Consider the following 60,948-nt stretch of genomic DNA (forward strand, 5'->3'; position numbering starts at 1 on the left):
GGTTCTTTCAGAAGATAAATTGATAAACCATTAGCCTGACTCATCAAGAAAAAGGGGGAGAGGACTCTAATCAATAAAATTAGAAATGAAAAAGGAGCAGTTACAGCAGATACCGCAGAAATACAAAGCATCCTAAGAGACTACTACAAGCAACTCTATGCCAATAAAATGGACAATCTGGAAGAAATGGACAAATTCTTAGAAAGGTATAACCTTCCAAGACTGAACCAGGAATAAAGAAAATATGAACAGACCAATCACAAGTAGTGAAATTGAAACTGTGATTAAAAATCTTCCAACAAACAAAAGTCCAGGACCAGATGGCTTCACATGTGAATTGTATCAAACATTTAGAGAAGAGCTAACACCCATCCTTCTCAAACTCCTCCAAAAAATTGCAGAGGAAGGAACACTCCCAGACTCATTGAGGCCACCATCACCCTGATACCAAAATCAGACAAAGATACTACAAAAAAAGAAAATTACAGACCAATATCACTGATAAATATAGATGCAAAAATTCTCAACAAAATACTAGCAAACAGAATCCAACAACACATTAAAAGGATCATACACCATGATCAAGTGGGATTTATCCCAGGTATGCCAGGATTCTTCAATATACGCAAATCAATCAATGTGATACACCATATTAACAAATGGAAGAATAAAAACCATATGATCATCTCAATAGATGCAGAAAATTCTTTTGACAAAATTCAACACCCATTTATGATAAAAATTCTCCAGAAAGTGGGCATAGAGGGAACCTACCTCAACGTAATAAAGGCCATATACAGGAAACCCACAGCAAACATCATTCTCAATTGTGAAAAACTGAAAGCATTTCCTCTAAGATCAGGATCAAGACAACAATGTCCACTCTCACCACTATTATTCCACATAGTATTGGAAGTACTAGCCACGGCAATCAGAGAAGGAAAAAAAATAAAAGGAATACAAATTGGAAAAGAAGAAGTAAAACTGTCACTGTTTGCAGATGACATGATACTATACATAGAGAATCCTAAAGATGCCACCAGAAAACTACTAGAGCTAATCAATGAGTTTGGTGAAGTTGCAGGATAGAAAATTAATTCACAGAAATCTGTTGCATTCCTATGCACTAATGATGAAAAATCTGAAAGAGAAATTAAGGAAACACTCCCATTTACTACTGCAACAAAAAGAATAAAATACCTAGGAATAAACCTACCTAGGGAGAGAGAAGACCTGTATGCAGAAAACTATAAGACACTGATGAAAGAAATTAAAGATGATACCAACAGATGGAGAGATATACCATGTTCTTGGATTAGAAGTATCAATACTGTGAAAATGACTATACTACATAAAGCAATCTACAGATTCAGTGTAATCCCTATCAAACTACCAATGGCTTTTTTTATGGGACTAGAACAAAAAATCTTAAAATTTGTATGGAGACACAAAAGTCCCTGAATAGCCAAAGCACTCTTGAGGGAAAAAAACGGAGGTGGTGGAATCAGACTCCCTGGCTTCAGACTATACTACAATGATACAGTAGTCAAGACAATATGGTACTGGCACAGAAACATAGATCAGTGGAACAAGATAGAAAGCCCAGAGATAAACCCACACACCTATGGTCAACTAATCTATAATAAAGGAGGTAAGGATATACAATGGAGAAAAAATAGTCTCTTCAATAAGTGGTGCTGGGATAACTGGACAGCTACCTGTAAAAGAGTGAAATTAGAACACTCCCTAACACCATACCCAAAAATAAACTCAAAATGGATTAGAGACCTAAATGTAAGACCGGACACTATAAAAGTCTTAGAGGAAAACATAGGAAGAACACTCTTTGACATAAATCACAGCAAGATCTTTTTTGATCCACCTCCTAGAGTAATGGAAATAAAAACAAAATTAAACGGGACCTAATGAAACTTCAAAGCTTTTGCACAGCAAAGGAAACCATAAACAAGATGAAACGACAACCCACAGAATGGGAGAAAATATTTGCAAACGAATGAATGGACAAAGGATTAATCTCCAAAATATATAAATATATAAGCAGCTCAGTATTAAAAAAACAAATAACCCAATCCAAAAATGGGCAGAAGACCTCAGCCTCAATAGGCATTTCTCCAAAGAAGACATACAGATGGCCAAGAAGCACATGAAAAGCTGCTCAACATCACTAATTAGTAGAGAAATGCAAATCAAAACTACAGTGAGGTATTACCTCACACCAGTTAGAATGGGTATCATCAGAAAATCTACAAACAACAAATGCTGGAGAGGGTGTGGAGAAAAGGGAACCCTCTTGTACTGTTGGTGGGAATGTAAATTGATACAGCCACTATGGAGAACAGTATGGAGGTTCCTGAAAAAACTAAAAATAGAATTACCATGTGATCCAGCAATCCCAGCACTGGGCATATACCCAGAGAAAACCATAATTCAAAAAGACACATGCACCCGAATGTTCATTGCAGCACTATCTGCAATAGCCAGGTCATGGAAGCAACCTAAATGCCCATCGACAGATGAGTGGATAAAGAAGTTGTGGTACATGTATACAATGGAATATTACTCAGCCATAAAAAGGAACGAAATTGGGCCATTTGTTGAAACGTGGATGGATCTGGAGACTGTCATACAGAGTGAAGTAAGTCAGAAAGAGAAAAACAAATATTGTATATTATCGCATATATGTGGAACCTAGAAAAATGGTACAGATGAACCGGTTTGCAGGACAGAAATTAAGACACAGATGTAGAGAAAAAACGTATGGGCACCAAAGGGAGAATGCTACGGCAGGGTGATGGTGGTGGTGTGATCAACTGGGCGATTGGGATTGACATGTACACACTGGTGTGTATAAAATTGCTGACTAATAAGAACCTGCTGTATATAAAAAAAAATTCCAATATATTTATCAATGTGGAATGGAAAAATTTGTTTTTTCAATCCCTATTGTAGTATATGGTAAAACATTATTTTTGTTTTAGTTGGGCTATGTCTTCAAGGTCCCTTGTGAAATATTTTCTGTTAATATCTTTTCTTGAGTCCTTATGCCTCAGTTTTTGTTGAATAATAAATTATCTGCCATTGTAAACAATTATTCCTGGCCATCTCCGCATATGAAGCCTGGATGTTGTTAGAAAGTTGGATGCATTGTCAGGTTTGTGGCAGAGCTACAAGGATGGGAAATGCTCATCCTTAAGCATGTCCTATGTCCATAATTAGTTTAACCAGCCTTGTAAGCCTATAAGTGCAACCGTAATTTTGATGTGCTTTCCACTATCTTTAACAGATTAAAATAGTCATTTTTGGAAATGCTTCTTATATGACAGTTACACATTTAGAACATTTACCTATTCTTGGCAGTGGTTAAAGAGAAATTGTGGTCAAGAAAATCTTTTGCCTGATTTTTCCCTTGGTTCTGATCCCAACTTTAGGGGCACCATTCAAACTATACCCTTCATGCTTTTTGTCCTTATGTGCTGCCTGGAAAGCCCATGTAGCCTTCCCAGTAAACCACTTAATGGTCTGTAGAGACATCCCTGGCCTTCATGAGTAAGTCATGCTTCTACTTCTTTATTTTCTTAGTATTTTGTACACATTTAAATGTATCTGTCTTTCCTGTAACTCAGGGCCCTGTCTTCTTTATCTCTTTGCCAAAGTCTGGCACAGGTCAGTCAGTAGCATGGCATCTAGAGCACCTCAAAATTCAGCTACAAATGATTGGAGACAATCCAGTTCATCAGTAGAGAATTGTTTAAATAAACTGTGGTACATCCCCACAATGGACTATCATGCATTTTTTTTTATTAGTTTTTATTGGAGTATAGTTGATTTACAATGTTGTGTTAGTTTCTGCTGTATGGCAAAGTGAATCAGTTATACATATATCTACTGTTTTTTAGATTCTGTTCCCTATAGGTCATTACAGAGTACTGAGTAGAGTTCTCTGTGCTATACAGTAAGTTCTTATTAGTTCTCTATTTTATATATCGTACTGTGTATATGTCAATCCCAGTTTCCCAATTTATCCCTTACCTCCGTCATGCATTTGTTAAAAAGAAAAAAAGGTTATGGAATTAAGAATTTCAGGACATACTGTAAAATTATAAAACAAAAGAAACAAAGAAACCAAGGAGTAGTATAGTTTGTGTGTGGTATGGATCAGTTGCCTATTGGTCTATTGCTATAAGAAACCATGCTAAAACTTAGTGGCCTAAAACAATAATTTTGGGGGTTTTTTGGGTTATGAATCTATGAGTCGGGAAGTTCTCCTGCTCTTACTTTTGCTCATTGATTCATATGTCTGCAAGCAGTTAACTACAGATCAGACTCATTAGGTTAGGATCTTACATGTTTGGGGATCAGCTGGCCTTAGCTGGTATAACTCATCTCTGCTCCATGTGGTCTCATCCTCCAGCAGACTAGTCTGGATTTGCTTTCATGGCAGGGTTAGCATTCCGAGACAGGTGTAGAACCAGCACTGTTACACTTCCATCACATTATATGGGCCAGAGCAAGTCAGGGAGCCTGGCCAGATTCAGGGGAATAAGGGAATAGATCCCATTTCCTGAGGCATTGCAAAAGGCATGGTGCCATTCTTAGGGATGCTTAGTTTAATGTAATTATGCTGTCTTTGTATAAATGGGGGTGGGATAAAAATTTATTTTTGCGTTTGCTCATTTGTACAGAGAAAGAATGGATGGATACACAAGAAACAGATTAAAATGGTTACATATGAGGTGGGGTATGTAGGTATAGAAGCAGGGAGTATTTCTTTTTATCTCATATATTGATTTTTGAACCATATAAATGTATATTTATAATACATACAAAAAAGAGAGTTATCTACTTAGTTAGCCTCTGCCCCCCAAAATAGTTCTCTTTAAACCATCACGATTATTTCTTAGTTAGGAATATGATTTGTTTTAAAGAAATGGTAATGGCTTTCTTGGACACCCTGTTTGGAATGATCAGTATTTCTGTACTGTGCATCTGAAAGGTCTATACTCAGCTTATTTTCCTCAGAGATGATAATCAGGAGCACTTGACCATATCTTCTTCTACCCAGAGTTTAGCATAGATAAACATCTCAATGGCCAAATAAAATGATTCCTTCTAGTAGATTGTTCATCTGATTCAAGTAAACATGTAAGAGTGTCTACTGCGTTGTACCAGCCATTATTACGTATATTACATACATTTCCCTTCCCGATAACCCTGTGTTGTAAATATTACCCTCAGAGACAGATGAAGAAAACCATAGTCACGCAAGTAAGTGATAGAGCATCCTTCACATCACGCTCACCTTCTTTCACCTAAACATCCTTCACACTTGCAGCCCTGGGAGTTCCCCTATTTTACAGTTGTTTGTAGGTAGCCCTTCCCCTGACATAATTGCATTTTTCTTCTCTCATTTTTATACTTCTTCTATTTATTGTTCCTTTGTCAACCTCAAAGTAATTTTTTTAAAAACTGTAGTGGAAAAGCAGTTCATAATGATTTGTAAATGCCCTAATTTGTGGGCAATTTATCATACAAGGTTCTTCTCAAGTAGCACTTACCTAGGATGTTTATGTTTGTGTTTACTATTACTTTCTCTTAAAGCTACAGAATAATTCTTCTCTTTTGCTTCATGTTTGATTCTTCAGATTCCTGTGTGGGAAGAAAAATCACACTGCCCTCACACAGAAAACTGTTTATTATTTTGTTCTCTCTTTCATCAGTTTTCTATTTTTATGACATCCATAGCATCTTGCACAATGAAGGGATAAAATAATTATCCAGACATATTTTTCCATGTTTGTCCCTCTTCTTTAGCTCACGTTGTTTGGCTTTACATTGTTAGGTGTTGAATCATGTGGTCAGTCATATTTCTGTATATATCCAAATATTTAAAATAACCAAAGCACAGTTATAGAGTGACTAAATTATCAGTTACTTTGAACCTTAGAATCTATGTTTAGGATCAAGTTGAACCTTTCTGATAAAACTAAGGGTTAATTTTCTAGGACTGAATACTTTGTCTCTTTGATTGAAGCAGTGGTGTTTATGGGCTGAAGTCACACTTAAGAAAAAAAAATTTCTTTGAACTTTAAGTTTCTCTGGAATTGAAAAGAGCTCAAAATTTCATTGGTTCTTTCAAGGGATCCAGGTAGATGTTTTATAAAACCTAAGTTTTATAAAAATTCAGAAATGAAGTCACTTTAAACGTGATGGCATAAAGGAATGTATTGGCCACCAAGCAGAGGGTTAAAATGCCTGCTTTGGAGTGTACTCCTTATTTACCATCTGAGCAACTGCTGGATTTGTCAGTTTATAAACCAGGATAGAGCTCTCACATCATGAAGTGCATTCTTGCCACCCAGCTTCCAACAAAAATATCATCTTACATTGTACTTGGTACTTTTGCAACTGTTGATTCTTGGATCATTCCATACAATATCTCTGAGGTCACATGGATTGTTGATAGTATACACATTTTCTTTGGGGAACAAATGTTAATGTTAACTTGCACATAGTCATAAGGCTAGTTAAGTGATAAAATCAGGACTTGACACTAGTCTTCATGTTTTCTAATCATCATTATTCTATATTGAGTACCTTCTTTATAACTATCACTAGCCTAGGCATTATCTCTAATACTTACATCAAAATGAGGCCTGGAGAGGTGAAGCGATTAGATAAAATTCATACAGATTTTATCATTCAGTGATAAAATCGTCATTAGAATGACGATTCACACCAAACCTCTCAGTCTCTGTACCCATACTTTTCCTACTAGACAACGGTTGTTGCTTGAAACGTGAGGAATGATACTAGTGTTGAAGGTTTGTGAGTAGTGACGTGAATAAGAGATAGGTAGTTTTAACCTAATATAAACTGTACTCTGGAGTCTGGGTTTTCCCCAGTTTCTGGGCTTTCAGTTGGTATATAATTCAGTGTTCTGCAGTTGGGCTGCTCTTGACTTTTTCATTCTGCCAAGTGCTGACTGCTAAAACACATCTGATCAGCCCTCCTCGGGCCTTTGGCACCCTTGCTGTAAAGGCAGGTGGTCTGAAGAAAGGCTCCCCCTAGGTTGTTGCACACTATACACAACACATAACAGGGCGAGACAACTGTTAGTTCCTTCCTTCTTTTCTCCCTCCACCCTCCAGAAAGCTGGGCCCCAGATGGAAGAGCTGGAAACGTGTCAATTGTTCTCTGAAGGGCATTGAGAAAACACTGTCAAGAAGAAAAAGGCAAACGCAATAGCTAATTAGTTCACTAATCAGACAGGATGACCGTCCATTTTACAAAGAAAATGTCCTGGACAGAGATGGGAAGGGCTGGCAGAGTGTGCTTACATGGCTCTCAAAGACCTACACATTTTTGTCGGGATTTGTAACTTGGGGGCATTGCTACCCTGATTGACTTTATATATTCATTATATCTCTTCCCAAAATGTGACCACTGCAAACTACGGCATAAAAATAATATTTGGGGATGTTTTCCTCTTGAGAAAGTGCCCTTGAATGTGCCAAGATGTGCCTTGTTGCCAGTGTCATGAATCCTTTTATATGTATTGTGTTTATAACTATGATCTCAGTGAAGGAAAACTTTGATTTAACATTCTCATTTGAACCTTTGGTCTCCATTTCTTATACTTTACATTGAATTCAGCAGTTATTGGAGAATAAACACAGGGTACTTAAAGGAAAAGTTTGGAATTACTGAGAGGAACATAGCTCAATTTAAAGGTGATTATGGTAGCCATGGCCCTATTATTAACGAAGTAGGTAACAAGTTCCCTTTAATGGGAAAAAATAAGTTTTTGAAGGTATTAGAACATTACTCTTCATTATCAAGTCTTCTTCATATTAGCTCAGACCTAATTCTAACATCAAGTTTAATCTACCTAATCTGACTTTCTGGGATTTGTTGCCATCGAGTGTTATCAAACAGCTGCTTATTATGAATTGTCCTCATAGATGAAGTAGCCTGTGCTTAGCTTAGGGTCAGCTCTACTTTTCTTTTTTTTTGGACAATATACATCGTAAATCACATGCCTGGTATCAGAGATGTTGACTCCACTTCATTTTTCTTACTTAGAATAGTTGATATGTATAAACATGTATTTCATCATTCATAGTAATTTATATACAACTGACTGATTCTATTTCCATGGCATGCAGTTGATGCTTACTTGTCTGGACAGTCCCACCTAAGCTTTTTTTTACCACTACTACTTCAGTTAATTTGTAAGAAGTCAAGAAAGAATGCCGTTGAGATAAGCTGAATTTATAACCTGGTTTCTTCCTTTCTCAGCCACTGTCCTCACTGTTAACTCTAATGTCACATCATCCCTTGACCTTGCTGCCTTGTCTTAGATTCCTAGGATTGCTGTAAAAGTACTATATACTGGGTGGCTTAAAACAACACTATTCTCTCACAGTTCAAGAGGTCAGAAATCCAAAATCAAGGTATCAGCAGGGTTGATTCCTTCTTGGCCTCAGAGGAAGAATCTATTCTATACCTATCTCCTAGCTTCAGGTGTTTGCTGATAATCCTTGGCATTCCTTGGCTTGTAGATGGCAACATTCCAATCTCTGCCTCCATTGTCACATGCGTTCTCTCTGTGGGACTATGTCTGTCTTCACGTAGTAGACTTCCCTCTGTGTGTGTGTCTGTCTTTTCTCCTCTTCTTATAAGGACATCATTCATACTGGATTTAGGAACTACCCAGGTAATCCAGGGTGATCTCCTCCCCTCAAGATCCTTAACTTAATTATATCTGCAAGGACATTTTTTCCAAATAAGGAAACATTCACAGTTCAAGGAATTAAGAGGTAGACATATTTTGGGGGGCCACCATTCAGCCTATTGTACTAAGAAAGCATCTTCTTCACTTCTCAGTCCTCTAGGTAAATATGTTGGTATTTCAGATTGTTGTGACTATTTTTCTTTTATAGAAATTTCTGATTTCCATTCCTTTTTTTCTCTACAGTTGGTGCTGACAAAAGGGTGCCAGCAATGCCTGGATCGCCTGTGGAAGTGAAGATACAGTCAAGATCCTCACCTCCCACCATGCCACCCCTCCCACCAATAAATCCCGGAGGACCTAGGCCAGTGTCATTCACTCCTACAGCATGTGAGACCTCTTAATTACTTGGGTTTGTGGTTCACAGTGACATTTGGATCTAAATGAATGTCATTAAGCCTTCTATATATACTACTCAACATTTTTTAAATGGCTGTTAACACACACACATGTGTCTTGGTTGTTTCTTTTCTAAGTTGCTTTTTCCCTCTGAGAATAGTACATAGCTGATTTAGGTATTTGGAAATCTAGTAGTCTAAATATTTTGTTTTCATACTTTTTGGCTTGTAAGTATCTATTTTAATTTCTTTGGCTCTAAAATAATGAATTTAAATTATTATATTGATTAATAGGATTCAAAGTAAGTTTCATAAAATGAATGAACTATACTCCAGGACTGTCATGGTAAGGCTTTTTACCAAAAAAATTGATTATTTTATTAGTTTACTAGGGCTGCTGTAACAAAATACCAAAGACTAGGTGGCTTAAACAACAGGAATTAATTTTTTCACAGTTCTGGAGGTTAGAAGTCCAAGATCAAGATGTCAACAGGTTTGGTTTCTTTGGAAGCCTCTTTCCTTGTCTTGCAGATAGCTGCCTTCTTGCTCTGTCCTCTCATAGCCTTTCCTTGTGCATGTGCATCCTTGGTGCTTCCTCCTCTTCTTATAAGTACAACAGTCATATTGGATTAGGACTTAGGCAGATGACCTCATTTAACCTTTAAGGGCCCTATCTCCAAATATAGTCACATTCTGAGGTATGGGGGGTCACAACTTCAACGTAGGAGTTTGGGAGGGGGATACAATTTAGTCCATAACGAATATATTAGACAATAAATAAAAGTTGTTCAGCCTCGCTAGTCACCAAGGAAATGCAAACTAAAACCCAGTGTAGTACTACATACACCCACAAGAATGTTCAGAACAAAAAAGAATATCAAGTTTTGGAGTATGTGTGGAGCAACTTGAACAATCATACATTGTTTATGAGAAAAATTTTTGGTAGTATCTACTAAAGCTGAATTTCCCCAAACCCTGTGACTCCGCAAATTTAGTCCTAAAACCTCAATTTAAAAAAGAAGGTTTAATTATTTATTGCCCCAAAACATTTGAAATTGAGTAACTGGCAGCTGTAACAATTTGAGCCAAAGTTTATGAAATGAAGTTTGATACCCTTTTTTCTTAAATTGTATTTTTTATCTCAAAGTTAAACAGCCTTAGATAAAGATACTATCTTGAAGTGAAACAGATTTAAACCCAGGCTGTCATTCAGATTTCAAGATACAGACAGTCGGGGTGTGTGTGTGTGTGTGTGTGTGTGTGTGTGTATGTGTGTGTAGTCAACCCTTTTGACCCCCATATTTGACTATTTAGGGATGAATATGTTTTATTTCAGAAAATGTGATCATACACTTGCACTGAAGAAATTGTAAAACAGCCCGTGTAAGTGTCAGGGTGGCGAAAAGCATAGTAATGTATTATTTTTACAGGTTGCTTCAAAAGAGGGCAGCTCTCCAATGGCAATGGACCTTTCTGTGAACACAAAGAAATGGTACACCATTGCAGCTGACTTTCTGTATTGCTGAGGTTGAGTGTTGAGCCTTCCTTTCCAGTAGCTCTAGCATCCTTCACTGGGAGACACAGTAGAGACACCCTCTTTTTCTCAGCCTGTTAACCTTTTATGCAGTGAGCCATATACATACAGCATACACAGTTCATAGCAGCTTAGCTAATTATGATATACACAGATGTGTGTTTAATCAAGAAGTAGACAGTCTTTCAAGGCAGTATAATACAGAAAGAAATAAGTATAATTTGGTAAGTAAAATAATGGAAGCATGTACATGGGCAGCACAGAGCAAAGTTATTAAATCTAGTAGGAGCAGCGGAGCCTGTCAAATAATGCTTCTTAATACAGGTGATATGTTTTTAGACTTAGTTTTACTTTCTTAAATTTTCAAGCCTGGATATGATTAAATGAAAAATCTGTTGACACTTAGGCACTAGGTAATTTTATTTCATTCATCAGGGAAGAAGGAGCTTTGCCTCCAAGAACATAGCTCTATAGTTGTGTTCCAAATTAAAACTACAAGAAATGACTGTTAAGAACAATGGGCAGGGACTTCCCTGGTGCTGTAGTGGTTAACAATCCACCTGCCAATGCAGGGGACACAGGTTCGATCCCTGGTCCTGGAAGATCCCACATGCCACGGAGCAACTAAGCCCGTGCGCCACAACTACTGAGCCCGTGCGCTTAGAGCCCGTGCCCTGCAACAAGAGAAGCCACCTCAGTGAGAAGCCTGCACACCACAACAAAGAGTAGCCCCAGCTTGCCGCAGCTAGAGAAAGCCCCACATGCAGCAACAAAGACCCAAGGCAGACAAAAATAAAAATAAATACATAAATTTATTAAAAAAACAAAAAAGAACAGGCAAATAGGAAAACTGTAATTTATCACATGTATTATAATTTGAGCAGAAATATAGAATGGAAGTGTCCCATATGGTATCTAGAAAATGCTATATTGGCACTGTCAAGGCAGAGAAAAACTGATTTTAATGGACATGAATATTCTGAGTGGTCAAAGAGATATATATCTCATTGCAGGAACAGGTCATTAAACCTATAGCCTAGAAAAAAACATTTCTCACATTAACACAACTCTCTACTTTCTGATTATCTTGTTTAAATGCTATATATATATTTTTTAATATAAATTTATTTATTTAATTTATTTTTGGCCGCATTGGGGTTTTGTTGCTGCGTGTGGGCTTTCTCCAGTTGTGGCGGGCAGGGGCTACTCTTAATTGCAGTGCATGGGCTTCTCATTGCAGTGGCTTCTCTTATTGTGGAGCATGGGCTCTAGGTGCACGGGCTTCAGTAGCTGTGGGATGCAGGCTCAGCAGTTGTGGCTCGTGGGCTCTAGAGCACAGGCTCAGTAGTTGTGGTGCACAGGCTTAGTTGCTCTGTGGCATGTGGGATCTTCCCAGACCAGGGCTTAAACCCATGTCCCCCACATTGGCAGGTGGATTCTTAACCACTGTGCCACCAGGGAAGCCTCCAGATGCTATATTTAAATTGACTGCTTAAATTCTTTGGGAACCTGAGGTTGGGAAGGAGGTGTCACATAAAAGATGGGCATGAGTGTCCAGTCATTGGAAATACATATTCTACCAGACTTCTCTCATGCAGCCTATTGCAAGAAGTCTTAAAAACTACCCATCCCTCCCCTTGGCACCTGTAGAATCTAGATGTCCCTTTTCTTTGCTCTTGTAGCACTCATACTCTTCTAACACTTTATGTTATTCTGTTACCATTTTTTACCTGGCAACCTGTCTCACTATAAAGCAACATTGCTGAGGGCTGAAAACATGTCTTGTGTACTCTTTTAACATGTGATTTACAAAATTCAAATGAATAAATGAAGGCAAATGTAAAAAAAGAAGAAATTAGCAGAGATCCTTATGTTTTGCACTTAAACCAAGTCTTTCTTTTAGTGAGCAACGGCATCAACCATTCTCCTCCCACCCTGAATGGTGCCCCATCACCACCACAGAGATTCAGCAATGGTCCTGCCTCTTCCACATCATCTGCACTAACAAATCAACAGTTGCCAGCCACTTGTGGTGCCCGGCAGCTCAGCAAGTTGAAACGTTTCCTCACCACTCTGCAACAGTTTGGCAATGACATCTCACCTGAGATTGGGGAGAAGGTGCGGACTCTTGTTCTAGCACTGGTGGTAAGTACATCACTGTCGACAGCTGCTTGAGTATATGGCTCAGAACTGAAGCCAGCAGAGAGGTTGTACATACTTCTCCTCATTCCCTAACTTGTAGCAGTGTGGCAGATTCTACAGTCTAGATTAGTTTAACTTGTATAATAATGTTGAATCATGGATTTCAGTTGTGGATAATGTTTATCAAAGAAACAAAAGCAAAATCTGTAAGGTTTACCGTATTGTTTCTTTTTTTTTTTTTCTTTTTTTTTTTTTTTTGCGGTACGCGGGCCTCTCACTGTTGTGGCCTCTCCCGTTGTGGAGCACAGGTTCCGGACATGCAGGCTCAGCGGCCATGGCTCATGGGGCCCAGCCGCTCTGCGGCATGTGGGATCCTCCCGGACCAGGGCACGAACCCGTGTCCCCTGCATCGGCAGGTGGACTCTCAACAACTGCGCCACCAGGGAAGCCCTACCGTATTGTTTCTTATGGTATCAATTTAATTCCAATAAACAACTTTGAATTTCTCTTAAAAGTGAGTTTCAACAGGCCCACTGAGGTTCAACTAAGTTTTGTTCCTTAATATATTCAGTGCCTGGTGCATTGTTTCCAAACCAGAGAAAAAAGACAAATGGTTTAATTTTCAAGATAATAATTTGTGAAATTACAAGTTTTGTGGTCTAAATAAATAGTATCAAATGGATTACATTCTTCAGCTCCTCGTGCAAATACAATTTCTTTAGGATTTTCAAGGAACAAATTTTTTTTCCATACTGAGTGGTGAATCCATGATATAAGGTAGTGATCTTCTTACATTGACAGCTGGGAGAGGTTTGACTCTTAGTGTATATAAGGGACGAGCTTCCAGTTCTTAATGTTTGTAAATTGAATTCCTCAAGATTTACCTCAACTAAAAGCACACTGTGCTCCTGCATATTACCCTCTGTATGTGATAAAGATGAATCACAGTACTAAACTTTTACCAGACAGTTCTCAAAGTGTAGTTAGGGACCCCTAGGATTTCTTGAGACCCTTTTTGGAAGTCCAGGAGGTCAAAAACATTTTCATAATAATACTAAAATGTTACTTGCCTTTTGACTCTTATTCTCTCATGACTGTATTGTGGAATTTTCTAGAGGCTGCATGACATAGGATGTTGAAACAGGTTAAATGCAGAAGCAAATTAGGAGAATCCAGCTCTCTTTTATTAAGCTAGATAGCAGAGAGATTTGCAAAACTGTACAAACAGTGCCATTCACCTTACTACATTTTTTAACCATTTTTTAAAATTGAAGGATAGTTAATTTACAACGTTGTGTTAGTTTCAGGTGTACAGCAAAGTGAGTCAGTTATATTCTTTTTCAGATTCTTTTCCATTATAGGTTATTACAAGGTATTGAATATGGTTCCCTGTGCTATACAGCAGGTCCTTGTTATGTATCTATTTTATACATAGTAGTGCGTATCTGTTAATCCCAAATTCCTAATTTATTCCTTCCCCACTTTCCCTTTTGGTAAACATAGTTTGTTTTCTATGCCCGTGAGTCTATTTCTGTTTTGTAAACAAATTCATTTATATCATTTTTTTAGAGTCAACATTTAAGTGATAATTGGAATTCCCTGGCAGTCCAGTGGTTAGGACTCTGTGCTTTCACTGCTGTGGGCCATGGTTCCCCTGTTTGGGGAACTAAGATTCTGCAAGCTGTGCCACACAGCTAAAAAAAAAAAAAATTTCAGTGATATTGTATGCTATTTGTCTTTCTCTGCCTGACTTACTTCACTTAGTATGATAATCTCTTTTTAGATCCATCCATGTTGTTGCAAATGGCATTATTTCATTCTTTTTTATGACTTAGTAATATTCCATTGTGTGTATATGCTGCATCTTCTTTATCCATTTATCTGTTGATGGACATTTAGGTTGTTTCCATGTCTTGGCTGTTGTAAATACTGCTGCTGTGAACATAGGGGTGCATGTATCTTTTCAAAATATAGCTTTGTCCAGATATATGCTCAGGAGCATATGACAACTCTATTCCCACCAACAGTGGGAATGTAAAAGAAAAAGAAGGTTTCCTTTTTCTCCATACCCTCTCCAGCATTTATTATTTGGAGACTTCTTAATGATGGCCATTCTGACCAGCATGAGATGGCTCCTCATTGTAATTTTGATTTGCATTTCTCTAGTAATTAGCAGTGTTGAGCATCTTTCCATGTGCCTGTTGGCCATCTGTATATCTTCTTTGGAGAAACGTCTATTTTGGTCTTCTGCCTATTTTTTTTTAATTGGGTTTTTTTTTGATATTAAGCTATATGAGCTGTTTGTATATTTTGGAGATTAATTTCTTGTCAGTTGCATTGTTTGTAAGTATTTTCTCCCAGCCTGTAGATTGTCTTTTCATTTTGTATATGGATTCCTTTGCTGGGCAAAAGCTTTTAAGATTAATTAGATCCCATTTGTTTATTTATTTTTTTATTTCCTTACTCTAGGAGATGGATCCAAAAATATATTGCTGTGGTTTATGTCAAAGAGTGTTCTGCCTATGTTTTCCTCTAGGAGTTTTACAGTATGCAGTCTTATATTTAGGTCTTTAATCCATTTTGGGTTTATTTTTCTATATGGTGTTGGAGAATGTTCTAATTTCATTCTTTTACATGTAGTTGTCCAGTTTTCCCAGCACCACTTATTGAAGAGACTGTCTTTTCTGCGTTGTATATTCTTGCCTCCTTTGTTGTAGATTAGTTGACCATAAGTGCATGGGTTTATTTCTGGGCTTTCTGTCCTTTTCCATTGATCTGTGTGTCTGTTTTTGTGCCAGTACCATACTTTTCTGATTACTGTAGCTTTGTAGTATAGTCAAGTTAGGGAGTGTGATTCCTCCAGCAGTGTTTTTTCTCAAGATTGTTTTGGCTATTTGGGATCTTTAGTGTTTCCACACAAATTAAAAAATTTTTTGTTCCAGTTCTGTGAAAAATGCCATTGGTGATTTGATAGGGATTGCATTGAATCTGTAGATTTCCTTGGGTAGTATGGTCATTTTAACAATATTCATTCTTCTAATCCAAAAACAAGGTATATCTTTGCATCAGTTTGTCATCTTCAGTTTCTATCATCGGTGTCTTGTAGTTTTGGGGTACAGGTATTTTCCCGCCTCAGGTACATTTATTCCTAGGTATTTTATTCTTTTTGATGTAGTGTTAAATGGGATTGTTCGCTTAATTTCTCTTTCTGATATTTTGTTGTTAGTGTATAGAAATGCAACAGATTTCTGTATATTAATTTTGTATCCTGCAACTTTATTGAATTCATTGATGAGCTCTAGTATTTTTCTGGTAGCATCCTTAGGATTTTCTGTATGTAGCATCATGTCGTCTGCAAACAGTGACAGTTTTACTTTTACTTTTCCAGATTGGATTCCTTTTATTTTTTTTTCTTCTCTGATTGCTGTGGCTGGGACTTCCAAAACTATGTTGAATAAAAATGGCAAGAGTGGAAATCCTTTTCTTGTTCCTGATCTTAGAGGAAATGCTTTCAGCTTTTCACCCTTGAGTATGCTGTTAGGTGTCGGTTTGTCATATATGGCCTTTATTATGCTAAGTATGTTCTCTCTGTGCCCACTTTCTGAAGAGTTTTTATCATAAATGGGTGTTGAATTTTATCAGAAGCTTTTTCTGCATCTGTTGAGATGATCATATGGTTTTTATTCTTCAGTTTGTTAATGGGTGTATAACATTGATTAATTTGTGGTGACCATGGTGTATAATCCTTTTAATGTATTGTTGGATTCTGTTTGCTGGTATTTTGTTGAGGATTTTTGCATCTGTGTTCATCAGTGGTATTGGCCTGTAATTTTCTTTTTTTTTTGTAATATCTTTATCAGGGTGATTGTGACCTCATAGAATGAGTTTGGAAGTGTTCCTCCCTCTGCCATTTTTTGGAATAGTTTCAGAAGGATAGGTATTAACGCTTCTTTAAATGTTTGGTATAATTCACCTGTGAAGCTGTCTGGTCTTGGACTTTTGTTTGTTGGGAGTTTTTAAGTTGCTTATTTAATTTCTTTTTTTTTTTTAATTTTATTTATCTTTGGCTGTGTTGGGTCTTTGTTGCTGCATGCGGGCTTTCCCTAGTTGTGGCAATTGGGGGCTACTCTTTGTTGCGGTGCATGGGCTTTTCATTGCGGTGGCTTCCCTTGTTGCGGAGCACGATCCCTAGAGCATGCGGGCTTCAGTAGTTGTGGCTCACAGGCTCTAGAGCACACACTCTGTGGTTGTGGCTCACTGGCTTAGTTGCTCTGCGGCATGTGGGATCTTACCGGACCAGGGATCGAGCCCATGTCCCCTGCATTGGCAGGCAGGTTTTTAACCACTGCGCCACCGGGGATACCCCAGGTTGCATATTTAATTTCATTACTGGTAATTGGCTGGTTCATATTTTCTGTTTCTTCCTGGTTCAGTCTTGGCAGGTTGTACATTTCTAAGAATTTGTCCATTTCTTCTAGGTTGTCCGTTTTATTGGTATATAGCTGCTCCTAGTAGTCTCTTAAGATCCTTTGTGTTTCAGTGGTGTCAGTTGTAACTTCTCCTTTTCTGATTTTATTGATTTGGGCCCTCTCCCTTTTTTTTCTTGATGAGGCTGGCTAAAGGTTTATCAATTTTGTTTATCTTTTCAGAGAACCAGTTTTTAGTTTCATTGATGTTTTCTGTTTTGTTTTTCTTTTAGTCTCTACTTCATTTATTTATGCTGTGATCTTTATGATTTCATTCCTTCTACTAACTTTGGGTTTTGTTTGTTCTTCTCTAGTTGCTTTAGGTGTAAGTTTAGGTTGTTCATTTGAGATTTTTCATGTTTCCTGAGGTAATCTAATATCACTATAAACTTTCCTCTTAGAACTGCTTTTGCTGCGTCCCATGGGTTTTGGATTGTTATGTTTCCATTTTCATTTGTGTCTAGGTATTTTTTGATTTCCTCTTTGATTTCTTCAGTGATCCATTGGTTGTTCAGTAGCATGTTGTTTAGCCTCCATGTGTTTGTGTTTTAAAAGATGCTTGATATGATTTCAGGTTTCTTAAATTTACCAAGTCTTGCTTTCTTGCCCATCATGTGATCTGTCCTGGAGAATGTTCCATTTACACGTGAAAAAAATTTGTATCCTGCTGCTTTCAGATGGAATGCCCTGTAAATATCAATTAAGTCCATCTGGTCTAATGTGTCATTTAAGACCTGTGTTTCCTTACTGATTTTCTGTCTGGATGATCTGTCCATTGATGTAAGTGGGGTATTAAAGTTCCCCACAATTATTGTGTTACCGTCAGTTTCTCCTTTTATGTCTGTTAACATTTGCCATGTAAATTGAGGTGCTTCTATGTTGTGTGCATATGTATTTACAATTAATTGTTCTATCTTCTTCTTGGATTGATCCTTTGATAATTAGGTATGTTTGTTTATTTGGGTTTTTTTGGCCACACTCCTTAGCTTGTGGGATCTTAGTTCCTTGACCAAGGATTGAACCCAGGGCCTCGGCAGTGAGAGCACGGAGTCCTAATTACTGGACCACTAGGGAATTCCCAGTCATAGCCTTCTTCTTTCTTTCTTTTTTTAAAAAATATTTATTTGTTTATTTTATTTATTTGGTTGCACCAGGTCTTAGTTGCAGCAGGCATGTTCCTTAGTTGCGGCTTGGTGGCTTCCTAGTTATGGCACGCAAACTCTTCATTGTGGCATGCATGTGGGATCTAGTTCCCTGACCAGGGATCGAACCCAGGCCTCCTGCATTGTGAGCGCGGAGTCTTCCACTGCAACACCAAGGAAGTTCCCACATTCTTTATTTTAAAGTCTCTTTTGTCTGATATGAGTATTGCTACTCCAACTTTCTTTTGATTTCCATTTGCATGGAATACCTCTTCCCATCTCCTCACTTTCAGTCTGTATTTGTCTCGAAATCTGAAGTGAGTCTCTTGTAGGCAGCATATATATGGGTCCTGTTTTTGTATCCATTCAGCAGTCTGTCTTTTGGTTGGAGCATTTAGTCCATTTATATTTAGAGTAATTATTGATATGCATGTACCTATTGCCATTTTGTTAATTGTTTTGGATTTGTTTTTGTAGGTCTTTTTTTTTTTTTTTTTTTTTTTTTTTTGCGGTACACAGGCCTCTCACTGCTGTGGCCTCGCCTGTTGCGGAGCACAGGCTCCGGACGCACAGGCTCAGCGGCCATGGCTCACGGGCCCAGCCACTCCACGGCACGTAGGATCTTCCCATACCGGGGCACGAACCCGTGTCCCCTGCATCGGCAGGTGGACTCTCAACCACTGCGCCACCAGGGAAGCCCTGTAGGTCTTTTTTTCACCTTCTTTTGTTCTCTTCTGTGATTTGATGACTATCTTTAGTGTTGTGTTTGCATTCTTGTTTCTTTTTTGTATGTATATTTATTATAGATTTTGTATAGCAGCCTGTATATATAGGTTTTTGTATAGCAGGTTTTTGTATAGCAGCATATATATATATATATATATATATATATATATATACATATACATGCTTGTTTTAAGTTGCTGATCTCTTACTTTCAAATGGGTTTTAGATACCCTGCATTTGTACTCTGCTCCCCTCATGATTATTGTTTTTGATATTATATTTTACATCTAATTGTTCTGTGTGTTTCTTTTGTTTTTAAAAATTTATTTATTTTATTTATTTATTTTTGGCTGCGTTGGGTCTTTGTTACTGCGCGTGGGCTTTCTCTAGTTGTGGTGAGCAGGGCTTACTCTTAGTTACAGTGCGCGGTCTCCTCATTGTGGTGGCTTCTCTTGTTGCAGAGCACAGGCTCTAGGCCTGCGGCTTCATTAGTTGTGGCACACAGGCTCAGTAGTTGTCGCTTGCAGGCTCTAGAGCGCAGGCTCAGTAGTTGTGGCGTGTGGGTTTAGTTGCTCTGCAGCATGTGGGATCTTCCGGACCAGGGCTTGAACCCATGTTCTGTGCATTGGCAGGCAGATTCTTAACTACTGTGCCACCAGGGAAGTCCATTTTGTGTGTTTCTTTTTTTCTTTTTTTTTTTTTTGGTACACGTGCCTCTCATTATTGTGGCCTCTCCCGCTGCGAAGCACAGGCTCCGGATGCACAGGCCCAGCGGCCATGGCTCACGGGCCCAGCCGCTCCGCGGCATGTGGGATCTTCCTGGACCGGGACACGAACCCATGTCCCCTGCATCGGCAGGTGGACTCTCAACCGCTGCGCCACCAGGGAAGCCCCTTCTTTTGTCTTTTAACTACCTCCCCAGTAGCTTTGTATATGGATGATTCCCTACCCTTTTTGTATTTTTGCCTTTACCAGTAAGCTTTTCCATTTCATAATTTTCTTGTTTCTAATTGTGGCCTTTTCTTTTCTGCCTAGGGAAGTTCCCTTAGCATTTGTCATAAAGCTGGTTTAGGGTGCTGAATTCTTTTAGCTTTTGCTTGTCTGTTAAGCTTTTGATTTCTCCACCAAATCTGAATGAGAGCCTTGCTGGGTAGAGTATTCTTGGTTGTAGGTTTTTCTCTTTTATCACTTTAAGTGTATTGTGCCACTCCCTTCTGGTTTGCAGAGTTTCTGCTGAAAAAAATCAGCTGATAGCCTTATTAGGAGTTACTTTGTGTGCTGTTGCTTTTCCCTTATTGCTTTTAATATTCTCTCTTTATCTTTAATTTTTGTCATTTCGATTACAGTGTGTTTTGGTGTGTTTCTCTGCAGGTTAGTCTTGTATGGCAGGGGTCCCCAACCCCTGGGCCATGCATGGACCAGTAGCAGTCCGTGGCCTGTTAGGAGCTGGACTGCACAGCAGGATGTGAGTGGCAGGAGAGTGAGCTAAGCTTCATCTGCCACTCCCCATCGCTCGCATTAATGCCTGAACCATCCCATCCCCCACCCCGCCCCCTGTGGAAAAATTGTCTTCCGTGAAACCAGTCCATGGTGCCAAAAAGGTTGGAGACTGCTGCTGTATGGGACTCTGTACCTCCTGGACTTGGGTGACTATTTCCTTTCCCAGGTTAGGGAAGTTTTCAGCTATTATCTCTTCACACGTTTTCTCAGGCCCTTTCTCTCTTTTTCTACTCCTTCTGGGTCCCCTGTAATGCAAACATTAGTACGCTTGATGTTGTTCCAGAGGTCTCTTACACTGTCTTCATTTCTTTTCATTCTTTTTTCTTTTTGACGGCAGTGATTTCCACTACTCTGTGTTTCAGCTTACTGATCCATAATTCTGCCTCGTTTAGTCTACTGTTGATTCCTTCTAGTGTGTTTTTCATTTCCGTCATTATATTCTTCTGTTTGGTTGCTCTTTATATTTTCTAATTCTTTGTTAAAAACTGCTAGTTTATTGCTCTCTGCATACATTTTCCTCCCAAGTCCTGTGATCATCTTTATGATCATTACTCAACTCTTTCTTGGGTAGATTGCCTATCTCCACATCACTGGTTCTTCTGGGGTTTTATCTTGTTCCTTTGTCTGAAACATTCTACTGTCACCTCATTTTTTTAATGTTTATTTATTTGTCTGTACCAGGTCTTAATTGCAACACATGGGATCTTCAATGCCATGTGCGGGATCTTTTACTTGCAGCAAGCATGCAGGATCTTTTTTTTTTTTAGTTGCAGCATGCAGGGTCTTTAGTTGTGGCATGCAAACTCTCAGTTGCAGCATGTGGGATCTAGTTCTGTGACCAGGGATCGAACCCTGGCCCCCTGCATCCAGAGCGCAGAGTCTTAGCCACTGGACCACCAGGGAAGTCCCCACCTCATTTTGTCTAAATTGCTATTTGTATTTTTATGTATGTGATAGGTTAGTTATGTTTCTCAGCTTTAGAGAAGTGGTCCTCTGTAGGAGGTGTCCTATGTGTCTCAGCAATGCACTCCCCTGTCATCACCCAAGGGCCACAGGCCAGCTGGTCCCAGGGTAGTGTCTCGCCTGCGTTTGCAGAGTTGCAGCAAAAATCTGTATCCACCAGAAGTGCTTGAAGTTATTGCCTTTTTGAAGAAAAACATACTTCTGGCAGCAAATTGCATCTCTTGTGGAATCTTGCTTGACTTCAGTACCACAGCCAACGCCATGCTGCACCAAATCTGTATGCTACATTTTTGAGATAAGTACAGTTATTTTGAAATGAATTAATAATAAATATTGTTTAAATTCTCAGTTTTAATTTCAGGTATAATGATTATCAATAGATGTAACCCATATTAATTAGAGGGATTATGAGACTAAAATGTTTATGAACTGCTGCTTTAAAAGATGATTCAGTATTGTACAGAGGAAACCACTTTCATACAAGGCAAAATGACTTTTTCCTCATTTGAGATTCTATCCCTGTTGTTTTGTATAACTGTAGGTGGTTCATTGTCATTGCTGTATAATGTTTCATTGTAGGAATATACAGTTTATACTTTTTGATGGACATTTGAGTTGTTTATATTTTGAGGCAGCATCAGGGGTCCCCCAGTACCACCCCCATGTCTTGAGATTTGCTAGAATTGTCCAGACTTGGCATATAGTTGTGCTCACAGCTAAGTTGTTTTTTTTTTTGGGCTGCAACAGGTCTTAGTTGCAGCCCACAGGATCTTTGTTGAGGCATGCGGGATCTTTCGTTACAGCATGCAGGCTCTTCATTGTGGTGCACAGGCTTCTCTTTAGTTGTGAAATGCAGGTTTTCTCATCTCTAGTTGTGGCGCGCAGCTTCCAGAGCACGTGAGCTCTGTAGTTTGTGGCACACGGGCTCTAGATGAGGCGCACGAGCTTAGTAGTTGTGGCACGCGGGCTTAGTTATCCTGCAGCATGTGGGATCTTAGTTCCCTGATGAGAGATCAAACCTGCATCCCCTGTATTGCAAGGCAGATTCTTTACCACTGGACCACCAGGGAAGTCCCTAAGATTTAATACAGAGGCATAATAAAGGTACACAGCTGGGGCTTCCCTGGTGGCGCAGTGGTTGGGAGTCCACCTGCCGATGCAGGGGACACGGGTTCGTGCCCCGATCCGGGAAGATCCCACATGCTGCGGAGCAGCTGGGCCCGTGAGCCATGGCCACTGAGCCTGCGCATCCGGATCCTGTGCTCCGCAGTGGGAGAGGCCACAACAGTGAGAGGCCCGCGTACCGCAGGAAAAAAAAAAAAAAGATACACAACTGGATCAAAAAGGTGAGAAACACAGTTGTGATCCGGAGGAATCCATATATAGACTTCCTTTTTCTCCTCTATGAACAGTCACACAGAGTTCACTCTTCCTCCAGCAGTGAAAATACAGCAACTTATGTATGATGTTTCTGCCCAAGGAACCCCATTAAACCCTCAATGCCCAAGGTTTTTCCTGCGGTCTGGGCACATAGGCACTCTTGGCATAGCACCTATGAAACTCCAGACACATAGAAGGAAAAGTGGTGTTTAGCATCAATCAGAGTTTGTAAAAACAGTACCCTGATCCATTAGGGAAACTTTTTGTTTGTTTGGGGTGGGAGTGGGGTCCCTTTATTGGTCAAATTTTAGAGTATTATGGAAAAGTATTTCTGGCTCTAGACTAATAAAATTGGCCTTAAATGTCAAAATGAGTTTGAGCATAATTGGAAGCAAAGTAGCCATCAGAATGTTACGCCAATTCCAGCAGCAAATTGAGTCTGCTTAATTTCAAGAGTAGAAGAAAAAAATGACAGCTCATTTGCACGCGTGCATGCGCGCACGCACGCACGCGCGCGCACACACACACACACACAGAGAAAGTGAATTTTTTTCTAGCTATGAAGGAATATGTAGATGTAGCCAATCATCTCTTTTAAATGGCTGTGCTTGGGTTAATGTTTCTTTTTTTTTTTTTCCAAATTTTTGAAATTGTGTCATCATAAGGAGGTGGTAAAATACATATAGCACAAAATTTACCACCGTAACCATTTTTAAGTGTACAATTCAGTGGTATTAAGTATATTCATTGTTGTGCAACTATCACCACCGTCTACCTTCAGAACACTTTTTATCTTTCAAAACTGTAACTCTGTGCCATTAAACAATAATTCCCCATTTCCTTCTTTCCCCAGCTTCTGTCAGCCACCATTCTACTTGACTACTCCAGGTACCTCCTATTAGTGAAATCACATAGTATTTGTCTTTTTGTAGCTAGCTCATTTCACTTAGTGTAATGTTGTCAAGGTTTATCCGTGTTGTAGCATGTGTTACAGCTTTTTACCTTGCAAGCAGGCTTTCCTAAGGTTAGCAGTTGTAGACCAGCTATATTAACTCTTTTCTGTACAGGGGCCATTACAAATAATGAACATTGTTATTTATGGTACATGTGTGCAAGCACTGCACTGAACAATGGAATTGTGATTTCATAGAGTATACATGTATATAAATTTAGTATATAAGGTCAAATGGTTTTCCCAAGTTTTATACCAATTTATAATCTCACATACTGAGATTTTCATTCAGATCAGCGTCTTAGTCCTTTTAGGCTCTTAGAATAGAATACCATAGACTAGGTAGTTTATAAACAACCAATATTCATCTCTCATAGTTCTGAAGGTTGCTAAGTCCAAGATCAAGGTGTCAGCAGATTCGGTGTCTCATGAGAGCCCACTTCCTGGTTCATAGATGGCCATCTTCTCACTGTTTCCTCACAGGGCGGAATGGGCAAGAGAGCTCCCTGGTGTCTTTTTTATGAGGGCACTAATGCCATTCACTAGGGCTCTGTCCTCATGACCTAGCCACCTCCAAAAGGCCTCACTTCCAAATATCAACACATTGAAAATGAGATTTCAACATAGGAATTTTGAGGGCTTACAAAAACATATAGTCTATAACAATTGATATTGAAACTATAAATATATTTGGAGACAATACAAGGTGAGAAATGTTTGTTAAATTTGATATCCATTCATTGTTAAAAAACAAACAGCAAACCAATTATAGCAGGAACTTCCTTAATCTGATGACAGTTGTATGTATAAAACACACTTTAGCAAGCCTATGCTAAGTGGTGAAATTTCAAAAGCGTTCCCTCTGATATTAGGAACCAGATAGGATCTCTTTTCTCTTCACTGTAATCCTGAACATCATAGCCTAGCAAATAAGATATAAGGATTGGGGCTTCCCTCGTGGCGCAGTGGTTGAGAGTCCGCCTGCCACTGCAGGGGACACGGGTTCGTGCCCCGGTCCGGGAAGAACCCACATGCCGCGGAGCGGCTAGGCCCGTGAGCCATGGCCGCTGGGCCTGTGCATCCAGAGCCTGTGCTCCGCAACGGGAGAGGCCACAACAGTGAGAGGCCTGCGTACCGCAAAAAAAAAAAAAAAAAAAAAGATACAAGGATTGGAGGGACTTCCCTGGTGGTCCAGTGGATAAGACTCCATGCTTCCAATGCAGGGGGCCCAGGTTCAATCCCTCATCAGGGAGCTAGATTCTGCGTGCATGCAGCAACTAAGAATTCACATTCTGCAACTAAGAGTCCACATGCTGCAACTAAGAACTCGCATGCCCAACTAAGAAGCCTGCATGCTGCAACGAAGATCCCACGTGCCCCAGCTAAGACCCAGCACAGCCTAAATAAATAAATAATACATAAATAAATAAAATATTTTTTAAAATATATAAGGATTGGAGAAACATAAATAAAACTGCCATGGGCTTCCCTGGTGGCTCAGTGGTTGAGGGTCCTCCTGCTGATGCAGGGGATGCGGGTTCGTGCCCCGGTCCGGGAAGATCCCACGTGCCGTGGAGTGGCTGGGCCCGTGAGCCATGGCCGCTGAGCCTGCACATCCGGAGCCTGTGCTCCACAACGAGAGAGGCCACAAAGGTGAGAGGCCCGCATACCACAAAAAAAACTGCCATTATTCATAGATACAATGATTGCCTTATTTGTATTGCATTTGAGCTTACCAATCCGTTATTTTTCCTTTTCTTTCCTTTCCTTTCTTTTTCTTTTCTTTCCTTTTTCCTTTTTCTTTTTTTCTACCATCTTGTTGAAAACATTGTCTAATTTGGAGGAGAATTAACACCTTTAGATTATTATATTTCTGTATCCGTGAAAGCCTTATTTGGTCTTTTTTGTTTTATAGATTTATTTTTATTTATTTATTTTGGCTGCTTTGGGTCTTCGTTGCTGTGCACGGGCTTTCTCTAGTCGTGGCTAGTGGGGGCTACTCTTCGTTTTGGTGCAAGGGCTTCTCATTGTGATGGTTTCTCTTGTTTGGAGCACAGGCAATAGGTGCTCAGGCTTCAGTAGTTGTGGCATGCGGGCTTTAGTAGTTGTGGTTCACGGACTCTAGAGTGCAGGCTCAGTAGTCATGGTGCACGGGCTTAGTTGCTTCGCAGCATGTGGGATCTTCCTGGACCAGGGCTCGAACCTGTGTCCCCTGTGTTGGCAGGCGGATTCTTAACCACTGTGCCACCAGGGAAGCCCTTATTTGGTCCTGTATTTATGAAAGGAATCATTAAGATTTTGGCAGGCATATGTAAATGGAACAGTAATTCCACGTGGAGGAGACTTCGTTAGCAAAGTCAGAAAAGGCCACACAGGTAGCAAGAGTTTAGTTCACCTGTGTGCATTTGGTATTTCTGGTGTGTAAGAGAAGAGGTAAGGTGCTGGTGGTCCGTAACTGTACCAGGAAGCAAGCGTGGCAGTTTCCACTGCAAGGTAAAGGTAAATGTTTTGTACTCTGGCTACTTATTTGGAGAATACACATTCTGGAAGGTAGTTTTATACCTTAAACTAGACAGTTCCTTTGACCTACCAGTATCTCTCCTTGACATTCATCTTAAGATAAGAAAATAATAAACAATGTGCACTAACATTATTTATAATGTCAAAAAAAATTGAACCACCTAAATGTTCTATAAAAGCCTGAGTAAATGACAGTACCTCAGTTTAATGGAATATGATGTAGTCATATCAAGTCTGGTTCAGAGGTATAACAGAAAGGTATACTTCTTCCTATTCCTCCTGACAAATACAGCAAAAAAACCAATGGACGTTATGTATAAAACAAAAGTAAGAAGACTCTGAAAGATGGAGAGAAGAAGGCAGATTGGCTAGTGACCTTGAGACTCAAGTACACAGCAGTGAGTTCCCTTGGCTTTGTGCTGTCATCATATATCCTGGACTGTGGTCTGGAGAAGCCAGTATTATGGAAATACTAATGAGCACAGACCAAAAGCAAACAAACCAAAACCCACAAAATAAACCCCACCTCCTTCTAGCCAAAGGACTAGGAAAGGAGCAACTGAACAAGATACAAAACTTTTGGACAAAAATCACTCTGTGGCAGTCAAACACCTCAGTAAAAAAACCACAATAATATACACCCTTCCCCCTCCCCTACAAGGCCTATTGGGGAGGCTGAGCTCCTACCCCTGCCCAGCAGTAGGGAACCCCTCTTTCCTTCTACAAATCAACAGAGGTTGAGTGGGGAGCCTGGGATTATACCCCACCTGAGAGCATCAAAGATTCTTCTCTTCCCAATGGCACACTATCAGAGGATGCCTCGAAAATAGAAGACATAGATAAGATCTGGAGTCTTACAACATAGAACCCAAAACATCCAGGATACAGCAGAAAATCGCTTGTCATACCAAGAACTGACCATCTCAAGTGGAATGAGAAAAGGTAACCAACAAACATCAGTTAAGATGACCCAGATGTTTGAAATATGTGACGAGTTTTGAAGCAGCCATCATAAAAATGCTTCAGTGAGCAGTTATCAGCACAAATGAAGAAATACAAAGCCTCAGCAAGGAAATAGAAGATATAAAGAAGAACTAAATGGAAAGTTGAGAACTGACAAATATAATAATGAAATTAAAAACTTAGTGATGGGGACTTCCCTGGTGGCACAGTGGATAAGAATCTGCCTGCGAATGCAGGGGACACGGGCTCGAGCCCTGATCCTGGAAGATCCCACATGCCACAGAGCAACGAAGCCTGTGAGCCACACCTACTGAGCCTGTGCTCTAGAGCCGGTGTGCCACAACCACTGAGCCCGCATGCCACAACTGCTGAGCCTGCATGCTTGAAGCCCATGCTCTGCAACAAGAGAAGCCACCGCAAGGAGAAGCCCGCGTGCCACAACAAAGAGTGACCCACACTCACAATGACTAGAGAAAGCCCGCGCAGCAACAAAGACCCAATGCAGCCAAATAAATAAATAAAAATTTTTAAAAACCCAGAAAAACAGCTCAGTGATGGACTCAACAATAGACTGTAGAGAACAGAGGAAAGAATCAGTGAACTTGAAGCTGGAACAATAGAAAACTACCCAGTCTATTTATTGGGAAGTCCACTACCCAATCTAAACAACATACAGAAAATAAGTAAAAAAACATGAACAGAACCTCAGGGATTTAAAAGAGTATAACAAAAGATCTGAGTCACAGTAGGAGGAGAGAAAGAATGTGGGGCTGAAATAATGCCTGAGAAGTTCCCAAATTTAACAAAAGATCCAAGCCTACAGATTCAAAAAGGCTGAGCAGACCTCAAAGAAGACATCCCATCCCAGGAATTCCCTTGTTGTCTAGTGGTTAGGACTCCGAGTTCTCACTGCTGAGGGCCCAGGTTCAATTCCTGGTCAGGGAACTGGAATCCCACAAGCCCTGTGGTGTGGCCAAAAAAAAAGCAACAACAAAAAGACATCCCATCCCATCCCAAAAAAGTCTTGAAAACAACAGAGAAAGCATCAGTAACCATGGATGCCAGAAGGAAGTGGCATATTTGTCAAGTGCTGGGAGAAAAGATTGTCAACCCAGAATCTTGTATCTATCAAAACATATCCTTCTTGAATGAAGGGTAGAAGGATCAAAATATTTTCACACGAAGTAAAGCTGAGAGAATTTTTCTTCAGCAGCCCTACACTAAAATAATGGCTAGGGAATTCCCTGGTGGTCCAGTGCCACGCTGTCACTGCCAAGGGCCCGGGTTCAATCCCCGGTTGGGAAACTAAGATCCCACAAGCCACAAGGCGTGGCCAGAAAAAAAAAAAAAAGCTAAAAGAGCTTCTTGGAACAGAAAGGAACGATAAAAGAAGGAATCTTAAAATATCAGGATAGGTGAAGGAAAAATGGAAAGAGTAAAAATATAGGTAAATACAATAGACTTTACTTCTCTTGGGTTGTCTAAATTATGTTTGATGGTTGAAGCAAAAATTATAACCTTGTCTGTTATGGTTGTCAGTATATATAAAGGAAATATTTAAGACAATTATTATTATAAACCGGGGAGGATAAAGGTAGATGGGGTTTCTATACTTCTTGGTCTTGATTTCAGTGGTGATAACGTTAATGTACACATGCCATGAAATGGCATAGAACTATACACACATATTACCATGGTAGTTTCCTAGTTTTGATATTGCACTATAATTACATAAAATATAAACATTGGGGGAACCTTGGTGCAGGATACAGAGGAACCTATCTGCTATTTTTTGCAACTTCCTGTGATTATCATTATTTCAAAATCTTAAAAGAGCCGCCACCCGGGCTGCTCCTGTAGCGATGGCTCCCTTTGTGACCTTGGTCCTGCTCGGGCTGCTCTCGCTGTCTGGCCTGAACGCTGTCCATCGTCCTCCGAAGGTTCAGGTTTACTCACGACACCCCGCAGAGAATGGAAAACCAAATTACCTGAACTGCTATGTGTCTGGGTTCCATCCACCCCAGATTGAGATTGATTTGCTGAAGAATGGGGAGAAGATGGAAGTGGAGCAATCAGACCTGTCTTTCAGCAAGGACTGGTCTTTCTACCTTCTGGTCCACACTGCGTTCACTCCCGACGGAGTGGATCAGTATAGCTGCTGCATGAAACACGTTACTCTCAGAGAGCCCAAGACAGTTAAGTGGGATCGAGACCACTAACCAGCATCATGGAGGTTTGAAGATGCCTCATTTGGATTGGACTAATTCCAAATTCTGTTGTCTTGCTTTTTATTTTTTAATTTTTTTTTTAAATTTATTTTGTTGAAGTGTAGTTGATTTATAATGTTGTGTTAACTTCTGCTGTGTAGCAAAGTGATTCAGTTATTCTTGTCTTGCTTTTTAATGCTTATATGTTTTTATGCTTTATGCATATAAATCAGAAGTTGTATTGATGTTACCGCAAATCTCATCTTCTTTATAATTCTACCTAGGGCACTACGTCTCCACGTTTGACCTGTCTTGGCAGGTAGCTGTAGTGGGGGCTCTGGCAACCTAGAGGTGGGGAAGACAGAATTTCAGGTTTAACATCAGCATCTCGGTCAAATCTGAATTCTTCAGTCTCTTCTGCATACAAAACTGGATAACAAGATAGTATGCATGTTTAGAGTAAACCTCCAATTTGTAATTTTTCTTAGAATTTTGGAAAATTTTTGAAAGATAATTTTCAGAATTATGGAAATTTATTACAGTGGATAAAACATTTTGCCATATAAAATCCATATTTACCTCTTACATCTGTTAGAGAGAGACTTGGTTGTGCCTATTTTGTTTGTTTCACTAATTAAAACAATGGTAAAACATTGTGTTCAGCTTCTCAAAGGAACAACAGCTGACTTCTCAATGTCAGTGGGATCCAGAACATAGCAGAAAGTAATCATGAATGTAGTAAAACAACTGCCTACCTAGAATTCCATACACAACAAAAATATCTTTTAAAAAATCACAGCAAAGTAAATATCATTAGATAAAAAGTCAGATTTCAGTTCCTTTTAGATCCTTACTAAAGGAGATTCTAAATGATGCACTTCAGGCAGAGAGAAGGCCTAAAATGTGAGAAGAAAGGAAGAGCAAAGGAAATGTATCAGTTCTATGTAAAAAGAAATCAACCTAAATAAGCACATAAACTGAATATTTAATATCTAACTAGTAGAGGGCACAGGAGCTTATGGAGTGCTAGTGATGTTTTATTTCTTGACATGGATGGTGGTTACAAGAGATTTTGCTTTGTAATTTTTTGTTAAATGTACATATTCTGCACATTTTAAAGGAATGTTATATTTCACATTAAAAATCATAAAATTAAAAAAAAATCTTAAAATATAAAAAAAATTTTAGTCTGGTGGCTTATCTATACCCATTGTCTTGTAAGATCTCTATAAGTGTTGCCCTTAGGAGCCAGTGGACTAGATTCCCTTCATACTTTGCATTCTTACATTCTGTCTTCCTCAGAAGCATCTTTCTCAAGGCTGCACTTTCACTTCTTCAGTTGGCCCTTCTGTGAAGCCTTCCTTGTCCCCCTAAGTCTGCATGCCAGTAGTGTCCTGCACACATGTACTGTGATCATACTGTAATGAATGGCTTACTTTTCAGTTTTCCCACTAGACTATGAGGAAACAACTGGGCTCTTATTTATTAAGTAACTGAATGAGAGGGAAGGATAACAGAACAATGGCCTATCTTCCCTCTCGGATAGAGGATTGCCTGGCATCTATAGTATATATAGCCTTGAGTCCGTTTCTCTAACTTAAGTTAATCTTTTCCCTCCTTTGTCCATCCATAAGAAAACTTAGTCATTTCCTTCAGTCTTTCCATAGATTTAATCTACTTGTGTTTACTGTTTGAGGCCTGATTGCATTATTTGTAGTAGGGAGTGAATAGCATTCTCTTACACTTAATTTTTATTCCCGATTGCCGGTAGAGTTGGTTGCATTGTATACCTGTCATTTACTTAAAACAAGCACTCAGCTAAGGTTTAAAAGAACATTTTTGGTATGAGATGGGGTAAACTGTACAAACATTTTCATTTAACATGGTTAAATTTGATACACTCTTCTTTCCCAAAGGGAAATATTTTAGTTTTTTCTCAATATTGTATGATACATTTGGAAAATCCAACATAATTTCACATCCAGAAATAACTACTGTTGTAATTGTCCTTCCAGATACTTAAAATACTATATAAATGTATGTGTGTTATTTTCAAAAATAGATTGTTGGAATATACTGCCATGTTTTCTGGTTTTTTACTTAGTATATTATAGACACCTTTCTTCAATGCATACAAATCTGCCCCCTACCTTAAGCATTCTGATGTATTACAATTTTTAATACAGTTTTGTGTTGAGGACCTATATGTTTTCCATTTCTTCTTGTTAAGAAACAATATTTTGCTGATGAATCATTTGTGTGGTACATGTTACATCTTTGAACACTTGATGATTTTATAAAAATAAATCCTAGAAGTCATCATTGTCCTTTCAGGCAAGCAAGAATTCAGATTGATGTTTTATTTTGTTTTGTTCTGAACTTATTATTTTGCTGTGTTTTAGGGAATTGAAGTAAAAATAAAAATATTTTGTGAACTTTGAAGAAAATATTTGTCTTGGTACATTCCTCTTAGCAAAGGAGCTGAGAATCTTAGTTTAAAGAAAGACCTGAAAAAATACAGGGGAAGTGCTAATAACTTTCATGGGAATACTAAAATCTAACCAGTGGAAGTCTGCGCATTTGGAGGTGCTCTGATTTGCAAACAGACCACTGGAAGGTAGAAGCCATCTTTTTTTGTTGTTAACTTCTGATTTAGAGATTTAGGGAACTGATGGTTAGGAGGTAGGCAGAACCAATGAAGAAATGAACTTCTGAAGACGTGAGGCTCTGAGTCATTAAGTTGATATCCTGGACTGATTTGGGAACTGTTCAGCTGGAAACACTGTAAGCTTGGTTACCTGTACCTGAGGTGACTTGTGATGAACCCCTCAATACAAGGAACCTGAGTGCCTCTCTTCACGAGAGGAAGGCAATGCCCTATTCTGCCCAGGCTGCTGAGCATAGAAGGGAATTTGTTAGATATGGAGTAGTAGAAAAGAAAATCAAGGAGGCTGAATTTCTTTTATAAAGGAAACAATTTGGTTAACCTTTGAGAGGGATTTGAGTTCATAATAGTGCTCTTGGAGTTATTCCTTTCCTTATTATTTCAAAGGGTTCAGCACTATCAGATTTATGTTAGATCACTGTCCAGTTTTAGAAGTTGAACAGTGCTATTTATCTTTTCAGAACTCAACAGTAACAATTGAAGAATTCCATTGCAAGCTCCAAGAGGCTACAAACTTTCCTCTTCGTCCTTTTGTTATTCCATTCCTCAAGGTAATTTTTATGAGATAACTACTGGAATGTAATTTATCTTCAACATTTCCTCAAGATCTGTTACTGATCCCTGTTCTATGATCTACATCAGGGCAGCTTGCCACATTTTATATCTGTATTTTATTTGGGGCTGCTACAGAAGTGTGAGTGGTTTGCGAATAAGCTTCATGCTTGATGAGATGAGAGTTGCAAAAGCCTTGAGTCGTGGTCTGTATGCAGACACTGTTGGTGACACACAGAAGGAGCAGGTGGGGAGGCAGGGAACAGGAGTAGAGTGGGATGGAGGTGCGCATGGCATGGAGGTTGGGCTCTTAGCAAAGGAAGTAACTGGACACAGTCTTTTGGTTGTGGCCAGTGGGGGAAGAGTGTGTGTTACGGGAGGAGGCTCTCAAAACAGAGGCCTTTGTAAGTTAGGACTAACCCTTAGGACAGGAGCATGTGGGAAGGCAGTGTTTACTTCTCTCCTCCCCCCAGTTAGTCTAGTTCTAATTACATCCTCTGGAATTAATGTCCCCTGGAACATAACTTTTGGAGACACTGTTTAAAATTATTATGCGTACCTGATAAGTGAGGCTGTGTTAAATTTATATATAATATGCTCCTTTTAAAAAAAAACTTTTTATTTTGAAATAATTTCATGCTCACAAAAAAGTTTCAAGATGGTACAATAAAATTCAGATTCTCCAAATGTTGATATTTTATCACATCTGCATTATTATTCTCTTTTCTTTCCATTTATTTTTTTCCTCAGAAATGTTTCAGGGTAAGCTGCAGACATGATACATCTAAATACTGATACTTTAGTATAATTATCAAATCAAGAAATTAACATTGATATTTATAACACTGTTACCTATAGACCTTATTCATATTTCACCAGATGTCCCACAAATGTCCTTTTTAACAAAATGTCTTTTTTTTTGGTCCTGTATCTAATTCAGGATCACATGTTGGATTACATTGTCATATCTCTTCAGTCCATTTTAATCTGGAACAGCTTCTCAGTCTTTTATGATTTGGACAGTTTTGAAGAGTACAGAATAGTTATTTTATATCATATGTTTCAATTTGGATTTTTCTGATACTTCTTCATGATGAGAATGAGGTTATGCTTTTTAGGCAGAAATAGCAGGTAGGTGGTATTACTGCATGCTATCAGGAGACATAGATGTGAATTTGTCTCATAAAGTGGTGATGTGGACTTTGATCAGTTGGTAAAGGTGGTGTCCACCATGCTTTCCCACTGTAAAGTTACTATTTTTCCCATTAAACAATTTTTAAAAACAGGTAACATTATGACTCATACAGATTTTAAAAAGTGAACCTGTGTCGTAGATTTTATTTAATTCATTATTAATGAGGGAATCTGTAAGGTGTTATAACCTGTTCAGGGGAGAAGCCAAAGAACAGACATTATAGGTCAGGATTATTGATAAGAATATGCAAACAAAAGTAAAATTGGCTTCTTCCGCAGTGGGCAAGGGAAGTCTCTAGAACCTCTATGCATGTAATTTTATGCATGTTCATAGACAACAAGTTTTTTGCTTTGCAACCGGTTATGTGTAAGTTGCAATCCTATAAAATAGGTCAAAGGCAATGAATGACTAGAGTCAGATAACAGTGTATTCTAGACCAGGCATAGTCTGGAAACTTGTGACCAGTATCCAGCCCACCACATTGTTTTGCAAAGCCCTGGAGATGAACATTTGTAATCGATTTGGTAATATGGAGCGCTAACTTTGAACCCTAAATAAGCTAAAAATGTTATCCTCAGTCCCTCCCTATCAAATGAATTCTATTCTTTTTATTAGTAGCAGACTATACAAAAAAAGCTGAGCTCAATTTTTTTGTATTTTGACTTTTTAAAAAAATTTATTATTTATTTTTGGCTGCGTTGGGTCTTTGTTGCCACTCGTGGGCTTTCTCTGGTTTCAGCGAGCGGGGGCTTCTCTTCGTTGTGGTGCGGGGACTTCTCTTGTTGCGGGGCACGGGCTCTAGGTGCGCGGGCTTCAATAGTTGTGGCATGCGGGCTCAGGAGTTGTAGTTTGCGGGCTCAGTAGTTGTAGTTTGTGGGCTCTAGAGCACAGGCTCAGTAGCTGTGGCGCACGGGCTTAGTTGCTCCGCGGCATGTGGATCTTCCCAGCCCAGGGCTTGAACCCGTGTCCCCTGTGTTGGCAGGCGGATTCTTAACCACTGTGCCACCAGGGAAGTCCCTGTATTTTGACTTTTGTCAGTACAGTATTTGTAGAAATTTGTTTTCTCTCTTTTATATGAGTACTCACATAATATCTTCAGTTTTGTCTTGACAAAATAAATATGCCCCTTTTACCTTCTTTTACTTTACCTTTATTTCCTAAGAAAATGTAATGCATCAAAAAGGTGGGTCATCTTAGCTGAAGTACTGATTCTGGTTTTTTAAAACTTTTAAAATTAGAGCGTTATAGACACGCAGGAAATGCATAGGTCTCAGTGCACAGCCTGTGTTGGGCTCTGTTCTGCTGGCATTGACACCTTGGCCTCTCAGAGCAGTCTGTGGTGCCTTTTTCAGCCTTGAAACAGCTGTGTGTTCTATCTTGGTCTCTTTTCTGTGTATCAGAGCCAGTAGATAATTATTTCCCCCAAGACTCCAGAATCAGAGAGATTTGGGAAATTTGTGTTAATAGGAAATGATTAGCATATTTAAAAATTCATCAGAGGGCACATGTCACAAATGTAAAGATCTGACATGATTGTTTTTTCAATTAAGTTTTTACAGTTGCTACAAGATTGAGGTTATAGAACAGACTTAAAAGTGTTTTATATCATCAAGTCCTCTATTCTTAACTCTTGTTATTTTGGAAAACAGCATGAGGTAGGTTGTTCTGGCAGCTTTTTGGCTAGCATTTGGGTTTTTGTCAATTTATTTCTGCTTTAAAACAGTCACTAATTGTGGTGCCTGCTAAATTAACTGTTGGTAAAGGGATAACTACTTGCATGTATTAAACTCTCCTTTTACTTTCTCATCTGTTTCCCTTGGGATAAAGACTTCTTATGGGCTCAGTCTGAGTTGTTTTCAAATTTGGGGGGAAATATAATAATTTTTTAAAATAAATATGGGGAAAGTATATTTTAAATATGAAGGACTTAATAAAGTTTAAAGATGCACAGGGTTTTTTGTATGATTTGTCCTGTTAGAGGTTTAAGTTTGAGGAGAAAGAAAAATAATCAGTACATAAATAATTATCCTTTTACAAAATAAGGAAACATGCTCAATGGAGCACCACAATAAGAAATATTAGATTCTGCCCACGGGTTACCTGTGTATACTCAGATCCTAGACTAGTCTAAGGTTTGTTGCCTTCATTTCCATCACTCCTGTTACTTTTTTCAAAACCCCATGTTCCAGCTAAGCCAGAATAGTCACTGTTTCCGGAATTCCGTGGCAGCTGTAATAGAGAACAGGAAGGCAAGGTTGAGTAGTGCCATCAGAAATGGCTTAGATTCACAAGAGAGAAACCTGGACTTAAAATGATAAAGGAAAGACTGAATTCCTCCTACTCCCATGTAGGCATTACTAATTCGCTAACTAACTGAAGTCTTCAAAAATATTTAAGTTTTTAAATAATTATGTTCAACAAAGCTTTATTGAGCTTTGACTCTGTACTAGTCCTCAAAGGTAATAAAGCACAGTTTCTTCCTTAAGGGGATTTACATCTTGTGGGGACAAGAGACAAGTTAACAGTAATTCAAGTTCAGTGTAATGGATGTCACTTTATTCAGAGGGGGGCATATGAAAATTAGAATGACAAAGAGTGAAGGGCTTTTGTTTTGTGTCGTCTTGTTTGTGAAAGCCTTTTGAGGTGCTGAGCCCTGTGTAAAGGGCCCAACACTGGGAAAAACTGCCTTCCAGCCCCTGCCTCTTCTTTTCAAGGCGAACCTGCCCCTGCTGCAGCGAGAACTGCTGCACTGTGCTCGGGCCGCCAAGCAGACACCATCCCAGTACCTGGCTCAGCATGAACACCTTCTGCTCAACACAAGTATTGCATCCCCTGCTGACTCTTCTGAGCTGCTCATGGAGGTGCATGGAAATGGAAAGAGGCCCAGTCCAGAGAGGTGAGCAGAGAAGAGCTTTGTCGTCCTTGCTTTTCTGGAACCACTCTGAGCTTTCCCTTTACTTGCAAAAGAAAAAGAACTTGCTTACCGTGGTGATATGTAGGGGTGGACTCTTAGTTTTGCTTTGTCCCAACATCAGGCAGCAATATGCTTCTCAACTCTTTAGGTGACTCTGTATACCCCCGCTGATAAATTCTACTTTTGAGCATTCTGTGGGTCCACTGCTCCAGAACCATGAGAAATATAATCTGTTCAAGACATTTTTTTTCTGATACGTGAAGTCTTGTAAAAGTATAACAGTTAGTGAATCAGCTTTACTTTGAAGATTGAAATTATATTAATATAATTTAGCCTTAAAATTTATGTATGAGTATACTGCTATTTTCTATGGTTTGTGAAGGAAGCAACATTTTAATAACAGTGGAAAATTTGTTACAATTGAAGCAAATGACTAAAAACCCTACCAATTCACAAGCATATTAATTATGTGAGCCTTTTTTCTCCCGTGTAGAGAATTGTTTCTTTCCAATACTGACTTCCACAGTAGCAAATTTGACCTTGAAACATTTCTAAATATAGTTGAACCCATAATCCTCCATAGTCCTATCACATAAGAAAATGCTGTCATCTTACTTTCTCCTTTGCTTCGTGAGGTTGAGATGTTTCTGCTTGGTTATGGATAGATTTGACCTCTCTTTTCATGCTGGGATAAATCAGTAATTTCCATTATCTGCCTGCCCCCTGAAGACATTTCGGTTCATGCCTCATCTCAAACCTTTTCTTATCATCTTCCTGTTTGTGAAAGTGCATAGCACAATACATAGCACAAAGTAGGTGCTCGGGCAATGTTTGCATGAACACTTGTTGACAGGCTCAGACATGTACTTCCCATTCTTCTACAGGCGGGAAGAGAGCAGTTTTGAAAGAGATACAGTTCCTCCTGAGCCTCCTGCCAAGAGAGTGTGTACCATTAGCCCTGCTCCCCGGCACAGTCCTGCCCTTACTGTGCCCCTCATGAATCCTGGGGGCCAGTTCCATCCTACTCCTCCGCCTCTTCAGCACTATACCTTAGAAGATATTGCAACTTCCCACCTATATCGTGAACCCAACAAGATGCTAGAACATCGAGAAGTTCGTGATAGACACCACAATCTTAGTAAGTGGCATAAGCAGCATGGTAATGATTTAAATTCAGATTGAATCCATGGGTTTCTTTCCTACTCAGTGATAAAGCAAAATACTATCATCATTGCTTTTTTCCACTGATAAGCTAAAACAGTATTATACATAAAAAAGAATGTTAGAGTTATAGTATTCTTATTTGAAATTGATCTCAACTCATACCTTGTTGCTATTATCATTATATGATAGAAGTAGGCTAAACATATTTTTGGAAATAAACAATGAAGCATTTAAGAATAAAGGGATATTACTTATTCTGATATGGTTCAGAAGAAAAATAGAGAATGACAAAGCGAAAGAGGTAAAAATATTCACGTTTAGGAAATCTGGGTGAAGGTTGTGTGAGAATTCTTTATTCTTGCAACATTTCTGTAAGTCTGAGTTTATTTCAGAGTAAAATGTTTTTAAAATTAAACGAGAGATGTAAAACATGTGGTCTTAAGAGGTGAAAGTGCAGAGACATTTAGGTCAGAGGTAAGGCATACCTAAATTTAAATCTTGGCTCTGCATTCTAACTAGCTGTGTGAGCTTATGCAAGTTGCTTAGGCTCTCTGTGCCTCAGGTTACACATATCTAAAATGGAGAAGGACTTCCCTGGTGGCACAGTGGTTGAGAATCCACCTGCGAATGCAGGGGACACGGGTTCGATCCCTGGGCTGGGAAGATCCCACATGCCGCGGAGCAACTAAGCCATGTGCCACAACTACTGAGCCTGCGCTTTAGAGCCCGCGAGCCACAACTACTGAGCCTGCATGCCACAGCTACTGAGCCCATGCACTGCAAGTACTGAAGCCTGTGCACCTAGAGCCCATGCTCCACAACAAGAGAAGGCACTGGGATGAGAAGTGTGTGTGCCGCAACAAAGAGTAGCCTCTGCTCACCACAACTAGAGAAAGTCAGCACACAGAAATGAAGACCCAATGCAGCCGAAAAAACCCAAAAAATTTATAAAAAAAAAAATAAAATGGAGAGAACACCACCTCCTGTGCTGGGTAATTGTCACATTTGGACTGCCTGGCATATGCATCCTCAGCAACCATTAAATTTAAGGAAAAACAAAAAGGCCCCTAGCAGACCTCACCTGAGATCAGTTTTGAACAAAGCTCCTTGTCAAAACTCAAATAAGTTTACTGTAGAAGGTTCTTTGTAGTTTAACTGCTGAGATATGTCCAAGCAGAGAACCAAAGGGCTGCTAGTTTCCAGTATTGGCCCTGCATTTCCATTTGTGGGTTGCCCTGTGGAGTTGAAAGTTGCAAAACATTTGCCTGTCCCCCCTTCTGACTTAGACTCACTAGCATCTTTCAGAGGCTCGGACCACAGTAGGGCCCTGGCTTCATGCAGTAGTAGCTGAATGGTGTGGGCCACGACAGCAGTGGTGTTCTCAGCTGCCAACATTTACTGACTCTTAAGTACTTAGATTGTGGTATATGTACATTATCTCTTTTAATCCTCACACATAGGATTCCGTGGAGTTTATGCCTTTTTATACATGATGACAGAACTATGGCCAGAATCACATAGCTAGAAAGTGGCAGAGACAAGATTCTGACCCCAGTTTTCTGATGCCGAGAGCTTGGGTACATTCCCAGTATGCTATGATGGCTCCCATAGCAGCTGTTCTGTATGGTTCTTATGTTAAAAATTCACCTTCCTATTGATTTCTTCTATGTTCATACACATTTTTTGCCAGTTGAATGCGTTACCTTCTAAGAGAGAAGTATGCTAAAAACTAGCTAGAACTGCATTTTGGTCAGATTTTCCTTGTATTTCTAACAATTTTAGAAGAAGGTTTTTTCATCTTGAAGTGTTCTACTTGAAAGACGTTTAATCCTCTACCTTGAAGGTTTATTTTACAGTCAATCATTTGTTTTCCAGGCTGGTTATAGATTCCTTAATTCTCCCCAGTCCTCTTTTGAAAATGTATGTCCTAGTACAGTAGTTCCTACCAAATCATTTCCCACCCCCAACTTTTAAACAAATAAACTGTAACACTCCCCCAATTTACTCTCCTAAAATGAAATTTATGGATACTATAGCCTACCTTAGTCCCATAATTTTAGGATCAATATTCTAAAGTATAATCCATAAGAAAGTATTTTACAATATATTAGTGCTCAGGCATGACTACACAGGAAGATATGATGAAATAAGCAGATGGTTGCACAAATACAGAATCACTATGAATACAACAGCTATAAATTCAGACTGATAACAGGTGTGTTACATTGACAGTTCAGATACTATGAGCAGTGTTGCCATGTGTGACAAGATTTTCAAAGTAGTGGATAATTCAGTATATCCTTGATTCACACAGTCATTGCATTCATGCAAATTTCAGTAATGTATATCAAAAAACATGCAAAAAATTATACTTTGGTTAATACTAAGTTGTTTCCAAGTGCTTGTACAGCACCAGCTCTGTTTGTGGTGGTTACGCACTTGCATTGTGCCACAACCTTGCCAACATTTAGTATGATTGACAATTTAATATTTTCCAATATATAGATGTGGAACCATCTTAGTGAAGATTTATTTACCCTGACTACGTATAAGTTTGAATGTCTTTTCATATGTTTATGGATCATCTGTACTTTTTTGTCTGGGGCATACCTATTTATTTATTTCTCTTCCCTGTTTTTCTTTTGGGCTATTTGTCTTTCATAATTGGTTTGTAGGAGTTTTTTTAATACATTATGAGTAGTGATTTCTTGTTGGTTTTATGTCATTTTGTGGTTTTAGATCATTGTGAGTCATTGGCCTTAATAGTGTGCTCATAGTTGGTATGAATGTATGTGTATTTACTTGGTAGAATTCTGTTTACTGTATTCTTCCCTCTATCTTCAAATTAAATCTAATTTCTAATAGGTCTAAATGGAGGCTATCAAGATGAGTTGGTAGACCACCGTTTGACAGAAAGGGAATGGGCGGATGAATGGAAACATCTTGATCATGTAAGAATCTTACAGTGTATAGTTTTCCTAACTACTTGTTACTTTTAATTCTTAATGTTACTGAGAGTAAGAGTGTATATGCTTGAAGTGAACTAACCAGAGCTACACTGTCTTTGCAATAAAAGCTGATTTATCTACTACTGCCGCAGCTAGAGAGCTAAGAGTAACTCCCAAATCTTTGTAGTGGGGTGATCACTTGAGGTCATAACCAAGTGAAGCCATGTAGTATAATGGTTAAAAACATAGGCTTATGAGTTTTAGGTCTCAGCTTTGCCACTTCTACCTCTGTGATGGGCAGGTTCTTTCACCATTTTTAGCCTTAACTTTTATATCTTAAAAAAAAAATAATGCTATATTATTTGAATTCATGGGGGGTTGTAATGATATGCAAGGTGCTTATCACAAGGCCTGGTATAATAAATGGAGTGTTAAATAAATGGAGCTTCTCCAAATACAAATGAGAATTAGTATACTGGCACAGAATGTAAACTCTGCCCCATTGGAAAAGAGAGTTTTCCCTCTCACTAAAAAAGGAAGAGAAGATGTAATACCTGCTTGAAATATACATAGAGTAGCTTTTCCTTCCTGAGTGATGTTGTCTCTGAATGTAATTCTCTGATTGCATTCTTCTATAAATCTTCTGCTTTCGGCAGAGATATAATGTGTTTTCACCACACTCTTTAAAGAACCATATTGTGATGAAACTGGCTGCTTCAACCATGAAGAATCCAAAAAGTATTATTTTGAAATCTTAAAAATTGTGTGTATATATTTAAAGAGAAATAATAAGAAAGGTTTTCAAATATAAACTTGATATTGCTAAATCTGTAAGCTTCTTAAGCCTTTATTCTTTATATTTTGTTTACTTGTCCTTGATTTTCAATGTTGATTGTATGAATGTCCTCACCCCATGTCTCTGCCCGACTTCTTACCTGGCTCAGGCCCTGAACTGCATTATGGAAATGGTAGAGAAAACAAGGCGCTCCATGGCAGTCCTTAGGCGCTGTCAGGAATCAGATCGTGAAGAACTCAACTACTGGAAAAGACGATACAATGAAAACACAGAGATGAGGAAAACAGGGAGTGAGTTGGTCTCCAGGCAGCACAGTCCCGGGAGTGCAGATTCTCTCAGCAATGGTAAGGGGAGAATCACTTCAGTTGACAAGGGAGGCTTTTTTTTTTTTTTTTTTTTTTGCGGTACGCAGGCCTCTCACATTGCGGAGCGCTCCGGACGCGCAGGCTCAGCGGCCCTGGCTCACAGGCCCAGCTGCTCCGCAGCATGTGGGATCTTCCCGGACCAGGGCACGAACCCGTGTCCCCTGCATCGGCAGGCAGACTCAACCACTGTGCCACCAGGGAAGCCCAAGGGAGGCTTTTTATATATCTTTTTTGTTGTTATTTTTTATTTTTGAGACTTTTAATTTTTTTTTTTTTTTTTTTGCGGTACTTGGGCCTCTCACTGTTGTGGCCTCTCCCGTTGCGGAGCACAGGCTCCGGACGCGCAGGCTCAGCGGCCATGGCTCACGGGCCCAGCCGCTCTGCGGCATGCGGGATCTTCCCAGACCGGGGCAAGAACCCGCGTCCCCTGCATCGGCAGGCAGACTCTCAACCACCGCGCCACCAGGGAAGCCCGAGACTTTTAATATTTTACTTTAAAAGGAAGATGGTACTATATTGTGGAATTAGAAAGACCTTGGTAATTATAAAAAATATGTCAAGGACTCAGTATTTAGCATGTTCAAGAAATACTGTCTTCCCCACATAGAATGAGAATGTTTGTCATTTTGTTCTGTTTTCAACTCTATATATAAGTGCTGAGTGATTATCAAAGAATGTTTGGATGTTAAATTCAGCCTGGCTGAATGTACTTGGGGCTCTCATGTACATCACATTCATTCCTCACAGTAGCCCTAAAAAGCTTCACCTCAGCTTCCATCCCCTTTTCCCCATTCCCTATCTAGAAGATTACCATTTATTAACCTCTGTCTGGACAAAAAAATGAAAAGTTTTACTGTACCAAGCTGGATTGTGCCTTCCTGCCTTTTCCTACCCTGAAGCAGCAGAGTTATGAACAATCGTTGAGCTCTTAATCCAGGATACATCCAGGACACCACAGCTATTCCCCCAAAAATGTTCCCTCACATTGACCTAGTAACTGAAAAGGCACCCTATCCAAAGGCATGACTAAATGAGGGGCCATCTGTGATCAGATTCTTTCCCCACCCACCCACTTCAAGCTCCCAGTTTTCCCCAGGGAGAATGACTCCTCTTATGGCAAACCTAGCATGTTCCACAGAAGACAGCCATTAGTCTCAAAAAGACTACCAAAAAAATTGAGGCAAAGACATTGGTAACTAAGGGATTCCTCTCCCCGACCCTACCCACAGAGGTGACTCTTGAGCCAACCATAGATTTAGCAACATTGTGTGGAATATCCAGCACAGCAGGACATCAAATACTTATAGTACAATTCTTTTAAAAGGAATCTCAAGCTAATTCTCAGGTATCTCTCACCATCTGAACCTTCACAAATACTCCCTGTCACAGCTCACAGAAACGTACCCGAAGTTCACCACCCAAATCACAAACCTTGCATCGAAGCTCTGCAAGTGAGAGGGTGTAGAGTGCAGAGTGAACGTGGTCCTGAATCGTCTCTTCTCCAGCCAGGACTACAGGTCTTGCTGGTGTTGTTTAGAAACATTGCTTTGCATTGAGGGTTTAGCTAGGGTGACTATGGCTATCGTTCTGTCATAACTATTACCAGCACCTCTCTTGCTCTCGAAAATGAGGACAATTGGGATGATAAATTATATTGTCACTACAGGTTTACCTCTTCATGGATCATAGGGTTTCCTCCTCTCAGGTTTCTCAGGGCACTGTCAATCTGTCTGACTTAAACAGTATCTTTCAGTATCTTTATTTATGCATATTATACATATTTAGTATTTTTATTTCGTTGTTTATTTCTCTTTTAGTACATTTGTTGCATGCATTGTAGAAGGAAATCATAATATCCTAAACAAGTGAGCTACTCAGTGTGGACCAAAATCACTCCAAAAACTACTTGGTTTTTTGTTTGTTTTTTCTTGCATTACGCGGGCCTCTCACTGTTGTGGCCTCTCCTGTTGCGGAGCACAGGCTCCGGACACGCAGGCTCAGCGGCCATGGCTCACGGGCCCAGCCGCTCCGCGGCATGTGGGATCTTCCCGGACCGGGGCATGAATCTGTGTCCCCTGCATCGGCAGGCGGACTCTCAACCACTGCACCACCAGGGAAGCCCTCCATTTATAGTTATTATAAAATATTGGCTGTATTCCCTGTGTTGGTTAATACATCCTTGTAGTTTATTTACTTTATACATAATAGTTTGTACTTTTTAATCCCCTACTCCTGTTTTGCCCCTCCCTGCCTTCCCTATCCCTACTGGTAACCGTTAGTTTGTTCTTTATATCTGTGAGTCTGTTTCTTCTTGGTTATATTGACTAGTTTGTTTTATTTTTTAGATTCCACATATAAGTGATAACATACAGCATTTGTCTTTCTTTGTCTGACTTGTTTCACTAAGCACAGTACCATCCAGGTCCGTCCACATTGTTGCAAATGGCAAAATTTCATCCTTTTTTATGGTTGAGTAGTATTCCTGTGTGTGTATGTACCACATCTTTATCCATTTATATGTTGATGGACACTTAGTTTACTTCCATATCTTGGCTATTGTAAATACTGCTGCTATGAACATTGGGGTGCATGTATCTTTTCAATTTAGAGTATTCGTTTTCTTCAGATATATACCCAGGTGTAGAATAGCTGGATCATATGGTAGTTGTGTTTTTAGTTTATTGAGGAACGACCATACTGTTTCCTACAATGTCTGCACCAACTTACATTCCTTCCAACAGTGTACGAGGGCTTCCTTTTCTCCACACACTCACCAATGTTTGTTATTTGTAGTCTTTTTGATGACAACCATTCTGACAGGTTTGAGGTGATATTCTGGTTTTGGTTTGCATTTCTCTGATGATTAGCAATGTTGAGCATCTAAAAGTTAAGTGTACTGTTTATAATCTGATTTTATTCCTTGTCAGAACATTTTTTCCAGTAAATGAATGTATATGTTTGAATCTTTCTACATGGTGAATGAGAGATCTGATAAGTTTTTCACAACAGTAAAACATGTCAATTATAGACAGCTTCTGACCCTATGTTGTTTCTCTCTCTTCTGTAGATTCTCAGCGGGAATTCAACAGTAGGCCAGGAACAGGATATGTACCTGTGGAGTTTTGGAAAAAAACTGGTATGTCTGTCTGCTTATAGGTCACATGTACTCACTAATTTATATGAGTGTAGAGCACATACTTGGGGGAAAGGTGGTTTTCTCACAACTTCCTCTTCAAAGAGCTCTAGGCTCCTGCCTCTCCCCCTTCAGCTTGTCCCACCTTCTGGACTGCCTGTCATGTTACTTGCTGATTAAGAATTTGGAATGACTCCCTACAATCCATCCAAGTCCTTATCACCCCCTTCTACTGGGAGGTGTTAAGTAACCGACTCTTCCTTCCCTATTTATATGCTCTGTTTCTGGGTGTATAGCTTAATTCGTTTCTGCCTGTTCCTGTCACTGTGTTCTCACGCTCCCACATTTGATTTATTCTGCTCTTCCTTTCATCTTCACTGTCTCTAGCTGCATCACGACTATTCTTGGTAGGTGTCATTTTCTACAAGAATAAGGGAGGGTAGGAACTGCTTGTTAAGACAGGGGATTGCACTAACCTCATATCCCTAATATTACCTTATCCAATACTAGCCTTCTTTTCCTTCTTGCCTCCCTTTCTCAGTGAAATTTTTGTAGTCCAATATACAGTTTTTTTGTTTTCTTCCTAAGATAAAATTTATTTCTACAAAAAAGTTTATACCAGTTGATATCAAGACCATAATATAAACAGATGGCCAAAAGATAGGAACACACACCTCATGAGAAAAACAAATTAACCATATTGCAAAATGTTTATTCTCACTGACAATCAGGAAAGTACAAGGTAATGCAACCCTGACCAATTATCCCCCAAAGTCTTTAACACCTAATTACTGACAAAATTTTAGAGGACCCTGTTAATGACACTAAATAATTCATCAGAGATTTATATATGCAATTATTAAGTGTTACCAGCCATGAACACATGGAAATTTTGAAATCATTTCTCACTGGCATGCTTTTGAATCTTAAAAGGGAATGATCCAGGGACTTCCTTGGTGGTCCAGTGGTTAAGTTAAGCTTCTACTGCAGCAGGGGTACGGGTTTGATCATGGGTTGGGGAACTAAGATCCTGCATGCCACACGGCACGGCCAAAAAAAATAAATAAATTAAAAAAAAATAATAAAAGGGAATGATCCAGATTTAGGCATGCAAATTGTTAAAAAGGCAGCAGTATGTAAAAAGACACTGTTTTTAGTGTATTCTTGGAGCAAGGGAGAGGCAACCCAGGAAATGCCCACATATCCGTGAATGGTTATATGAATTTTATAGTATGGCACCACAACAGAATATTATCTTACCATTAAAAATAATTTGGGAAACTACATAGCGCCTCGGAAAAATCTCTGCAGTTGGAAATGGGGATGTGTATATTATACTACCAAGAAGTAGAATTGTGGGAAATGAAGTTAGTAATTGTAAAGGTAGAGTGAAAAATTACCATGCGCAAGATCTCTTTGATAACTAGTGATTTTCTACTTGAGAGGTAACCTTTGGTTAACTACGGTTAAGAGCCTAACTTTGGCGTGGGCCAGCTAAATTTGAGTGCTTGTTCTGTGACAGTGCCATCTGTGACCTTAGATGACCTTCAGCAAGGTAGATTTCCAAACTATGATTCTTACTGATTCATCTTTAAACTGAGAAGGTAAAATACACTTAGGAGCATTTTTATGTTGGCTCAATAAGAGACACTCAACATCTACCTGGTAAATTAAAAGAGGTCTATGAAAGGTAGCTGTGGCGGGCCACAGTGGACCTGCGTGGACACCAAGAGTAAAGGAGTGGAGTCAGTGTCTGATCAGCTCTGCATCATCCTTGACCTTTAGGGTGAGAACTTGCTTTTCTTGGCTGGAGCGATATGATGGAAAGTTCTAGGATGGCAACACTGTGTCTAGACCTCTTTTGAGCCTAGGCCATGTGCAAGAGCCAAGCAGTAAGGGAGTTTCCTTAGGCTTCTGAGTTGTCCAGTTTTGTGGACTCAGAAGGGAGGTCATTCACACTGGGACTTAGGACTGAAGCTCAAATGCATAGCATATGTCATTTGGAGTGTACATCCTATGAAACCAAGCAGGGCAGTGGTGCTGGGAGGAACTGATCAGGAATCAAGTGGGGTGATGGCAACTGGACAGGGCTTTGGAGGCCCAGGGCACCTAGCAGCCCAGAACTGTATCTTCAGGCAACATTTCTCTACTGAGTTCAGTCTCACATACCTAACTGCCTCCTGGTCATTTGTACCTGGATGCACCTCAACCTTCTCACTTGCCTTCACATCAGCATTTCGCTTACTGTCTGTTTCATTGCGTAGCAGTTCCATTCTTCGCCTTTACCTCCACCTCCAGACCCTTAGATGTACCAGCTCATTCTATCTCATCCCCTTTTCTGTGCCACTTGCTTCTGCCTAAATTCAGAGTCTCTTTTTATCAGCCGGATTATTGCCCCAACCTCTCAGTTGGTATCTCTGTCTTCAGTCTTTTCTCCGTGCATAGAACCCTTTAGGGTTTCACATTTGCTTTAGAAGAAGGGCCAAATTCCTTAGCGGGGAATGCAAGACTTTCTAAAAGTTCATTTCCACCTAACCATCTCAACCAAGACACGTTTTCCTGATCCTCCTCTGCCACTTATAGAGCTGTGACCACTTTTCCCCTTGGAACTGTTGTCTCTTATGCTGACATGTATCTTGGCACCTCAGCCGCCTTTATACTTGATCACAGTTGTGAGAATATAGATACATCTTAGTCACTGAGGTCTCCCCAGCCCCTAGCATGAATGGACAAGTGAGGATAAGAATAAAAGTGAATGCTATGTCATAAGTTCAACCCTGTGTATTTTTAGAAAAGTCGTCAGGTTTCACCTCTGTCCCTTCTTAGAAATGATGTGGAGTGGGAGGGGAAAGATTTCTCGGCCAGTTGATTTTACTGTCACTTTCTTCTAGAAGAAGCTGTGAATAAGGTGAAAATTCAGGCCATGTCAGAAGTACAGAAAGCCGTTGCTGAGGCAGAGCAAAAAGCCTTTGAAGTGATTGCTACCGAGAGAGCTCGGATGGAGCAGACAATAGCGGATGTCAAACGGCAGGCCGCAGAGGACGCCTTTCTCGTCATAAACGAGCAAGAAGAGTCGACGGAGGTCAGAGCACTATTGGGCTGCGGGCTGGGGCTGGGGCGGCTGGAGTGACCAAGCCCACTGCTTCCCTCTCAAGTGCTGGGTAGTAAGGGCCAACAGTCCGCTCTTGAGCTAGATGATTATGATTTTTATTCAGTACCAGAGAGGTTTGTTTCTCAATTATTATATTCTTGTATATTGGCTCATTATATTGGTTTAAGTTTTGAAAACTCACCCTAAAGACAGTTTGCGGACTTGCGTGACCACGAGGACCACCACTGCCTGAGTGGGCCTGCTGTGTGCCAGGTACAGAGCGAAGTGTGTATGTGGTCTTTGTGGTCCTCACAGTGATCCTGTGAGGTGTGGGTGTTGTTGGAGTCCAGTTTTACAAATGAGGAGACTGGGGCTCAGGGAATTTGATGTAATAATCCCACATCGTTGAAGCCAGAGTGGAAAGGAGATGCAGGGTCCTGTAGCATCAGATCTGTTTACAGAAAGGATAGTCCTTTCATGGATTGAAGTGACAGATCGGGCAGGCCTGCCTGACTGCCTACGGCCCCAGGATGTGGTGATGCTTCTATACAGGACACTCTTGTACCATAGTTAGGACAGCAAACTGAAAAGAAAAGGCATGTGACAAAAACATCATAACAGTCCTTTCGAATGTAATGAGCTTTTTCTGTAGCTTTCATTTTAGTCACTTTTCAGCTTTAAGACAAACTTTAAGTCCTGAAACAAGCCTGTTTCTGTAAGTAGGTAGAGCCCATCTAGTCTTTGGGATATTCTCTTGAAGTTATAAAGAACTGAGATTTTTTTTGTTGGTTTGTTTTTTTTTTGTTGTTTTTTTTTTGCGGTATGTGGGCCTCTCACTGTTGTGGCCTCTCCTGTTGCGGAGCACAGGCTCCTGACGCGCAGGCTCAGCGGCCATGGCTCACGGGTGCAGCTGCTCCGCGGCATGTGGGATCTTCCCGGACCGGGGCACGAACCCGTGTCCCCTGCATCGGCAGGCGGACTCTCAACCACTGCACCACCAGGGAAGCCCGGTTTGTTTTTTAAATGACAGAAATTTTATTTTCTCATCCTCTTTAAACGATCTTTTTCAGTATTACAGTGTTAAGCATGGCAATGTGAAGATGAAAATGCCTAAATATCATGTTGCCATTCACAGAGGATGTGGGAAAAGTCCTTATTGTAGCACTCGCAACTGAATTGTGAGAAAATATTTCCTTTAACTCTCCCCTTTTCCTTCTCCCCTCCTACTTTTTTCTGTTGTGTATTTAATTCCTTATCTATAGCCATCCGTATCAATACCTATATTTGTCCATATTTATCTACTTTTATATCTATGTTTATCTTTAACTATGTGTTTCTGCGAAGAAAGAATGTAACATTTTGGCTAAGAGTATGAGTTCTGGATCTGGATTGCATGGTTTGAATCCCAGCTCTCCATTTATAGCATTGTGCTTTAAAGGAGCTAGAATTTTAAGCAATGCACAAAGAGGCTTATAGGTGAGGCACACACCAGCATCCATCCCAGCAAACTTCCTTCCAAAACAGGGGCAGGATAGCAGAGCCTAAGCTCTGAGTAATTTTGTGTTGGACCAGGAGAGCTGATTTCCTTCCATTTCATTCAGAAAGTTCTACTTGACATCTAGAGGTATCCCTGGAGTTTTTCATCCATCCTGTGAGAGGTGGTTTGGTATAGCGGAAGGAGCCCAGGAGCCCTAAGTGCTAGTCCCAGTTCCCCTCACACTGGCAGCATACCCTTCAGGAGTCAGTCTCCTTCTCTGTATAGTGGGTGTGTAGCAGCCCCTGTCCTGCTGGTCTTACACTTTTTAGGAAGATATAATTAGATCATGGTTGTGGAAGTGGTTTTGTTGTTTGCTTTTTTTAATCAATTTATTTATTTTATTTATTTATTTTTGGCTGTGTTGGGTCTTCATTGCTGCGTGCGCTTACTCTAGTTGCGGCGAGCAGGGGCTACTCTTTCTGGCAGTGCATGGGCTTCCCATTGCGGTGGCTTCTCTCATTGCGGAGCACGGGCTGTAGGCACGCAGGCTACAGTAGTTGTGGCACGCGGGCTCAGTAGTTGTGGCTCGTGGGCTCCAGAGCACAGGCTTAGTAGTTGTGGTGCACGGGCCTAGTTGCTCTGTGACATGTGGGATCTTCCTGGTCCAGGGATCGAACCTGTGTCCCCTGCACTGGCAGGCGGATTCTCAACCACTGCGCCACCAGGGAAGCCCCTGTGGAAATGTTTTTAAACTGCAATGCACTGTTTAGACAGAAGGGATTTTGTTACGTTGTTTACGACATAGGTGTGTAAGCTGTGGCAGCTCTTGCTCTTGCAGAACAGCTGCCTCCTTTGAGGCCAGACTGAAGCATCTCCCCTGGAATGCCTCAGGTAGAGGGATGAAGTGAGAGGTCCCCTTCTGTCCCCAGCCTGTATTTCCTGGCAAACATAATGGGCTAGCAGTTGACCATAAGATAGGAATCATTTCTCCTTTAGACCAGGTTTGAAATAAGGTCAGGGAGCTCTGGGATGGGTCCCAAGGATTTTGACAAGCCCCGGGTCATTCTGATACAGGTGTTCCCTGGGCCACTTTGAGTAATAACTGGCATAGACTGATGGCCCATGCTTGACAAAGGAAATTCTGGAATCCCATCTCTGACTTCCTTGGCCAGTAACTCAGAAGGTTCATAACCTTACCCATTAATTACAAAGCCCTTTTTGGCCACATGCATTGCTCCAGCTTTGACAAATGCTGATTTGAAGGGTGACTACCATAATAAACCTTTTGTCGTGTTTCTTGGCAAAATGGCTTTTGGTGAAATCAGGGAAAAGCCACAGAGACAGGGAATGTAAAGTGTCCTTTTCACCCTGGCTTCCTGACCCTAACCACATTGTTCCTGCATTTCTATGATCCCACCTCTGTGGGAGGCTGTTAATCTTGTTTTATTGTATCCCATCAATCATGTAATAAATATTTTAAATGTAACAGTGGCCAAGGTGGAAGCACCATTGGTTTAATACTGTGCCCCAGTTTGAGATGTTCTTGCAGGCTTGGACAGAGGGAGTAGAGGCCAATGTTTCCACAGCAGCCCCATGAAGGCAACTGAGTTCTTCCCCACAAGCAATAATGTTCTACCAAAGCATTGTTTGGAGTCAGCCTATCAGGCTCCAAAGTATGAAATTCTCTGGAATGCAATTTGCTTGGGGATCTTTAATGATCCTCAGAATTACTTCTGTCCCGTCTTGGTCCTCCAGTGTTGGTGATGGCAAGGTTGGGGCGGTCCTTAGAGTGTATTTCCTGAGAAGCGTGTTGTGTTAGAAGGGAATCTGCAGTCCTTTCTAAGGCTTTTTGAAACTAAACTTGTACGTTGGGTATACTGGAGGCAGGCGGTCCCGGTTCCAGGCTTTGCATAACCACATGATCATTTTATAACCTCAGACAAGTCCCTGCCTGCTGGCCCTCAGTGTCCCACCTGTACAATGCAAGAGGTGGGCAAGGTGGCCTCAGGTCCTTCTTGGCCCTTATCAGTTGTTTTGCACTTGCGCAAGTGTTCTGATTTCATTGGGAACAGTATCTGTCTTCTCTGAGTGTCAGGCCAGGCCTCGTGATTGGCTTCTGCCATTCTGGAGAACTTGCAGGGGAGAGGGCAGCTGGCTGACTGATCAAGTCCTTCCTGACACCTAAGAAGAAAGCCTTGTTTTCCTGATAGCTTCACCTGACCAATGCCATAAGGCTTTTCTCTTAAGGTCTCTTTCTCATGGAGACCTCAAGTGCAGAACACTCATGTGTCACTAGTGAAGTCCTCACAGGAGCCTACAGGGAGGAGAGTACCAAGGGGCAGGTGCTGGGAGCTTTCCTCTAGGAAAGTAAAAGAATAGTAGGAAAACTCCCTGATGTAGACCTCAGGGCCTTAGGTTCTAAGGTATTGCAGGGGGCTCCTACAAACAGGCCAGAAATATTCCCATGATCCTCAGCCCACCTCTGATGAGATACATCACTGAAAGGAGAATGAGCACAGAGAGAGTAGCACAGCTTCCCACCCTCCTGGTCACTCACCCAGGTCCTCTGGCAGGTGACTTTTTTAAAGATCAGGTGTTGTCAGTGAACACAACAACAAAGGTCATTTCTCCATTGGGAAGGGCAAGGAAGAAAACTGTCTAAGCACCTGTGTGGTCTTGGAATAGATAGCTATGATGGGGGAACCCTGGGACAGAATTTGGTTTGGCTGTTGAGGATTAAAATGTGAGTCAAAACAATGAGTTGATGCCTTTAGCAGGACTTCCAGCTGCCCTACAATGTCTTCACATACCCCTCATCTCACTGTCCCATCAGCCCAGGATAGGTAGTTTTCCTGTTGTACAGATGAAGGAAACTCAGAACGCAGATAACAGTAGAGGCAGGGCAAGCACAGGTGTGCGCGGCTCCAAAGTCCACTCTCTCCCCGTACAGCCCCACCTGCTGTTTTACAGTGCAGGTGACAAGTTATGACAAGCCTGCCCCCCAGGACCCTAGCAGCTAACGGATGCCTGTGTCTTGCAGAACTGCTGGAACTGTGGCCGCAAAGCCAGTGAGACCTGCAGCGGCTGCAATATCGCACGATACTGCGGCTCTTTCTGCCAGCATAAGGATTGGGAGCGCCACCACCGCCTCTGTGGCCAGAACCTGCATGGCCAGAGTCCCCACAGCCAGAGCCGGCCACTGCTTCCTGGAGGGAGGGGCTCCTCAGCCCGGTCTGCCGACTGCAGCGTGCCAAGTCCAGCCCTGGACAAGACCTCGGCAACCACCTCGCGCTCCTCAACACCTGCCTCTGTGACAGCCATTGACACCAGCGGGCTCTGAGCCCCAGACTCGCTTCCCCCTGATGACCTCACAGCACGACAGACTCTGCACAGGAGGTTGGCTGCTTGAACCAGTGCAAGTAGCTGTCGGGTCATCCTCAAGAGAAGTGGAGGCAGGAAGACTTCAAGCCCCGGCAAACACTGCTCCCCAGCCTCTTCACACACTTGCCCCAGTTTCCCGTCTGTGTCCTTGGGGGAAGTCACGTGCGCACAGGCGGCTGGCTGGAGCTGCCTCCTCCATGGCTTCCTGGTTTGTTCCTCTCCCAGCTGAAGCTGGGATGGCCAGCCACTTTTCTGTGTAGCCCGCCAGCTCCCCTCCCTGCCTCGTGAGGCAGCAGACTGTCGAATGAACCCTGCCAGGCTGGAGGCAGCTCACCCATGTGCTGTCCCCTACTCCATCGTCCTCCCATGGCAGAGGCCTGGAGACTGATAGCAAGCCGGGAGGAGGCCTCTCTCCCAAAGGGAGTTCCCCTTCCCCCTAACAGCTCCTTGAGCCCACCCTCAGCAGGTGCCACTGATTGGTCCCGTGGGGACTTGGGCAGGCCAAAAGCAGCACTCAGGACTCCCTCCTCGACCCTGCTGTTCAGACTTAAGATTCTCAGAAACCACAGGAAAGAAGTCACCATTTCAGTAAAAGCACCCATAATAAAAAATAAAACTTCACCAAGCATCACAGATTATTTTGGACAAGATTTTCTAACCTGGCTGGCTGTTTTAGTTTGGGACCCATTTTTTTTTTCTCTTATTTGATTTTGCTTATGCAGAAAACAGTTTTCAGCGCATGGATTGGTCTGAGGGAGAATGAGACTCAATTGTGGATAGTCTGTTCCCTCTGAGCATGTTTGCCAAACTAATATCACATTATTGAATGGATCATCTATTGGAAATGCAGAACCTTTTGTCACCACTTGGCTCTTTGCACAGTTGTCTTGTTCTGTGTCCTTTTATCTCAGACCACGCATGTCCAGATCACTGCGTGGATCTTCTTCCCGTGGTCTCTATTTGGCACCTCTGAAGCCGTAGTTGACCCACAGGATGCGATGTGGTGTGGTTACGACTTGCCTCACCAGTCAAGGCCTGGTCACTTCTGAGCAACCCTTTTGGACCTGAAGGAATTCTTCAAACCTTGTCATTATGTCCTATATCAATTTATTATTGGGCATACAATCTGTTTCCCTTCTCTTGTTTTGTTGGTACCTGCCCTCTTTGAGCTAAGAAAAGTTCTGTGAAATGTGACAACCATTTGAGAGAGCCTGACCGATTCTTCTTCCTGTCTTCAGGGAGTTTTCCAGCTGCTTACCTAGCTCTCCGAACATGACATCACCTATAGTCCCTTTAAAACGTTAGGAACTGCCACACACGTTCTTCCCTGTCATTCAAGTTTTATTGGGAGCCCAAGGACTCTGACCCTCCCCGACTCCACCTCCAAGCCTTCAGCGCCCTCTTGCGGCAAGTCCCGCTGGCCCTGGAAAGCTCAGCTTTAGATGGCCAATTTCTGTGCATTGGCCAGAGTGAATTGAAAGCTCTCCGTAAGGTACCAGCATAGGTAACATTGTCCTTACATATAGGTGTATCTTACTTTAAGAACTTTAAGTCCCTAATTTACCTCAGCCAAGGATTTTCTGTCTTAAAAGAAACTCAGAGCAAGTCACCTTTAGAATACCTGGATTTCCGCTACATAAAGTAAGACATCCCCAGAGAAAGAATAGCAGAATAGTTACTTTACTGTGGAACTCCTTAAGCTGTAGCAGTTGGGGTGTCCTGACTAACAGAGATGAAATCAGAACCCCAGACAGGAGTTGCCTACATTTCCCTGAGACATAGGATGTCCCCTGAGAGGAGGTCACTGAGCCTATAAACCTGTTGCAGCAAGAGGGTGTCTCGTGGTGCCCACTGGGTCTGTCCTCAGCTCCTTTTTTCATTGGCAAGTTGGATGAACACCTAGGCATGTTCTTTAAGTCTTCAGTGGCCACAGGACTAGCCAGGGTAGCTCAGGTTTTTTCGGGTTGGAATAAAGAGCCAAAACCAACCGAATACTGTTCGTCAGGGCTCGATGTCAAGCTCCACAGGTAAGGGTTAGGGTTAGTGTGCAGGTAGGTCCTAGCTGACTTTTGTGGAGTGTGGTTCCAATGACAGCTTAATTTTCAGAATGTTTGTAATGCTATTCTAAACGGCTTTGCTCATGTGCTACCCAGAGGCCAAGCTGAAAACTTAGACAGTGTTCCACACTACAGTTCAGATCTCAGGCCTTTTGCTGTATTAATTTTGGTCAGTTTCACACATAGGTTGCTAGGGCATCTGTCCAAGACTTCCTATTTAAATGTAAACAACCCCTTTCTCCACCTCCCACTCTTCTGAAATTCTCCAGCTCTCTGGTTAGGAGGAGAAGGGACCCTGTCTTGGGATGGAGTGAGGGGACTGGAGGGCAGGGGTGAGTCCGGGTTCCCACTTGGTTTCCATGTCTGCTGATAACCACTCCAGCTGCCAGGTTGAGGGTGCAGATTCAGGCTTCCCCCTTTCATTTAATTAGATTTAAAATAATAGACCGCTTAGAGGATCAACCTTTATAGTTTGAGGGGACAAAAAAAGACATAGTGGTGGTACTGAAGGTATTGTCAGGGTAGTCATAGGCTCTTCAATATTATCCTAGAAGCCAAAAGCAGATGTGACACGTGATGGGACATCATTATCCTCTCCCCGGTGAGGAGAGGTTGCAGGAGCCAGAGAAGACCAGAAGTGGCCAACATGGGAGCTGTCTTTAAATGTTCTGAGGGAAGCTTGAGGGCTGGATCCTCAGAATTTCAATCATCCTTTGGGGCCACACTGCCTGCACCAGGCCTGACTCCATCCAGTGGTGAAAACAGACTCAGGTTAGTTCTACCTGCTCAGGAATAGGCAGCCCTCCTCCTGAGCTGTGAGCACTCCACTTGGGAGCATCCTTGCAGCCCCCGGGATGGGGCTCAAGCAGATCTGCTCAGACACAGTCATGCGACCCTGAGGTCACAGCAAGTGCATCTTCTCTTAGACAGTACTGAGTCATGTATGTCTCTCAGTGGATCTAAGACTGGAAACAAGACCCATCTCCCCAGCATGGGTCCATGCCTGGCATCGGCTGCAGCGGACCCTCTGCAGTGTGGATGACCTCTGTACATCTGGGCCAGTTGGTCCACCAGGAGCTCCTCGCTTCTTGGTGTCAACATGAGCATCCTCAGCTTCTAGACAGAAAATCTACACTTTACTTTGTACAGCCTTGTCCCAAAGTCAAATTGATCCCCAGTGCTGTCACCTGCTTGCAAAGGGTAGACTTTGTTATGGGTAGTTCCAGAAGAAATCTCAGCAAGTGGGCTTGAAGTTTCAACAATACAATTGGAATTGTGTGGTCGTGAGTTCTGCGGGATGAAAGCATAAATAATGACCAGGTGGCTGTTTGTCTTGGAAATTGTAGATGGGATTATGGATTGAGTAAATCATTTAAAATAGAACTCATCTTGGAGGCTTTCTTCAGCACTGGTTTCCAGGCTCCCAGGTCAATAGACCAAGCCAAGTTTCTTAGATTTTTTTTTTTTTTTTTAAAGCTATTTACAGAGAACTAGGTGGTGGCAGGTTTGAACCAAACGTAAGAAAAGCTAGAGAGACCAGGACTGTTCCAGCATGGGCCAGCCGGCCAGCTGTCAGGAAGGAGTCCTGCCTGGGGTGGAGTGGGGTGTTGTACAGGGTGAGCTGTTGAATAGGGCCCTTCCAACTCTGTAGTTATTGTGAAACCAAAATGTTGACTACCTGCCTCTTTGCCCACGTGCGTTGACATGCTCAATTCCAAAGATGATGGTGCAGGTGACCTTTTCCATCATGAGCCGGGAGAAGGCTGAGGCCTGAGGGCGGACCTTGCATCCACCCTTTGCCTCCACAGCCCCAGAGATGGAGCTTCCCCTGCTACCCCATCTGGTTAGACTCACAGCTGCCCAGTGTGCACTCATTGATCCTTATACCAAATAGGACATGCGCAGCTGGCAGCTGGCAGGGACAGCACCGTCCCGGCATTGGAGTTGGCAAGAGAGAAGCAGCAATAAGCATTAGGCGAATGGCTGAAAGTGCCGTTTGGCTAAGAGGCTTTCGAAGTTCCTGACGAGGCTACAAAAGCTCCGTCCATAAAAGAAAGCCAATAATGTAAATAAATCAAAAACTAAGCTTCCAAGCGTGGTTTTTTAAGGGGGATGATGAATGTGAAACCACCCACGGGATGCGGTAGATTCGGTTTTTCTGTGCTTTGTCATTCTACTCTGATAGGAACTTTTGTTACTTAACTCTGTGCATAACTTATTTAATGTACTGTACAAATGAACCAAAACTGTTAAATATGTATTTAGTTTGTTCTACTTAAAGTAGTCAATAAAAAGGCTATATTCCTTTTCTGACTCAAGCTGGAATGGCACTAGGAGGGAAGGTGGTGCGTGTAGTTCTGTAAGACATCCTGCCGGCAGGCTTCTGCGTCCCCTCTGCCTTGTTCCTCCATCTTCAGAGATGGGGTGGGGCTCCACTGGTTCTTGCTATGGCTTGAGAGCACCCAGCGGAATGAACGCAGGAGGTACTGCTAAGAAGGCGGTTCCAGCTTCTGGACCTCTGGGAAGCCAAGTGCCAACAACAGCTACAGATAACTCCCAACTCCTTGTTAGCTCTTCACCATTAAGTGATCTTTTAATGAGGAAAATACAACCACAGAAAGTTTGAAAAATAGAGTAGTGGATCTGTAGGTACTTTTTTCTAATAACTCTTATGTTATTTCCTTAAACGTTTTTAACATACCTGGACTTGGGAATATTCATTCATTTCCTTTTTATACTGAGGCTAAATCATAAGCTCACTGTTGCCTTCTCATTTATTTGCTTAATGGTTGTGTGATTTAATCAAGGCCATAATTTTCTGTTGTTTTGCTGTGCCATGCAGCTTGTGGGATCTTAGTTCCCCAACCAGGGATTGAACCCGGGGCCTCAGCAGTGAAATCCCAGAGTCCTAACCACTGGACGGCCAGGGAATTCCCTCAAGGCCATAATTTAACTCTTCACCTCCTGTTGGGCAGTTGGATGGCTTTCAAATTTTCCCTAACATACTGAAGTGAACATCTTCCTTAGCATGATTTATTTCTTTGGGATAATTTTCCAAAGTGGGATTTCTAGAACTGAACATTTCTTGGGTCCTTGAAACCTGTGTTCAAACTGCTTTCCTTGAAAGCCCACCAGCTTGCTGTTCCTCCGACAGGACCTAAGTAGTACTTGCATGGCTCTGAGGTGGTCTGACCAGCTGTGACATAACACAGGTTGCTGCAGGCACACCTGTGTGTACCTGTACATATGAAGTCTTGGGTTATCAGTCCAGTTTCCTAACCAGTGACCTGAGGCCTCACTTCCCAAGGACCTGGCCCCAGCCTCACTCCTGTCACCCGAATGCCCACCTCTGGCCTCAGCCCTAGAACTACTTCTGAGCAGCCTTGCGCCAGAGGCTTGCTGGCACCATCTGCTTCACAGGCCCCCAAAATGCAAAGGGAAGGGTTGGTTACTAGATCTTAGGGTAGGGAGGAGGATGACCTTGGCCTTGGCCCTAGAAGGCAAGGTGTGGGTTTAGCTGTTTCGTGCAGATGGTGCCAACTGCCAGTTTTTCTCAACAGCTGCCCGGCGCTGCAGTCCACCACTCAGCAATTACAGGATCTCAAGCCTCGTGACTGTCAGTCTAGCACAAAAGCATATTTGGTAGACAAGTCAACAATCCACAGTCTGCCTTAGCCCTGGAAAAATGATCCCAGGGACTTGGGATAATATAATAAAATACCATGTTAAATTTGCTATATAAATAGGCTGAAAATTTTGCCATTATCATAAAACACCTGGATGCCAGATAAATTCTAATGAATTGACTTTTTGCTGAGGTCACAGATGAGAAAGTTTAGGAAATCCCCAAGGGACAAAAAAAGAGTAAGCCGAAACCACAAAGGTAGTTGGGTACAGTAGAGGAAAACTGCTGTTTGGGGGCAAAAGAAATTCCAAGAAGTCAAGAGTTGGAGAGATTAACTGCCTCTAGGGGGACTGTGGCACTAAGCTTTGAGCCTGTACAAAATAGAGCAACAAAACGGGGACCTCTCCATAAAACCAGGGCACTGGCTTTGGCCTCAGTGAAAAGGCAAGCAGGGAAAATTGACCTGTCTGCAAAGGGAACTGAGCAGAGAACATCTCTCTGGCCCTGCTGGAAGAAAGAGAAAACCTGACCAGAGACTACTTTATGTCTGCTGTCTCCTGGAGCTGAGGTTCAGATTCTCATTACTCCAGAGGTCAAAGAATCCCTGGACTGAGAAATTAAGATGATTCCAGGCTTGTATCTCCTGGTATCTGGGAGAAGCAAAAATGCAAATCCTCCAGAGAAAAATATTATAATCATATTATTACATATCAACCAAGTATAAATTGTCCAAGGTAGTTACTAAAGTTCATGTCCAAGCAAATGAGCCACTATGAGCAACAGTCAGCAGGAACAAAATATTAACTCAGCTCTCATCAACTCAGGTTTGACCCACAGCCGCTCAGGAGAAGAGGCTGCCCCAGCAGTGCCCAGGCTCTCCCGGCAGGTGCGATGCTTCAGTAGATCTGTGCTCAGGCCATTCATCAAGCCTGTGAGGCCACCATCAAACCTGTGTTCAGATATATGGTATCAAAGGTCACTATGCCACAGCTCTTTATTCTGCTGCATCTAAACAGAATAAACTGGAGCAAGTAGCAAAAGAATTGTTGAGAATTTGTAGCACAAATCTTGAAGGAACCTGAAATGGCTGCTTCCATTATGAATCCCTATGTAAAGTGTTACATTGAGGTGAAAAGCCTAAATGACATGACAGCAAAAGAGAGGTTTTCTCAGGACTTCCCTGGCGGTTCAGTGGTTAGAACTCCACGCTTACACTGCCAAGGAACTGAGTTCGATCCCTGGTCATGGCACAGCCAAAAAAAAAGGTTTTCTCCCCTCACATCCGGTTGGATCAATTTGCTTGCTGAAAATGGTCGCTTGAACAATACCCCTGGAGCCATAGTTCTGACTTTTCTACTATGATGAGTGTCCAGAGTGGAGAAATACCTTGCAGTTACCACTGTACCTCCTTTAGATGAAGCCACTCTTGCTGAATTAAAAACGGCCCTGAAGAGCTTTCTAAGTAAAGGCCAAGTGTTGAAACTGGAAGTTAAGATTGAGCCATCAATCACGGGTGGAATGATTGTCCGTACTGGAGAGAAATATGTCTTCAAAAACCAAGATTCAGAAGCTGAGCAAAGCAATGAAGATTTTCTAAGTGTTGATTTTGTCAGTGAAAATTCTTAAACTTGGAGCAATAATAAAATGCTTCCCGAACAGGAAAAAAAAATTGATTTAGATCCCTGGGACTTCAATACTGTTATCAGACACAGAATATAAAATAACTATGAAACCTCTAAAAGTGCTGGAAAAAAATTAGCAAAGAGTAAGAGACTAAGGCAGATTTGAAGATAGAATTCTGGAAATTACTATCATTGAAATAAATAGTGCACTACTGAATGGCAGATTAGATGAATCAACATGAGTGAAGCATTACTGTATGAGAAGGAGATGGAAAAAAAGGAAGGAGTTGTTCCTTTTGGAAGGCAGTTTTCAAGGGA

The 60,948-nt window shown here is 41.0% G+C and overlaps 1 protein-coding gene and 2 pseudogenes across 2 annotated transcripts; all 3 read left to right on the forward strand.

The window, feature by feature from the left end:
• Positions 1-9,003: 9,003 nt before the first annotated feature.
• Positions 9,004-53,285, forward strand: CBFA2T2 (CBFA2/RUNX1 partner transcriptional co-repressor 2). The gene is made up of 10 exons (XM_065892902.1): positions 9,004-9,142; positions 12,588-12,829; positions 32,772-32,861; positions 36,772-36,953; positions 37,856-38,109; positions 41,001-41,086; positions 42,028-42,223; positions 45,312-45,380; positions 48,269-48,459; positions 52,986-53,285. Exons 1-10 carry the CDS (start codon positions 9,025-9,027, stop codon positions 53,283-53,285), a joined length of 1,728 nt encoding a protein of 575 aa, XP_065748974.1. The 5' UTR covers positions 9,004-9,024.
• Positions 29,281-29,712, forward strand: LOC136135075 (beta-2-microglobulin pseudogene; annotated as a pseudogene). Its single transcript, XR_010656590.1, has one exon. The product of XR_010656590.1 is annotated as a beta-2-microglobulin pseudogene (transcript).
• Positions 53,286-59,780: 6,495 nt separating the features above from the next.
• LOC136135405 (ATP synthase subunit O, mitochondrial pseudogene) lies at positions 59,781-60,605 on the forward strand (annotated as a pseudogene).
• Positions 60,606-60,948: the final 343 nt, after the last annotated feature.

The sequence above is a fragment of the Phocoena phocoena genome, chromosome 15 (genome assembly GCF_963924675.1).
Source record: "Phocoena phocoena chromosome 15, mPhoPho1.1, whole genome shotgun sequence".
Lineage (NCBI taxonomy): Eukaryota > Metazoa > Chordata > Mammalia > Artiodactyla > Phocoenidae > Phocoena > Phocoena phocoena.

Excerpts from the sequence above, each read along its gene's own strand:
- CBFA2T2 (XM_065892902.1), top strand. The coding sequence starts at position 9,025 with ATGCCTGGATCGCCTGTGGAAGTGAAGATACAGTCAAGATCCTCACCT. Across the intron at positions 38,110-41,000 it reads TGATAGACACCACAATCTTA|GTCTAAATGGAGGCTATCAA; the intron begins GTAAGTGGCATA and ends AATTTCTAATAG. Across the intron at positions 42,224-45,311 it reads TGCAGATTCTCTCAGCAATG|ATTCTCAGCGGGAATTCAAC; the intron begins GTAAGGGGAGAA and ends TCTCTTCTGTAG.